The sequence below is a fragment of the Bidens hawaiensis genome, unplaced genomic scaffold (genome assembly GCF_021521415.1).
Source record: "Bidens hawaiensis isolate Kalapana, Puna unplaced genomic scaffold, B.hawaiensis_p1.1 tig00011151_1, whole genome shotgun sequence".
Lineage (NCBI taxonomy): Eukaryota > Viridiplantae > Streptophyta > Magnoliopsida > Asterales > Asteraceae > Bidens > Bidens hawaiensis.
In genome coordinates, this window is record NW_027491863.1 from 539,480 (window position 1) to 610,343 (window position 70,864).

At 35.2% G+C, this 70,864-nt stretch overlaps 6 protein-coding genes, 1 long non-coding RNA gene and 2 pseudogenes across 11 annotated transcripts; 8 read left to right on the forward strand and 1 right to left on the reverse strand.

Annotated features, from left to right (window-relative positions):
- Positions 1-240: 240 nt before the first annotated feature.
- On the forward strand, positions 241-4,166 carry LOC143537196 (E3 ubiquitin-protein ligase WAV3-like; annotated as a pseudogene).
- Positions 4,167-5,305: 1,139 nt separating this feature from the next.
- On the forward strand, positions 5,306-8,361 carry LOC143537236 (E3 ubiquitin-protein ligase WAV3-like; annotated as a pseudogene). Its single transcript, XR_013136010.1, has 2 exons — positions 5,306-5,614; positions 6,582-8,361. The product of XR_013136010.1 is annotated as an E3 ubiquitin-protein ligase WAV3-like (transcript).
- A 1,196-nt stretch (positions 8,362-9,557) lies between these two features.
- Positions 9,558-14,860, forward strand: LOC143537197 (uncharacterized). Of its 3 annotated transcripts, none has more exons than XM_077031019.1 (14): positions 9,558-9,653; positions 11,389-11,542; positions 11,674-11,785; positions 11,872-11,985; positions 12,089-12,193; positions 12,269-12,352; positions 12,439-12,554; positions 12,641-12,742; positions 12,808-12,921; positions 13,013-13,069; positions 13,155-13,221; positions 13,932-13,985; positions 14,071-14,145; positions 14,252-14,860. In XM_077031019.1, exons 2-14 carry the CDS (start codon positions 11,523-11,525, stop codon positions 14,372-14,374), a joined length of 1,143 nt encoding a protein of 380 aa, XP_076887134.1. In that variant the 5' UTR covers positions 9,558-9,653; positions 11,389-11,522; the 3' UTR covers positions 14,375-14,860. The 3 variants fall into 3 exon arrangements, with proteins under 3 accessions (XP_076887134.1, XP_076887133.1, XP_076887135.1); XM_077031018.1 differs by having other exon boundaries at positions 9,558-9,649; XM_077031020.1 differs by lacking the exon at positions 9,558-9,653 and having other exon boundaries at positions 11,137-11,542.
- A 629-nt stretch (positions 14,861-15,489) lies between these two features.
- LOC143537198 (UDP-xylose transporter 1-like) lies at positions 15,490-18,317 on the forward strand. The gene is made up of 7 exons (XM_077031021.1): positions 15,490-15,705; positions 16,524-16,708; positions 16,801-16,868; positions 16,959-17,091; positions 17,178-17,339; positions 17,426-17,698; positions 18,115-18,317. The coding sequence occupies exons 1-7, from the start codon at positions 15,585-15,587 to the stop codon at positions 18,208-18,210; spliced, it is 1,038 nt and encodes a 345-aa protein (XP_076887136.1). The 5' UTR covers positions 15,490-15,584; the 3' UTR covers positions 18,211-18,317.
- A 6,381-nt stretch (positions 18,318-24,698) lies between these two features.
- Positions 24,699-31,243, forward strand: LOC143537222 (protein ENHANCED DISEASE RESISTANCE 2-like). The gene is made up of 20 exons (XM_077031039.1): positions 24,699-25,003; positions 27,132-27,206; positions 27,345-27,398; positions 27,494-27,559; positions 27,637-27,674; positions 27,794-27,903; positions 27,974-28,020; positions 28,569-28,666; positions 28,804-28,899; positions 28,989-29,053; positions 29,157-29,228; positions 29,294-29,440; positions 29,525-29,745; positions 29,832-30,002; positions 30,063-30,164; positions 30,230-30,280; positions 30,418-30,561; positions 30,668-30,760; positions 30,833-30,934; positions 31,002-31,243. The coding sequence occupies exons 1-20, from the start codon at positions 24,851-24,853 to the stop codon at positions 31,092-31,094; spliced, it is 1,998 nt and encodes a 665-aa protein (XP_076887154.1). The 5' UTR covers positions 24,699-24,850; the 3' UTR covers positions 31,095-31,243.
- Positions 31,244-32,789: 1,546 nt separating this feature from the next.
- On the forward strand, positions 32,790-36,184 carry LOC143537199 (protein-tyrosine sulfotransferase-like). 2 transcript variants are annotated; one of them, XM_077031023.1, is made up of 11 exons: positions 32,790-32,890; positions 33,349-33,511; positions 33,594-33,665; positions 33,738-34,026; positions 34,109-34,249; positions 34,318-34,422; positions 34,496-34,624; positions 34,720-34,758; positions 34,837-34,956; positions 35,031-35,174; positions 35,911-36,184. In XM_077031023.1, the coding sequence occupies exons 1-11, from the start codon at positions 32,842-32,844 to the stop codon at positions 36,031-36,033; spliced, it is 1,374 nt and encodes a 457-aa protein (XP_076887138.1). In that variant the 5' UTR covers positions 32,790-32,841; the 3' UTR covers positions 36,034-36,184. The 2 variants fall into 2 exon arrangements, with proteins under 2 accessions (XP_076887138.1, XP_076887137.1); XM_077031022.1 differs by lacking the exon at positions 32,790-32,890 and having other exon boundaries at positions 33,278-33,511.
- Positions 36,185-44,885: 8,701 nt separating this feature from the next.
- On the forward strand, positions 44,886-47,188 carry LOC143537200 (GATA transcription factor 11-like). Its single transcript, XM_077031024.1, has 3 exons — positions 44,886-45,130; positions 46,169-46,414; positions 46,496-47,188. The coding sequence occupies exons 1-3, from the start codon at positions 45,101-45,103 to the stop codon at positions 46,952-46,954; spliced, it is 735 nt and encodes a 244-aa protein (XP_076887139.1). The 5' UTR covers positions 44,886-45,100; the 3' UTR covers positions 46,955-47,188.
- Positions 47,189-62,165: 14,977 nt separating this feature from the next.
- Positions 62,166-62,472, reverse strand: LOC143537201 (uncharacterized). Its single transcript, XR_013136005.1, has 2 exons — positions 62,398-62,472; positions 62,166-62,278 (listed from the first exon to the last, which is right to left on the reverse strand). It is a non-coding gene; the product is annotated as an uncharacterized LOC143537201 (long non-coding RNA).
- A 1,282-nt stretch (positions 62,473-63,754) lies between these two features.
- On the forward strand, positions 63,755-67,487 carry LOC143537237 (protein disulfide isomerase-like 1-4). Its single transcript, XM_077031051.1, has 11 exons — positions 63,755-64,341; positions 65,498-65,627; positions 65,787-65,952; positions 66,026-66,144; positions 66,207-66,287; positions 66,377-66,463; positions 66,552-66,695; positions 66,778-66,858; positions 66,930-67,064; positions 67,153-67,209; positions 67,281-67,487. Exons 1-11 carry the CDS (start codon positions 63,755-63,757, stop codon positions 67,422-67,424), a joined length of 1,731 nt encoding a protein of 576 aa, XP_076887166.1. The 3' UTR covers positions 67,425-67,487.
- The last annotated feature ends 3,377 nt before the right edge of the window (positions 67,488-70,864 follow it).

Consider the following 70,864-nt stretch of genomic DNA (forward strand, 5'->3'; position numbering starts at 1 on the left):
TTAAATTGATTTATCTCAGAAGATTTCTCATCTACTATATAAGTTCAAAGCAATTGGTTCCTAATCCTATGTACACATACCCTAAAACCAACACACAAATATTTAAGGAAACTATAATCATCAAATCTTCATCAAGAATGTTTGTTTACACCGATTAGTTATTCCGTTTGAGATCTGTCTCATCATAATATTATTATATAAATACAACATTTTGTTTTTTAATTTGTATCATTCAAAATCATGGGAGGTGAAAGTACATGGAGGAAGATGAAGCTCGTTCTAGGGCTTAACACATGCATTGATGTGTTGAAAACATCCGACGACGATGAACCGCTGGCGAGAAGCTCAGGTGTTTTTCGTCGAAAGGCGACCACTCCGACTCCTTCGTCTTCCGGTCTCTTGGTGTCCAAATCCGACGTTACGTCGTCGTCGACTGAGGTACTTTCTCCTTTTAAATATAATTTCACTTTTCTAGTTTTATATATTTTGTCGTCTGTGTAAAAGTAGAGTATAAGTAACATTACAGTAAAAAAAATATATTGTGTCAATTGGTTAGGTTATTGTGACATTTTTTTATTAATGTGATTAAGAGATTCTTATTGTGTTGATGATAGATCTTTATTCTTTTCATGTACAACATTATATGGGTGGGGATGGAGTCATATGTAAGATGGTGATGGCTTTTTTTGTTGTGATGTAGTGTTCAAATCTTAATGAGTTAATGGTTTGATGGACCCTTTAAGGTTTATCTTCTTTCACATCAATCTTTATTGATTTTTGACAACATTTTTTATTAAGTCACACACTAGTTTGGTCAACACTTTTAATATTGATAAAATTAATATATGTTTATAGATGGACAGTTTTACTTCCCATACTTGAAGGTAAACTGGTAAAAGTGTATTTTTTTGGTCCATACTTTTAATTTCACTTACAAACCTCTCTTTTTCTTTTTCATAGTTGAATTAATGCCTTTTGACTTTAATTACTTGTGAAGCATGAACTTGATGAAAGTAAGTTTATCTTAGAAAAGAGTATAAATTCTTTAGCTTTCTCTTATTGATTCCTAATTCTTTTCATACTGTTGATGGAACATCATGTGCTTATTGATCTTTACTTTAAAATGTTCCTAGTTTTTAATCAGGTAGAATAACCTTTAACACTAGTTAGCCACCCGAAAGACGCCTAGTCATTAGGCCAAAGTGATTCGCAACTTGAGTGATCTTGATTTTACCTGATAATTATTTGACACTATCTAACAAAGTTGTGGTTAAATATATTTGAACCGGGATGTATAGATCGGGTTCTATCTAACTTTCGAAAGGTCAATAGTTATTTGTTCAATATCATAAAATCATATAATTAACAAATGTTTTCTTGTATTTTGTTAACAAAATGTTTGATTTGAAGTAAAAACAGTGTTACTGCTTCACTTGGCTTCAAACTGATGTTCATTCATGAGATATACAATCTTTTCTAGGTAAGACAGAACTGGAATAAAGTGAACCAACAAGCTTCAATGTGAAACCTTAACTATGATAACACTTTATGAAATTTAATATTAGTCATGTTGTAAACGAAAACACAAACTGATGTTCATTCATGAGATATACAATCTTTTCTAGGTAAGACAGAACTGGAATAAAGTGAACCAACAAGCTTCAATGTGAAACCTTAACTATGATAACACTTTATGAAATTTAATATTAGTCATGTTGTAAACGAAAACACAAACTGATGTTCATTCATGAGATATACAATCTTTTCTAGGTAAGACAGAACTGGAATAAAGTGAACCAACAAGCTTCAATGTGAAACCTTAACTATGATAACACTTTATGAAATTTAATATTAGTCATGTTGTAAACGAAAACACAAACTGATGTTCATTCATGAGATATACAATCTTTTCTAGGTAAGACAGAACTGGAATAAAGTGAACCAACAAGCTTCAATGTGAAACCTTAACTATGATAACACTTTATGAAATTTAATATTAGTCATGTTGTAAACGAAAACACAATCGTGTTGAAAGTTTTTTTAAGGGAATCTGTTAACGATAGCATGTTGATAATAAGGATCACCAAAAAATGGTCCATACTATGATACGCGTCAAGTTAGATGAATACGCATTATTATTTTGAAATTTCTAACTTTTAATAATGAATTTTTGTTTGGATTGCAGCAATTTTGTGCAATATGTTTGATGCCAATGAAGACAAGCAACAGTCAAGCAATCTTCACCGCGGAATGCTCACATTCCTTCCATTTCCATTGCATTACATCAAATGTAAAACATGGAAACCGAGCATGTCCCATCTGTCGCGCAAAATGGAAAGAAATCCCCTTAAAGAATCCCGGTTCTTGTGTGAATTCAAGTTCAAATTCCAACCCATGGTCCCAACAAGATTATACAATGGTTTCCCAGTTGGTACGCCAGTTCCGCCACATTTAGCACGCCCTAACGCTAACTTATTATACCAAATTCAAGAACCTCCCATCTTCGATGATGATGATGAACTAGTCGTCCCGGAAGAAGAAGATATATTATCTAGTGATTCTGATATTAATGAAGGAATTGAAGTGAAAACTATCCTGAAGTCTCTGCAGTAGCAAGATCAACTTTCTTTGATAGTTTTGGCATCTTAATTAATATCAAAGCTCCTGTCATTAAACGAAATCTCAACAACCGTGCATCGATTGATCTAGTGACTGTGCTTGATATTAGTAGCAGCATGACGGGTACAAAGATTGCGTTACTAAAACAAGCAATGGGATTTTTAGTACAACATCTTGGCCCGTGTGACAGACTTTCGGTTATAGCGTTTTCTTCCATAGCTCGTCGCCTTTTCCCACTTCGTTGTATGACCGAAACTGGGAAACAAGAAGCTTTACAACTGATTAACTCGTTGGTTGTTGACCGTGGGACGTTTATAACCGAGGCCATAAGAAAGGGAGCCAAAGTGATGAGCGATCGCAAGTTCAAGAATCCCGTTAGTGGTATGATATTGTTGTCAGACGGGCAAGACCCGTATTACACTAGTGCCCGCCTGCAAAAGCCTGGGTTTAAAACTGATTACCAAGCTCTTTTACCTTCTATTCAAGTTAAACAAGGTGAATCTCAAGTACCGATTCACACGTTTGGGTTTGGTGTGAATCATGATGCGCGTACATTACATTATATAGCTGAGCATTCCGGAGGGATGTTCTCGTTTATAGAAGTGGAGAATGTGATACAAGATGCTTTTGCGCAGTGTATCGGCGGCCTTTTGAGTGTTGTGGTTCAAGATTTGCGTGTTGAAGTCGAATGTGTTCATCCCGTGTTACATCTTGGGTCTATTAAAGCCGGGAGTTACAAAGCGAGTATGGATGATGATAGAAGATCGGGTTATATTGAAGTTGGCAATTTATACGCTGAAGAACAGAGAGATTTTCTCGTGGAAATGGATATTCCGGTTGAAGAATCGGGTAACGAAATGTCGTTGGTGAAATTTGAAGTTACTTATACGGACCCGATAAAGAAAACAATGGTCATGAGTGGTGGTAACGAAGACGTGATGATATCAAGGCCCGAGAAAATTTTGGGAGAGCAAAAAGTATCGATAGAAGTTGACCGTCAAAGGAACAGGTTTAGGGCCGCCAAGGCGATGGCCGAGGAACACTGGCTGAAAGTGGTAATTTAACGTCGGCAGGGTCGTTACTTGAAGAATGCCGTAAAAAGCTGGCGGATTCTGTGTCGGGTCGTGGAGGTGATCGGTTGGTTGTCGGTTTGATGGCGGAACTGAGGGAAATGAAAGAGAGAATGGTGAACCGTAGAATGTATGAGCATACGGGTCGGGCTTATATGTTGTCCGGGTTAAGCTCACACTCGTGGCAGCGGGCCACGGCTAGGGGGGACTCGACCGAGGTGACAAGTGAGATAACAACTTACCAAACACAGACAATGATGGATATGATTAGTGTATCTAATTCAATGAGTATTAACATGAGTCCTTCAACATCAACAGTTAATCCTAGTAACAAAAAAGTGCTTAAATGATATGGAAAAGTATCCTTGTTAATTTAAGTTTATGTTTTCATTTGTTTTAAAAAGTTTAAGTATATTTGTTCCAATTGGATTTGATTGGTAATGTAAGGGCTAAGGATATTAACAAGTTTGAATCTTATGAACATTTGTTTAATATCAGATAAGTGATACATTGTTTTTTTTTTTTATTTTTATTTTTTATTTTTTATTTTCATGATTGACATGTTTGATCATATATAACTTCCTAGCAACTTGGTGACTAGCTAGGTATATTATAACAAATTAATTGTTTACATTTACAAATTTGTTACAAGATTAGTATTAGAAGCACAAAAAGTTAGCTAGGTTTGTTACTTATTCTCATAAAAGTTACTAAACTATGTTAAAAACATGGTTGTAAAAATCGCGCCTAGGTGCCGAGTACTCAACGAGTAATCCCCGAGTAATCCCCGCCTAGGCCGAGTTCTCGGTGAGCCATCGCCGAGTACTCTCCGACTAAGGCCGAGTACTCACAGACTAAGGCCGAATACTCCCAACTCCCCAGTCGGCCGCCTAAGGTCCGCCTAGCGAATTTTGCAACCTTGGTTAAAAAATAAAGTTAGGAGTGTGCAAGAAACCGAAAAAACCGATCCGAAACCGAAAAAACCGATCCGAAACCGAAAAAACCAAAAAATTCAAACCGAAAAAACCGAACTAAAACAAATACCGACGGTTTGGTTTTATGTTTTTAAAAAAACTGTACTAACGGTTCGGTTATGGTTTTGCATGTAAAAAAACCGAAAAAACCGACCGAACCGAATTCCTAAATTTTTGTTTTTTAATATTTTATATTAAGTAATTTATAAGAATTTAATAAATATGTAACTCCAATATTGTTAATCAAATGTACAATAGCCTATTATTTAACAATTAACATAATTATTTATACCTAAATTCATTAACTTTTGCAAACTTTTTTTTCGGCCTAAAATTTCAAACTCAAATGACAAAAACCGTAAAAACCGAAGCCGAACGATTTCAAAAACACCAAAAACCGCATCAAAGCGCACCACACAACCTAAATAAAGTTGTCAATATATTGTTTTGACTTTTGAATAGTTATTAATTAGTCAAATTCAATACTTATAAGTACAAAAGTTAATATAATTAAATGCATAAGCATAATTAAATTGATTTACTTGGTAGACAGAAGATTGCCCATAAAAGTGGTTTTCCTCTCACACGCTTTACTATATATAAGCTCAAAGCAATCACCTTATATTCATAATTCATTCATCAAATCTTCTTCAAAAATAAGAATGTTTCTTAACATTTAAGATCTGTCCATTCTTCTCATCATAATATTATTCTATAAATATAAGATTTATTTTTATAACTTGTCTCATTGAAATCATGGGAGGTGAAAGTTATTGGAGGAAGATGAAGCTCGCTCTAGGGCTAAACACATGCATTGACATGTTTAAAACAACCGACAACGACGAGTCGTTGCCGAGAAGCTCACACGTTCGTCGTCAAAAGGTGACCACTCCGACTCCTTCGTCTTCCGGTCTCCATGTGTCCAAATCTGGCGTTATATCGTCGTCAGAGGTACTTTTGAATCTAGTTTGTTTCACTTTGCCTTGTTATTTTTGTACGATTTTGTCATATAGAATTATCGGTATAAAAGTATAGTACGAGTAACATTTTAATTAGAAAAAAAAAAATTCTTTTAGTTGTTTGATTAATTATTATAATATTTTATTGTGATCAAGAGATTCTTTACTAGTGGCTGGTTATTGTGGTTATGACTTATGATAAATCTTTACATGTACAACATATGGTGGGGATAGAGTCACATGTAGATAGTGATGTTTTATATATATATATATATATATATATATATATATATATATATATATATATATTTTGATCATGTAGTTTTCAACTCTTAATGGTTTGATGGACCCTCTAAGGTTATCTTCTTTCACATCAATCTTTACATGTACAACAATTTTTTATATAAGTTACATACTGGTTTAAATTTGCTACTAGTATTGATAAAATTAATATCTAGTTATTGATGGATATAGAACAAAGGATGTGATATTCATGAAGAGTTTTAGTGTTTGGTCAACACCTTCACTTTCACACACAAAACCTATCTCTTTCTTTTTCATAGTTGAATTAAGACTTTTTGGCTTTAGTACTTGTGAAGCATAAAGATGAATAGATGATGAAAGTAAGTTTATCTTTGAAGAGAGTATAAATTCTTTAGCTTTTGACTATATGATGCATATGCTTTTCTTTAGTTCCTTGATGGAACATCATTTGCTTAATGTTCTTCACTTTAAAAAGCTTCTAGTTTTCTAAATTCTAATCACTAAGAATAATAATAACTTTTAACACTAGTTGGCCCGAAAGACATCTAGTCATAAGACGAAAGTGATAATAACTTTCGTGATCTCGATCGATCTTATGTGATATTCTTTCACACTAACAAATGCATTATTATTTTCTAATGTTTACAAATTAGTATACCTATATTTTTATTAAACAAATGTTGTTTGGATTGCAGCAAATCTGTGCAATATGCTTGATGCCAATGAAAACAACCAACAGTCACGCAATCTTCAAAGCGGAATGCTCACATTCCTTCCATTTCCATTGCATTACATCAAATGTAAAACATGGAAACCGAGCATGTCCCGTTTGTCGTGCAAAATGGAAAGAAGTCCCCTTAAAGAATCCCGGTTCAAGTTCAAATTCCAATCCATGGTCCCAAGGTGGTACACCGCCACAACAATTGCACGCTGATAGTAACGAATACTTTTTATCCCAAGTTTTAGAGCCTCCCATCTTTAATGATGACGATGAGCTAGTCGTCCCGAAAGAAGAAGACATATTATCTAGTGATTCTGATTTTAATGAAGAAATAGAAATGAAAACATATCCTGAAGTCTCTGAAATAGCAAGATCAACTTCCTTTGATAATTTTGGTATCTTAATTAATATCAAAGCTCCAGTCATTAAACGAAATCTCAACAATCGTGCGTCGATAGATTTAGTGACTGTTGTTGATATTAGTTGGAGCATGAATGGTACAAAGATTGCTTTATTAAAACAAGCTATGAGTTTTTTAGTACAACATCTTGGCCCGTGTGACAGACTTTCGGTTATAGCCTTTTCTTCTATGGCTCGTCGCCTTTTCCCACTTTGTCGTATGACTGAAAGTGGGAAACAAGAATCTTTAAGAATGATTAACTCGTTGGTTGCTGACGGTGGGACCAATATAGCCGAGGCCCTAATCAAGGGAGCCAAAGTGATGACCGATCCCAAATTCAAGAATCCCGTTAGTAGTATGATATTGTTGTCGGACGGGCAAGACAGAAACTTCACTGATTACCGGGCTCTTTTATCTTCTATTGAAGTTAAAAAAGGCGAAACTTGCATACCCATTCACACATTTGGGTTTGGTGTGGATCATGATGCTCGCTCGTTACACTCTATAGCTGAGCATTCGGGAGGGATGTTTTCGTTTATAGAAGACGAGAATGTGATACAAGATGCCTTTGCTCAGTGTATCGGCGGGCTTTTGAGCGTTGTGGTTCAAGACTTGCGAGTTGAAGTCGAGTGTGTTCATCCCGTGTTGCATCTTGGGTCTATTAAAGCCGGGAGTTACAAAGCGGGTATGGATGATAATAAAAGATTAGGTTACATTGAAGTCGGGGATTTATGCGCTGAAGAGGAGCGAGATTTTCTCGTGGAAATGGATATTCCGGTTGAAGAATCGGGTAACGAAATGTCATTGGTGAAATTTAGGGTTATTTATGTGGACCCGATAAAGAAAACAATGGTCATGAGTGGTGGTAACGAAGGCGTGATGATCTCAAGGCCCGAGAAAATTTTGGGAGAGCAAAAAGTATCAATAGAAGTTGACCTACAAAAGAATAGGCTTAGGGCCGCTGAGGCGATAGCCGAGGCTCGAACGATGGCTGAAAGAGGTAATTTAACGTCAGCGGTGTCGTTACTGGAAGATTGTGTAAAAAAGCTGGCGGATTCTGTGTCGGGTCGTGGAGGTGATATGTTAATTGTTGGGTTGATGGCTGAGTTGAGGGAAATGAAAGTGAGAATGGGGAACCGTGCTATGTATGAGTATTCGGGTCGGGCTTATGTGTTGTCGGGCTTGAGCTCACACTCGTGGCAGCGGCCCACGACTAGGGGTGACTCGACCGAGGTGACAAGTGAGATACATAGTTACCAAACACAGACAATGGTGGACATGATTAACATATCTCATAATATGTCCTTCGACATCAATGGTTAATCCCATTGTTATACCACTCAATAATAAATAGTGCTTAAATGATGGGAGTAAGTAACTTTTTTTAATATAAGTTTATGTTTTCATTTTAGCTTTAAAAAGATTGGGTATATTTATTCCAATTGGTTTTGATTAGTTTTAAGTGAACAAGTTATGTAAGAATAGTAACAAGTTCGAATCTTATGAATATTTATTTAATATCTGATTATCGATAGTTTTTTCTTTTTCTTTTTAATTTTCATGATTAGCTTGTTCGATTATTTTAGTTGTTACACTTTTCAAGATTTCAAGGGATTCAAACTCATCTCTCCAAACGGCCCAATCGTAGAACTTATATAAATGGCCTATAAACTATGTTTTAATGTACTTACTGAAAAACATAAAACAACAAATATAACAAGCAGCCCGCTAATGAGTTGACGGGTTATAAATATTGTATGGTGTTAATCAACAACTTTTCTCACTTGTTTGGGTTTATCCTCTAAAATCTAAATACGAGGCATTCACCAATGCTTAGTTGGTTGTGGTGTGGATAAAATCTCTACAGTTAAGCGTGATAAGGTAAAAGTAGTAACAAAACACGAAACCTCATTGGAAGTCTCTACTGGGGTAACAAAAAACAAACAAGTTATGAGTTCCTAGATAGACAGTAATAATATTAATAGTACGAGCGATATGATGTTAAAGTGAATGTATAGAAACTACTAATGACACCTTGATAATTCATAAACAAGGTAACACAAGCTGATTATCTTTATTAACTAAATAATCATTGCCATCAAATTCACTCACTGTCAGTAATAACATCTTCCACCTTGTCAATTGTCATTAGACCATGCGTAGTCAAAGCTAAGCACACCCCGACATTCTTCGTCATGTTGCGTCTAATCAGCATTTTAACATTTTGCAAAAAACAAGTGTAGTGGAAAATGCCCCCAAAACATAAAAAAATATATCATGTTTTAAGTCTTTTAACTTTAAATCAAAACTTAATAGTGATCTCACTTTTATGATTTTATCATTAGCAAAGAATAATAAAGTAACAGATAACGATGGACAGAAGACGGTAACGTGGACACCTCAGCCTTCTGATTATCAATCAGTTAAAATCTTTAATATTCAAATAGGAACATGCTAATTATTCACTTTTTTTCTTAATTTAAAACCAATAATAATAAAAAAAAAAAAAAAAACTTTTTTCTTAGCCGCAATAAAAAATAAAAAATAATCTCCGAGTATTAATATTCATATAATCATATTCATACCGATTTCTCAGGAACCGGAAAACGGCGTCGCTTTCACCTGAAACAAACAAACATACTGTAAGTATATCTGCAAACCCTAATCAATTTCATTTCTCATTTATTTTCAAAGTTGATAATTATTATGCTTCACTGTAAATCAATTTGTGCTTAATTGAGTTGCTGACGTGTCCTTCTTTCACATTTCGTATGAATTTGATCGATCTATTGATACAGTTAGGTTCAGTTGCGATTCTGTAAGTTCGGATCAGTGTGATTTGAGTTTGGATCCGTTTTAGATGTGGATCTATTTTGAGCTAATGGTAAAACTGAGTTTATTATGTCTTATTATTGCTTAGTGTTAATGTTAATTAATGCTGATAAGGAGAATGATAGAATGGATTAATTTATGCCTATGCCTATGGTTATTGCTACATTTTATTTTATGGATAATGATTTGGTTTTTATTTATATTTAATCATAGTTATTAATATTAATAGGAATAAACTGATTCAAAACTGAAAAAACCTAACTGAAAAAACCGAAGGTTTGGTTTTGTATAAACCGGTTTTGGTTTTGCATGTGATAAAAACCGAAATAACCCAACCGAATTTCTAGATTTTTTACTTTTTTAGTTTTTTATTTTTTTTAAGTAATTTATAAGAATTTAATAAAGGTGCAACTCAAAACTTTTGGTCAAATGTATAATAGTCTATTAGTTAACAATTAACAAAATTATTTCTACCTAAATTCATTATATTTGGCCTAAAAATTTCAAGCTTAAATGGCAAAACCGAAAAAACCGAAACAGAAACCAAAACCAAACGATTTTAAAAGTCCAAAAACCGAAGGTTTGGTTTTTGGTTTGAATTAGCCCAAAACCGCACCACGCACACCCATAGTTATTAAAAGCCCTCTCTTCTTGCACCTAGGCCCATTTTTTTAGGCGATGCTCAATAAAATGGGCTTCTAGTTCCTAGGTGAGTGCTTCGGCATTGTCTAGGACAGGAACATGAGAAGGTACTAGGACAGGAACATGAGAAGGTAGAAGCTGAGCAAAAGAAACGCAAGGAGTGCGATTGAAACTTAGATCTAGGAGAGGTCAAAGGAATTACATTCAACATTTTGTTATTCAAGTTTTGGAATTACATTTGAATCTTGACTATTTTAGAACTTTTGGTACTAATTAGATGATTTAAATGTTATATAGTAGCTTTTATTAATTTTATTTGAAGAATAATGTTATTTTTCATATACATAATAGATCTTTAATTTTTTTATTGAAGTGCGTTTTTTTTCTCAGGCCCTCGCTTTTATTGCGCCTATCGCATTTAATAACTATGTGCATAATGATTATTGAATGAAAAACTTCCAGGTTGTACCAAATATTACCAACTTTATAGAGCAAGTTAGGTACCAGAAAAAGAGCAATATGTTGGCCCAACCTACAAAAATGTAATGGACCCATGCATATAATATCAAAATAATCATCCTTTTGAAACCAGAGAAGAATTGAAATTGCTGTCAGTCTTTTATAAGATAAGAAAGAGAATTAAAAATAAAAATGACTGATACTTTCTTGGATCAAATGAAGGATAAAATACCTAGAGCTCATTTTATTGTTTAGCTGCTTTGAACCAAATTATATGAAAATGCTGTGACGATTACTCCATCAAGAATGCAATTTGTTTAGTTTACTTAGTTTTACTAAATCTAACAATTCATCCCTTGTTTTGTATAACTAATTGTTATATGGATTTCATTGATACTATCTGGAATTTAATATTGTGTTTTTTTTTTTCATGGTTTCAACTTTTCAGGTATTCTAGCCTTGTTCCAAATTTTTAGTTAGCACTTTAGCATTCTGGCGGATGTTGTAAGCTCATTAGGAACTGCTTTTATAATTACCTGGATTCCTGGAGATTGACATATAGCATTTGTCACTTGCAACACAATGAAAGGCGTGCATCGCAGGTCAGTTGATACACACACACGCACACTAAACATTGGATCACACTCGTTGATTTTTCTAAAAAGATGTGAGTTTTGTTTGGTTGAGTCACTTGAGCCATATTGAGTAATCAGTTTTGTTATTTTTGATCTAGTGGCGTTTTCAAGAAGTCAAATGGTGGCGGGAAACTAATTATAACCACAATTATGGGAATTGTAGTTGGATATTTTATTGGTGTTTCTTTCCCATCTGTATCTCTCACCAAGGTAACTAACTTCTGAATCTTAGGTATACTTTCACCACATAAAACAATCTATTTGAATTTCAATTTACTGTAATAACATCATTGCAGGTTATTTTACCTTCTAGTATTTATTCACCATTTGATGTAACAATGCGTGAGGACCGTTCTAAAGCCCTTGAACGTAGTTTCCCTGAAAATCTTGGTTCTAGTAATACACCTAAGGTATGTTTTCTAAGGAGTTTAGTCAGCATTTGAATTATTAGTCAGAAAAGTTGGTTTTTGATTGAGATTTGAGCACTTTAATTAAATTATGCTCATGTACCAGATTTATGTTCCAACAAATCCTCGTGGTGCTGAGACATTGCCTCCGGGAATTGTGGTTGCAGAAACCGACTTATATTTGAGAAGATTATGGGGCGAACCCAGTGAAGTATGCTTTCTTATGTTTACATCAATTTATATATTTTTATAACTTGAACTGTTCTTTAAAATGTGGGATTTTCAGGACTTGAAGAAAAAGCCAAAGTACTTGGTAACTTTCACTGTCGGTTGGGGTCAAAGGGACAATATTGATGCATCAATAAAAAAGGTTCCACGATATTAAATATATCCATTTTTATTAAAATCTTATACTTATTTGAGGATACTAAAGTTTGATCATATGACTATTTGTAGTTTTCTGGGGATTTCCAAATCTTGCTTTTTCACTATGATGGCGTAGTCACCGAGTGGGACCAATATGAGTGGTCAAAGCAGGCGATCCACATCAGCGTTCGGAAACAAACCAAATGGTATGGTTGAGTTTCTGTTATAACAAACTTGTTATTTACATGTTTTACTTTTTGAGGTTTTATTGTATCTAACTTTTTTTTAATAGGTGGTATGCGAAGAGGTTTTTGCATCCTGATGTTGTAGCAGCGTATGAATATATTTTCATATGGGATGAAGACCTCGGTGTTGAACACTTTAATGCAGACAGGTATTTTTGCCGCTTATTTCTTGATTGTAAATTGGGAATTCAATTTATTATGTGTGGTGTTTTAGGTATATTCAGTTGATAAAGAAGCATGGTTTGGAGATTTCTCAACCGGGTCTTGAACCTAATAATGGATTAACTTGGCAAATGACAAAGCGGAGAGGTGATAAGGAAGTTCACAAGTAGGTTATGATTGTTTAGTTATTTATGTTTGTATAATGTTTCTTGAAATAGGGGTTTTAATGTGGGCCATATGTCTTTATTGGTTTATAGGGATACAGAAGAGAAACCGGGATGGTGCAGTGATCCTCGTTTGCCTCCATGTGCAGCGTACTCTCTCTTTACACACACACAAAAAAAATAAAATATTGCATGATACTTAGGTTTCATTACAAGTTTTACTTTTTTTATTCAGATTTGTAGAGATTATGGCTCCTGTATTCTCTCGGACCGCGTGGCGGTGTGTGTGGCATATGGTTCAGGTAAAGATACATATCAAAGTATAGGGGTGTAAACAAGCCGAGCCCAAGCTCGACTATGCTTGAGCTTGGCTCGTTTTGACTTATGAGAGCTCAAGCTTGAGCTCAGCTCATTTTGATATACGAGAGCTTGAGCTCAGTTTGTGATTCGTTCTTTCAAGAAAAATAAGACCGTACAATACGTCAGGCCCGTTATTTGTTTTTTTGAGCTCTGCTCGTTATTCTTTTTTTCAAGCTCGTGATTCGGTTTTTCAGCTTAATGTTTATTTATTATTAATTAATTTATACAAATATAATTATTATTTTTATATATTTTTTAATTATATTTTTCATATATAACATAAAATATATTAAATAGTTACTAGTTATTTTATCATAATTTTATGTATAATAAATAGTTTTGTATAAATATAAATTTAATACATAAATTGAAAATCATATAATACTTAGGCTTGCAAGAGCTCGATAATTGAAACTCGGCTTGGGCTCGTTTATTAAACAAGCTTATTTTGAGGATCGAGCTAGTTTAAATTCGTCTTGATTTGAGCTTCTAACAAGCCTATCTCGAGTAGCTCATGAGCAGGGCTTGGCTCGTTTATACCCATATTCAAGCCACAAGGTGATATGGTCAAATAGGACGTGTGCAAAACATTCTATCCTTCGAATTATATTAATTACCATAATTCTAACATTAACTTTATTTGTTTTTGCAGAACGATCTGGTGCATGGATGGGGTTTGGATTTTGCACTTAGAAGATGCGTTAACGTCGGTCAATCAGTCAATCATCCATTTTTATATTCTTGTCATGTAACTTATTATTTATACTAATATCAACTTTATGACCTTACAGCCCGCACACGAGAAAATCGGCGTTGTTGACTCACAGTGGATCATTCATCAAGTCGTTCCTTCTCTCGGCAGCCAGGTGAGTCGTCATTTTGTCTGAAATACTAAACAGTTATCTTCTGGCTTTTGTTCTTTACTTCTGACACGATTAATATTATTATTGTTATTATTTTTAACAAATTCAGGGTAAGTCTGAGAACGGTGAAGCTCCATGGAAAGGGGTAAGAGATAGATGCAAAAGCGAGTGGGCGTTGTTTCAAGATCGGCTTGCAAATGCAGATAAAGCTTACTTTAAGCAGATGGGATAGAGCGGAAGGAAGCCGTGTACATTGTTTTGTTTGTTTGTTGACCCGTTTTGACCCGGTTCAGCCCGTACTGTAGCATATAATCCCACTATATGATGAGAATGTGTCAGTTTTTGTGCATAGTTCCTTTGTGGTTGATGTTTTGTAAGGATGGTAATACTTTTGTATAATCTTATATACTTTTAGTTGGACTAGATATGACATGAGTTGAGTTTGATCTTCTCATTCTGGCCCGGCCCGGCCCAATCGGAAGTATTGTATGGTCTTATTTTTCTAGATTTTGTTTAGTGCAAATGTGTGTTAAGAGGGTTACATCAATGTCAAAATTAACTTGAATTATTGGTAAGCAAAGGTTGTTGTGTCATGACCCAAGCTGTTTGGAGTATCATTCAAGATGCACTCATTCCACCTAACTAATAAATTAATTAATGTAACTATTTTTATACAACTCATGTTTTGTTTAATCTCTTTATATTTTTATAATTATTGTCGTTGAGTAAAGTTTTGTTATGTATTAGAGATACAAATTTCTAACACGATACAGACATAGCGAAAACGTTCATAGGTTTGGATTTATATTAAGCAGGCTCGGGTCATCCTGATTGATTTGCGGGCTGATCCGTGTACTTTATACTTTCTTTTAGAAATTGAGGATTAGTTTGGGATAATTATCTTATACACATTTTTATTTTTGTAAACTTCCAGTTTTGATTATTAATATACAAAATAATATAAACTTTATTGTAGGTAAACGGCGTGTTCGTACCAACCCATGAACATGCGTATTGTGTTAAGGTTAGGTTATCAAACGCTATTTCCAAGATCAACTCGTTAACCAACAATTCCGACCTGCGTATAAAGTTAAAAACAAAACTTTGGTGGTATAAAATTTAAAAAAATTAATAATAATAATAATAATACAAACTTGGCCTTACCTTAATAACGGCTACTGTGGAAATACATATAGAAACATGTTTTGTTTTGCCTTCAAATCCAAGCAAATAAAAAAGAAATGCAATATTAGGTACCAACCGATGTGGATGGCAGACCATGAGTTATAAACTCATCCATTCCATTCCATTTGCCTTCAATCTCACATTCTCCTGCTTCTTTTCAACTACTCATCATTTTTGTAGGTGCTCGGAAATCGCTTGAGTAGCAGTCGAATTCGGGCATTTAACTAAAGTAAATTTGTAAGTTGTGAAGAGAAGATATGGGAGAGTTAACAGGGTACCAGTTGGGAGTTATTGGTGCATTGTTTCTATCAGTGGCGTCATCAGTGTCAATTGTTATTTGCAACAAAGCCTTGATGAGCAATCTAGGCTTTCCTTTTGGTAATGTTATCGTATATTATTTCTATATTTATTTGCTGGTCAAATAACCATTTTTGTTAAAATGCACGTATAGATTAGGTATATCCGTGCGTTAAGTTAAATAAATACAACATTCGTATAGTTTTCAGGTATATAAACGACTGAATCAGTTTTAAATTTGATATCTAAAAAAACTCCCATAGTAGAGTAAGCAAATATGGTAGAATTTTGTTTTGTAGGACTATTTTTTTATAATTTCGTTCCAATTGCATCTCTTTAAATAAGTTCAGTATCAATTTTTATTTCACCTATCTCGTAGATTCACAAAAAATAAAAAAGGATAACTCTTGGAAAAGATGGTTATAAAGTTACTGACACGATCTGAACATGGCATGAAAATATTTAGGTTTTGGGTTCATTTAAAAAAGGGTTGTGCTCGGGTTTACCTATTTAGTTTGTTTAGTTAAACAGGTCGATGGTTGGCATGCATTATGTTTAGTTAAAGAGGTCGACCCATTAACCCGTTTAACCTATTTATTTACAAGTCAATTAACATGCTTACAACTTGGTTATCACCCACCAACCAGTTTGACTAGTTTGGATAATTAATGGTTAAAAGAGTTGTGTTTTTGACACGAATAAAAATATCGGTCGTGTTCGGGTTGCACTATTCAACCTGCCAAACCATCAACCTGACGCGATTGACGCCCCTAGGTATCGCTAAATCTTCATAACTGAAAACAAACAATTATTTGATGAAATTAAATACATAAATAAACGTGCAAGTTAAGGCAATATATAATGTACTAAAGTAACAAAATTTAAATTTCTTTGTGTAGCTACAACATTGACTAGTTGGCATTTGGTGGTAACATACTGCACACTTCATGTCGCGCACCGTTTGAATTTCTTCGAGAACAAGAAAATTGATATGAAGACTGTGATCCTGTTCGGCATCCTAAACGGTGTTTCCATCGGTTTTCTCAACTTGAGCCTCGGCTTTAACTCCATCGGCTTTTATCAGGTTTGTGCTTCTCATCACTCAATAGTTAAGTTCAAGTGTTTGTGCACATTATATTGTAACTCATTATATTGGTTTGGTTTCATGTTTTCCAGATGACCAAACTCGCCATCATACCTTTTACCGTCCTCCTAGAAACTCTTTTCTTGAAAAAACAATTCAGGTAAAAAAAACATGTTACAGGATTAGAGTTCAGGGTTTAGGGTTTAACGCGTATTTTTAATATATGTTTCGGGTTCATGACGAATTGCAGCCAGAAAATAAAGTTATCGCTTTTCGTCCTACTTCTTGGAGTCGGCATAGCATCCGTGACGGATCTTCAACTCAATTTTCTTGGCACAATTCTCTCCCTTCTAGCTATTGCCACCACATGTGTTGGTCAAATTGTATGATCTTCAATTTATATATATATATATTTTTTATTTTTTTACAATCATCTCAAGTAATTCTTAACAAAAAGTTGTAATTTCAGCTGACAAACACAATCCAAAAGAGACTAAATGTGTCATCAACTCAACTGTTGTATCAATCAGCACCATTTCAAGCAGCTATACTATTTGTCACAGGCCCTTTAGTAGATCAATATCTCACTAAGCAAAATGTTTTTGCTTTCAAATATACACCTCTTGTTTTGGTACTTATTATAACCTTTTTCAGTTAACTATGCATGGGTTGTTTTTGAGGTGATGTGATTAAAGTTATATAATTATAATGTTGCAGGGATTTATAATACTATCGTGTTTGATTGCGGTTTCTGTGAACTTTAGTACATTTTTGGTGATCGGGAAGACGTCACCGGTTACATACCAGGTGTTGGGGCATCTAAAAACATGTCTTGTTCTTGGATTTGGGTATACTTTGCTACATGATCCTTTTACACAAAGAAACATCATAGGAATACTTGTTGCCATTCTTGGAATGGGCTTGTATTCTTACTTTTGTACCCATGAAAACAAAAAGAAACAAATGATTGATCTCTCTCAAGGTTCTCAGGTACCCTTCTCTATCTTCCTAAACCAAAAATTTTGAACCATATATCAGGGTCAGCTAAACCTTTTTGGGGAACCTAAAGCGGATTCTAAATTTAGGCCCCTTTTAAATAAATAAAATATTTTTTTTTCTTAGAGGCGTAACACATGGGAATATTATAACACACATTTTTTGTATACGATTTCTAAAAGACACACAATCCTACATGTTAGAATTGTAGTAAGTATTAGTGAGAAAAAAAACTCTTCCAACTATATTGATTATTTGTTTTACTTGTCAAAGTTGAAAATTAAACGAAGTTAAATCCTAAAGATTAAGCCCCCCCCCCCTCCCTTTTTACTTTTTTTGTTACAGTCGAGCCGCCCTTGTACCATATAACTAATTGTTTTAATTGATATATATAATTTTTTTTTTGTCAGATCAAAGATAAAGATAGTAACACCCCTCTTTTGGGACATCAAGATAAAGAAAATCATTTTGAAGTGAAGAAAGCAACCAAAGACTCCCTTGTTTAAACTATAGTGATTGTTAGGGGTTATTAAATGTGTTTATTTCCTTTTTAATTCAACCAAGTATATTCAAATTTTGATTCTTTTAAATAAAATTCAAAGCTGTCTCACTTCACTTGATTTAGCTTTTTATTTTTGTTGTGGTTATATATATAGATGGTAATTTCCCAACTTATTTCTCTCAAAGATGATTAGATATTTTGTGTTTTGAAACAACTTTTAGATGTGACAAAACAGACAAGTCTAATTAGTATTCAGGACAAAACAGACATGATTTTCTAATAACTACTTTAATCTTACATTATCTTATCTTATCTTATCTTACAACTCTAATAAAGGAGTAACTTGGATGCCACGTGTTGCGTTTCTAGAGTTCCTAGCCCGTCTAAAACCATCAACTCGTTTTTCTAGAACACACGGATCCTCAACCCGATTCATTTTTGTGAACCTCAAAAACACAGGACTACTCCGTGGTGTCACAAACCTACGGCATAAATATGTTGTAGATTTAGAGAGATTAAATTTAAATTTAAATATAAAAAGTTTGATATAATAAGGTTTTTAGAAAAAAAAAAGAACAGTTTGCAAGTATCTTGGCTAAGAACTTATAAAATGACTTACAGATTTGAATTTTTTTTAAAAGAAATAAGAAATCTTTCTAATAGAAGACATAAAGAGTCTATGAAAAGATAAAAGATAATATAATTACAAAATCATTTTAAAATTTTCACCTGCAAATCTCTTATCTAAAAATAATAATAATAATAATAATCTTATGAGAAATTAATAAAACAAATACTTATAATATAAATCTAGTCAAACAAAACCAAAATCAAAATTATTTATGAATTGATATGAAGAAATTGCGACTTCTCTTCTATTCGTGCTTTAATTTGACAATTACTAAAATGGCATTTAATTCGTAACAGAATTTTTGGAAATATCTTTTACTAAAAAAATCACTAAATAATTCAAATGAACAATAAATTTCTCGTTCATGTTGCTTTTATTTTGTAAGTTCATGTTCATTAAAACCGGATACGTGGATGTGAAAAAGTTCGAATGGCATAGGTTCGGATTTCTTGGTGAAAACTATAAGATGGGAAGTCGACGGACAATACGGATCATCAGGTGCAAGACTTCACCTTTTGGCATATGTGGGCCCTATTAAAATCAATTGTTTTATTTGGAGATTGATGGATCAAATAGCTACTAAGTGTGCCCTTTTAACACGAGGCATTACATTTGATGATCTACATTGTTTGTTTTGTGATGGCGAGATGGAAACTTCACAACGCTATTTGTGAATTGCAGGGATATTAAAGAGATATGGTGGGAAATACATGTTTGGGTTAAACTTTCTAGACGTCCTAATTTTGACTTTGTGAAGGAGTTATTAGATTACCCAAGTTAGTCATAAAGAACAAGGAGTTGTGTCTTATAGTTCATTCTATTTCGATGGTTACGTTATGGATGATTTGGTTTTCCAATAATGATTTCATTTTCAGCAGTGCTCTCTTGATATTGTCTAGAGTGGTGAATGACATCAAATCGGGTTCCTTTTTTATGAATTAAGCAAATGATGAAAAAAAATGTCTAGAATTGGAGATGTGGTCATGCGGTGTCGGTTCAATTTCATTAATTTCCCTATTTAAGTAGTTGTGTTACATGTTGGTTTGTCTAATTTTGTTTGTATTTTCTTCTCTTATGTTTTGGTCTACTTATGCTTTATAAGTGGTCTTTCTCTTGGTTTTAATAATATTAGTCTTTAAAAAAACTATTAGAAGTTGTCTTTTTTTTTAAAGTTGGCTTTAAATCTCTTATCTAATAATAATATATTATTTGTTCTTAAGTAGTTTCGATGATGGAAAGTGCAAATTTTCTTGATAACATAAATTCGTCGTTAAAAATAAAAAATTATGGAAGTGAGTAATTTTTGTGTAAACGATAAATTGAAAGAGCCGAAACCCTTTTAACGAGCCGAAATATCCGAAACGTTTTTTTAAATATTATTATAGTTACTTTAACATGTAACAACTCATCAAGTGTGAATATTTACATGATTGCTCATTCATTCAAGTAGTTGAACTACTTATCACATGGTCGTAATAAATACTTAAAATACATCACGTTGTATATCGTTTACTGTCGATAATGTATCCAACCACTTGCAGGCTCATCTCTTATCGTATAGCAGATCACATCAATGCTACCTGTCAAACTTACGGAATGTATATCAAACAAACAAGTCTCAAATCAACATAAATGAAAGCGGTTACTAGTGGTTTTCATCGAGTTGTCTTATAAGAAGACATATATAGAAGTGTACTATCATTAGCACATTCACAATGGAATTGATCTCGTGTCATCCATATAAATTAAGTAAAATAAACTCTTTATCTTGAAAATTTATTGCACTTTTAAACAGTGGCAGATCTAGAAAATAAATTCAGGGGTAACCTAATTTTTTTTTTACCGTACATTCATACAGGATTGTCAATGAGAATTCGAAAACCCTCGAGGTCTTGTACGAGTGTAACAGTGAGCCTCTATTTTTTTTATTTTCTAAATTTTAAATTGGGTTTAACGTCTAACGATCTAGTTGTTTATAACATCATGTTTGACCCAACTCGTTTTGAATAAAATTTACGTCGAACATAGACTGGATTGTTGTGAATAAAATTTATATCGATACGTAGATAAAAATAAGCAAGTCGTAACAGAAGATGATTGATTCGGGCTACCCAATGTTGTCTGCCATCGCGGGTGTATGAGATCGTCTTTTGCTATTGTATTATCTTGGGTAACCGGTCGTTATTCATTAACTCGGGTAACCGATCTTTATTCATTGGTCGTTTTAAAAACAAAGCAAATAAGATCAATTAAATGAAATATACCAAGTTAAAATGTATAAATAGATAAGTAGAAATCCTTTTTTTCTTTTTCTTTCTTTTTTTATTTTTTGAATAGAAAAAATTCAAATTCAAGGTGGAACTTTCCATTTACGTTATCATTTTGAAAAATATATTATATTTTTAAGGAAAATTGGATTTAAATAATCTTACCTTTAATAGATTGGCCAATAATACTCCTACATCCGGTATTTCCCGCTGACAGTCCCACCTTTTCAATGTTTTTTGTTTTATAAACCAGCGTTAAAAAAACTAAACGGTGTTAAGTTTTTGCTTATGTGGCGAGTGACATGGCTTTTTTAATATCCTACCTGGCTTTTTCCCTTTATATTTTGTTTCCATCCTTATAGTTTAGGTATCTAATTGCAATTTCTGTTATATTATTATATTATTAACCCATTTACCCAGAACCCATATGCCCGTACCCATGATCCAAAATTAACTATTGAGCCCTAATTAGCTTTTCCCTTTGAATCCGATTGAATCCTCAGACAAAAAATTGTCGATTGGATCCCAAAATGAGTTTGTCATCTTCTTATCGCGCACAAAACCCTAAGCTTTTTAGGAGATGAGGGCGATATAATATAACCAATATAACCAGACGTTAACATAAATAGTTTGAACCAAGAACCCTAAAAAGATCAATCGATTAATCCAGTCATTGTTCAATCAATTAAGTATAGGGTTATTGATGAAGAAGAAACGACGATCATAACCATATAAAATAATACATGTAACAAATTTATTTGAAGGGTTTAACTGTTAATAACAGAGCCGACCAAAGAACAAATCAAGAACACCAACTAACGATTGTCATAACACAATTAGGTAAAGGGGTTTGTTTGGCGATGGCACCAAGATGATGCATAATTGAATTATTATTGACGAAATAGGTATAAACCAGTTTTACGTTAAGGTCGGTTCGTTTAAATGAGCAATACGTATCATCCATGATTGTTATTACCAAATTAGAGACGTCGGTGAGGCCGATTTGGCATAAAGAATAATTCCCCTAGATCAATTCCATAATTTGGACGAGAATTGTGCTTCAAGAATACTAAACGGGTCACGGGTTGGTACTTGGATCATGGGTACGGGCATATGGGTTCTGGGTAAATGGGTTAATAATATAACAGAAATTGCAATTAGATCCCTGAATTATAAGGATGGAAACAAAATATAAAGGGAAAAGCCACGTAGAATATTGAGAAAGACATGTCACTCGCCAAATAAGCAAAAACTTAACCCCGTTAAGTTTTTTTAACGCTGGTTTATAAAACAAAAAACATTGAAAATGTGGGACTGCCAGCAGGAAATACCGGAGATGAGATTATTATTTTGTCAGGTGAGATTATTTAAAACATTGAAAATGTGGGACTGCCGTTGTTGACTTCAGTTCCGGTATGAATTGAATTATAAATTGATTTCGATTCAAGCGTGTTAGAGATACGAGGGAAGAAGCTACATTAATGGACCGTGATCGGACGTTAAATCAATTGAAGGAATTCATCGTTATAATCAATTGAATGATTTGATCATCAAATAATGTTCAAGAAATTGAGCGCATTTTAATTTAGAGTAATTTTAAATTATAGTAGTTTTAATAAGAGTAATTTTGGTCTAATTGAGCGTATTGTAATTGAGAGATTTTAATTGGGAGTAATTTTGGTCTAACTAAGCGTATTCAACAATCGAGCTTATTTTAATTAGAGTACTTTTAATGGAAAGTAATTTTGGTCTAATTCAGCGTATTCAACCAACTGAGCGCAATCTTGGTCTAATTAAGTGACTGAGCGTAAGATTAATTGAGTTACGCTTTTAATTGAGCATTTGAGTGTAACTCATTGATTGATTAGATAATTGAGGCGTCAAATTGCTCTCCCCGTCCCCATTTTCCATCTTCAAATTGTTGATTCAACTAATACGTAGTACTCCGAATTTCAGTTAGCAATCGTATTAACAATCAAAAATACGGGTGACTTTGGTGATATATATACAATATGTGTTCGAAGTTGGAACTAGTTGATGAAGATTTGGAGGTTGAAGGAGATCGAAATCAGGGAGAATTGAGGAAAAAAACAAGTTTAATAAGTCAGTGATTGAATTAAACATAACTGAAAAGCTCGATTATTGTTTAGGTTATTTACGTTTATGCCACTACGTAGTTTTTAATTGGAATTAAAATCGTTGATGCAAGGAGTCGTGTGCGTATTGTACGATGACCTACTATTGTACAGTAACATACATACATACATACATTTATGAGCCTCGCCAAACCCGGATAATCCTTAAACAAGTTATAACATCTCATTTATTTTTGAAATAACTCATTAATCATCAAAGAATAATTTTCACGGGTTATGTGTCTTACCAAACCCTAATAGCTCTCAAATGGGTCATAAGATCTTATTTATTGGTAAATAATTTCATCTTCAAACTCTAATTTAATTTATCTTCTTTACATGTTCTCTATTGTTGTTCTATCATCTCCATCGCCGGTTAACTTCCGACGCTACCCGTCATCGTCAACTACATCAACGTCCCCTTTTTTCATTAGACAAATATTTGTGTTCATATTTGTTCATTTAAAAAAAATCAACATGTTCGTGTTCGTGTATTTCTGTTTGTTAAAAATCTAAATAAGCTACACATCTCAATTGAAAAATACCCAAACGCAAAAAAAAAAAAATAATAACAAACTAATATATATGTATTAATTAAAACAAACTACGTTAAAAAATAAAATAAATCATCATAAAATAGCAAACGATTAAAAACAAAAACTTAAATAAACTCACGTAACACGGAAGGATCAAACTAGTGAATTCATGTACTCACAAAACACTCTACAAATAATAATAAAGTTATTTTAAGGTAAAATTTATATATAGTTGGCTTGTTTTTTTTTTATAAAATATCGGATATATAAAATAATATTTACAATAGTAAGCTTTATACTCAAGATATTCCAGTAATATTGCAAACAAACTTTTGTTTTGTTACAACTTAATCTTTTTGTGATGTTTTCATATAAGTCAGACCTGAAACATCAAAATCAATATAAACGGTTAACATTCTGTCCCAGGATAACTTAAAAAAAGTACATTCAACCAACCAAATAATTATAAGTGAGATTTAAGTTTTGAATTTAAACAAGATATAGTTAACCTTTTACACTTATTTTAATAATACTTTCAGTGAATCAAATTTAAATACTCCATCCGTCCAATTTTAAATGTCAGAGGACCCAAAACACACATATTAAGAAATGTTTTATCATTTTATTTTATGAGCTATAAAATGACAATAATGTCCTTTAAGTTATGTCATATGCTCACTTGTTTTGTAAAATGAAACATCTAGTATATGTAATAGTAAGAGCACAATTGAAAATTGAATTTATATGTATAGAAATGACATTTAAATTGGGACAACCAAAAATGGAAAATTTGACATTTTAAACGGTATAGAGGGAGTAATAAAAAACAATTTCTGATATATCCAGCTGCAAGTATCAACTAAAACTGACTTTTATATGCAATCATAAATACTTTTGATGGACAGTAACGTGTAAGCGTCATACACGGGTCCATGATATATCCACCTGCAAGTATCAACTATCAACTTTAATACATGTGACCCGGGTTTGATTTGATCATGCAACCGATTGTATAAATTGTTCATTTGAGTCCACTAGTTTTCAGCAGCTGGCAGTGTTAGATAGGTGTTCATCAATGGATGATCATGAAGGAGTGATAATAATGGAAGGTTGGTTGTATCTCATTCGTTCTAATACTATCGGGTTCAAATACTCGCGTAAGCTTTACTACGTTCTTCAAAATCGTCGTTTCAAGAGCTTTAGATCTATCTCACATTCATACAACAAGGTATGTTATGTTTGTTCTATATGTTACAAATCGGATTTTGGCTTAATCGCTCAAACGTTTGTTAATCAAGAAACTCAACTCAAAACTTGATTATATATAGCAAACCTAAACACGTTTTACTATAGCTAGGACACAATTAATTAATACAACAATTACCTAACACATATCCTATCATAACTCGATTAGGAATCTAAGATAATTATCCATAAATTGATTAATATTAACTAATATATTCTTTGCACCCCAAGGAATCTTCCTTAGTCGTCTCATGCACCGAGCCATAGACGAACCAGGAATTCCCAGTTTATTAACTGGTATGTAAATACATGAGGATGAATTTTCAATTAGAAAGAATTCCACAGTGAGCGAATTTTATTATTGATCGGTTTGTTTTTCAATGTTATGTTATGTAAAATGTTCCTTTGTTATCTTAAGTTTTCTTATGATGCATATACTGCGGATTTTATGCTTTGAATTTATTTTGATTTAAAGAAGTTCACCCTCCATTGTGTGTTGATTGCCATCACAACTCGTCGTTGTGGCGGATTGTATGCTTTGAATTTATTTTGATATAAAGAAGTTCACCCTCCGTTGTGCGTTGATTTCTATCACAACTCTTCGTTGTGGCGGGACATTGGCCCGATATTTATCCTGTAGGCAGAACAAACAAAAATGATGTGAGATTTGCTTAAGGCCGGTGTCGCAATTGATTTGTGATTGCAAAGAACTTTGTTCGATTTCCTATTAGTTTAATATTCAATTCTACAACAAAGTTTTCTTGATTTATAACTATTACGTACCCTCAAACGTTTTTTCTAAGACAAATTTGTTTTGCTTACTATAATTTGAACCTATGACATTTAGATGTTTAAGAGACTTTATTTCTATCACTGAGCCATCAACCCCGAGGCTAGGAGACGTACCCTCAAACCTACAATATTGTTTGGCTATAGGAAATAGCATTTAAGACGCAAGTTTGGTGGGGAATAATATTAAGATGGAAAATTTTGCTAGAATTGGTCTTTGACACATACATAACAAAGTTTGGTCCAAATCATATTCAAATTTTAATTAGCATTAATTTCATTTAGTGGGTCCTACTCAACTGCATTGTGCAGGAAGATAAGGTTTTAGATTTGGACCGTTCATGTTTATGTCTCTTTTCATTAAGGTTGGAGATGTGTGTCAAACAGTGTTGTTAGTCTGTGAACCGACATATATGTCTTTTACAAGGGTTTGGTTCATTGGATCTGCTTTCGTTTAGGTATCATCTCCATCATCAATATATCGTGAACTCTGACACAACAATACCTTTTGGCCTTAGAAAGACTCAAACATAAACAAATAACAGAGGTCAAGGTCGGTCAGTGTGGCGATGGGAGATAAGCTTTATCGTCTAGAGAGAACTTGCTAAGACCCCTAAATAAAAGTGATTTTAACAAAGTAAATTTGATAACCTTTTTTTTTCAATGTTTTATTTAATATTAATTAATAACTATTTATATACATGCTTTTCGATATAAATTTAATTGAAAAGCGAGTTGTATTTAAAATAAAGCATTTTGTTTTTAATTTTGAAATACACGAATCCGCTTGAATTCCAATATTCCAATCTTATGAGTACGACTTACCTAGTTTTACATTCTGTTATCGAAATTACCTAGAGGTCCTTGTGGTTTTTCTACTCCACCTTTTAATACAAAAATATATAATATCGTCAACTTCATGGTTAAGTGTACACTGATGAGGGTACGTAATTGAAGGATGAGTGACATTCTGAGAACTGGAAAGCCTCCATCTAATCAAAAAATAACAAAGACACGTGTTACTAGCTGTCAAAGCGAACAATATTTTAGTTGATATATGGCCATACCATAAGGAGATATTTTGGGATGTAACAAAAAATGATTTTGGTTTTATAAGTTTGTTTTCTATGAATTAACTGTAACCTTATTGATCAATTGTGGCTATCTACTGTTTCCATGTATTTTTTGTGTCATCCTTACGCTAATCTTTTATGTATCATTCCAATTTTATTGCAAAAAAGAAAACGAATTTCATTCTCAATTCTTCAACTCTAAGCAACATATTTTCTAAAAATTAACATGCATTCGGTTCTTCGTTCCAGGATCCTATTAGAAGCGCAATTGTGGACTCCAACGTTCATGTAATGGACAATGGGAGGAAATGCATTCGAGGAAAGGTATCGAAAAATTTATCTATATTTATGTCTGGTATATATATCATCTTTAGATAAAGCTATACGTGTTCGAATGCTTGATGCGCTATATATTATGCTAATTGTTACTCCTTAAAGACTACATTATCATGTCTAATTCAGGTCTTCTTTGTTTTCACGCTCAGTGACACCGCTAACTATGATGCTCATGTGAAGGTAAGTATGTTGATCGATCCTTTTTAGCTAATCAGAGTAAACTTAATAGTTAATACTAAAAATGTACATATGTTAATACATCCCAAATCACATAGTTAGGGGCAAGAACTCCAGAAGAAGCTGCGAAATGGATCAAATCGTTTCGGGAATTAACTCAGAAGGTGAAAATCGATTGACAATAAAAACCGGTGACCGTTTGCTACTGCTATTAATGACTAAACTGTTTTAATACATTTAGGTGAACCTGAATCCGGGGTACCTTTTGGATTGTCCTAGGTATGACCAAAAAACTAATATTGTTCACTTTGATAATAAAGATAAATCTTATCAAAGTTGAGTTAGGGACTAGTTTTGGTTAAGCATTTATTCTTAGTAACACCAAGTATGATGTTCAGGTCAAACAATTCTAGTAGAGTGTGTGACATCTCTTTAGCATCAATCATGGATTCCACATCTGCAGGAATTTACGAACCATCATACTGGACAATCGTCGGTTGTCGCAATGGTAAACATGAAGCTGATGAAATGTTTTCTCATTGTGATTTATAAGTAAGTTCTTTTTTGTATTTGCTCAGGTGTCAGGCTATTTAAACAAGCAAATTATCAACAAGGTCATAATAAGGTTTGTATGATGGCCAGATCCTTTAATGCTCCCCCAACTAACGTAGAACGGAAGCGAATAAACTGTTGATAATCTCAAAAGAAGAAAACTGATATCTTACTGATAACTGAAGTTGCATTAGGCTCCCTTTTGTAGGGTGAGTCTAAAGATTCATGCATCGTATAAGGCTATGTGTAATGGGATCACGAGCATGTGGCAAGTTTTTTGTTGATTTATACATTACACACCTAAGTGAGTGTGACACTCCCATCTACATGGGACCACTTTCACACTTTTTAGTAAGACCATTACACATAGCCCCTTACGGAAAAATAAATAAATTAATTAAGATTGCTAAAACTGGGAGAATCTTTGACTTTAAAATTTTGGCACTAAATGACGACATGGACCTTTCCTTCCACTACTTACGAGCCCCGTAACTTAAAATGTAGGCCAAGTTATGCCCAATTATAAGTTAGGCTGTTTTCTACCTCTGATATAACTCTTGAATCAGCTCCGTTTCACACACACATACAAAAAAAGTTAAAATTGCTTCGTCTGTATTGCAGAGAGATCAACATCCTGCATTAGCGGCTGTTAGTGTGATAGAAGAAACCCCAGAGGTCATTTTCCAAACAATCATGTCTCTTGGTTCTTCAAGATCACAGTAAGAATATATATTATCTTTTAAAACATTAATCAATGCTAGAAGTTATCAACAATGTAGTATTTTCATATCCTTAGAATATTGGATATTTTCATATATAATCATAATAATGTACCACTATGCTATATATATTGTAGATGGGACTTCTGTTTCCTGAAGGGCGGTGTGATTGAACACTTAGATGGTCACAATGATATTATTCACAAGCAATTAGATGGAGATTGGTTGCCTTGGTATGAACGACTCATAACGATATCTATATATGCTTATCTCGCTATGAGCCCAAAAATAAAAACAGTAATTTTATTTCTTTAATTTTCAGGTCTATGAAACGAAGAGATTTATTATTGCAACGTTATTGGAGTAGGGAAGACAATGGGACATACGGTACAAAAATCCGTTGCATAAATAACTTGGTTTTCAGATTACATCTAGCTCAAGTTCTGATCACTAATAATATGACCGCGCTTGTTTATCCCATTGCGTGTAGTTATTCTTTATCATTCTGTATTTCATAAGAAGTGCCCACCTCAAGAAGGCTTTGTCCGCGCATTCCTTAAGTGTAAGTGCAACAAAATCAAGATTTATCGAAATACTTCTGTCCTAAAACCGATTGGTACTTTACAGGCGGCGGGTATGTGATATCGCCTGGGAATCAGTACAAACAATCAGTTGTAAGGCACATGCTTGCCATTAACTGGAAATCTTGGAGACATTACACGCGTAAATCTTCGGATCGATGCCTCACGATTCACATGCTTGAAAGACTTGCTGGTTTTCTTACTACTTTTTTATATTTTCATTTTAACTTTCATTGCATAGTTTATATGTTGAATCCTTTTTTACATATATTTGTAGCTTTGAGAGAACATTTCAAAACAAACTTAGCCGATAACTTATTACCTGAATCCCCGTTACAAGAACTGAAGAAAGACGGTTTGCTGCATAAGAAGGATAATGGATCAGAAGGTAAAATAGATGACGAGTCAGATGAGTTCTTTGATTTCCCGGAACCTTTGTTCGATGATGAATCAGAAGGTAACCGGGCTGGTGATAATGATTTTAGAATATACTCTCAGGTAATAGTATGGTACTTGATATCTTATTTAAAGGTTTCTGATCATACTTATTTAAAGGTTTTTAACATATAAATTTATAAAAGCAGAAAAAGAGTTGTTCGGATTCTGACACAATTGTATGGAATGAATGTGTATCACACAACTATACTATATCTCTTCCTGAAGAGCAAACTGGTGATCTGCCAAACAGTTGGTCGACACCAGAACCGTCTTTGTTTCAAGTTCGGGGCGAAACCTTTTTTGAAGACCATAAGAAGGTTAGTTAAATTCTGTTTAGTTCAAATTGTTATTTCGTAATGTTTATATTGGTCCTCCAGATTACAGCAGAAAATACATTACTACAAACTGTTGCGGTTGACTGGCTAAAATCGGACAAACGAGAAGATCATCTTGCTAGTAGACCCGAAAACATTGTTCAGGTTTGTCTCTTAATTTTTTGTTTCTCGGTTTGAAATTTACGAAACTCACTAGATTTATTTTTCAGAAATATGCAGCTGATAGTCGTCCAGAGTTTTTCGTTATTATTAACTTCCAGGTAGTAAAAGTAAAAATTATGTTTAATTTGTACGAACACGGATTCAACTAACCTTATAAAGTGTTCAACAAAACAAGAGTAGTTCAAAGTTCAAACTCGACTTGATTAATATTTGTGTGAATGTTATGATGAATCAGATCCCGAGTTCAACAACATATAATCTTGCTTTTTATTACGCAACGCGTACGCCTATCAAAGATATACCCTTGCTAGAGAGATTTATAGAAGGAGATGATGCATTTAGGAATTCAAGATTTAAGATCATCCCTCTTGTAACTAAGGTGAGTAGACATTATTGTATCATTGTATAATAAAATAGACTAAAAGTTTTAGTCTAAAACATATATTAAACTTATGGTTTGTTACACACACAAAATTCTTTTTTAGGGACCATGGATTCTCAGGCATGCTATTCATAGGCCGACTCTAGTCGGTCATGTCCTAAATATCAACTACGTCCGTGGGGAAAACTACTTAGAGGTAAATTATTAAATCGACTCTAGAGTTATGCTTTTTTATTCGTAAACTTAAACCATTTGTAAGTTGTTGTAGATGGACATTGATGTTGGTTCATCGGCACTTGCAAGGGGGTTAGCCGTCAAGACTTTCAGTTGTTTCAGTAGTATAATAATTGATTTCGCGTTTGTTATACAGGTATTTAAACTCAACACTAACATGCATTTGGTTTTTAAGTAATTAAGAATTTATGCAACTTGTGCAGGCAAACACACGAGACGAGCTTCCAGAGAATCTACTAGGAGCATGTCGTTTAAGCCATCTCGATCTCTCTAAGGCTGTTTGGGCAAACCGATGATTTAAACCATACGAGTTATTTAATCCTCAACCCGAAGGGTGTTATAGGTATTTAGGTCCAAACTGAAAGGTGATCATAAAAAACTACACTTAATTATACAAAAAATGAAAAAATAATTGAAATATGTAGAATATGGCTGTTAGAATTTTTTCACTGGCCTATCAAAAGTTCATATGGTTTGAGCCTAATAATTAAGGCATGAAACTATAGATGGTTGGGCTTATGTTGTTTTTCCATTCATACAAATTGTACAAGTTATAAAGTGTGACATATACTATGCAAGTTAATATGATCAAAAAAACAAATACTGACAGTTGACCTAGCTAGCTTTTTAAACGTACAAGTTACAAAGTATGATGATATTTAACCAGGAGTCGTCAAGAGTTGACTAAAATTGGTTTTATGATACACTGCGACATGTCATGGTATAAGTAGAGGGTCTAGTAGGTAATTGTGTTACTTCTATGGGATGATTGTAAACGATTAACTAACTATATATATTAGCTTAGTTAATTAATAGTGTACTTAAACCTAAAGAGTGCATCAATATGGATCATCGACAATTTGAGCTAGTCGCCTTCCTTCTTTGTATATTCTTTGTTACCTAAATATACCCCTAATTACACAAGGAGATTATGGCTTAATACTTAATTAGTTATAATTGACAAACCTAATAAAGTTGGGTTTTTAATTAACAATGATTGTGAAATATAGTCACATATGTAATTTATTCATCCTCCATTATTTGCAATAAGACGTAGTTTAAAGTCCCACATCCGTAAAAGTTCAAAATTAGAGATCAAATTCATAATTTGCATCATTCCACACACGCAAACCGCATCCGTGTAATTTACTCTAAATCTATAAACAAAAAACTAAAAAAGTCATATAATTTAATTTGATCAACCCAAATATTCAAATTATCGATTTAACCATTAAATTTTTAATACGTATTGACGCCGATGAGATTTAGCTTAGCAAGTATTGAAGGAGAAGTGAAGACTTACGGCTAGAAACTGCATGGTTCAAGTTCGAATCCGATCTAAACCAGGTTTTTTCGCAGAGGATCTTTGGGCGGCGGTTTTTCCTACAACAAGAGATGATGGCTTGAGCTACCCGGCATTAGAGGTGGGTAAAAGAACCAGTTGACCGAATCGACCTGAAAATCGAACAGAAACCAAAGCGGTTTGAAACTGATTATGTAGAAACTGGTTTGGAACCGACGGAACTCGTAGGTTCGGAACCGGTCTGTAATTTTCTCCAACGAAACCGGTCAAAACCTGAACTGAAACCGATCAAAACCCAAACTAAAACCGTTTCTAACATGGTCAAAAACTAATTTCAACCCAAACCGTCTCCAATCATAAACTGAGATCGACATTTGTTAACCAAACCGAACCGGTTTCAACCCAAATCAATTTTGGGTTTTAAACCGGTTTGGGTTTCAGATCCGTTACAGTTTATTTATCTTATTAACCTAACCTCTAAATCACTCTCGCCGCCGGGAACTAGTAATACATCCGACAGAATCGACAATCCGAGAGCTTAATTTGAATTTAATTCTCCGGCCACCTGAGCTTCCTCCGGTGGAGTACGAGATCATTCACTTTATATACAGGTAATGAATTCACCAAAAACCACCCTAGTTTTAGTTTTACAGATGAAACCTAAATGTTTATTATTATTATTATTATTACAGTAATTATTTGGATTGGAGTTGACTGACTGACTATTAGGAGTCCATTGAATGGATCATGCTTTCAGATTAGCTCTGCTGCTTCTGCTTCTTGTCAATGGTATGTATATTAGTTTGTGGTAAGTAATAAGTAATAATCGAACCAAAAACCGACGAAATGTACCGAAATTAACTGAAAAACAGTTATCAGTTTTTTAATACCCTAGGTTAACCGGAATTAACTGATCCGAACCGAACTATTCATATGTTTTTAATTTTTATATCTCCATTTTGTGTAATTATAAATGCATTTCATGTATTTAAAACGTCAGTTCATGCATTTATACTTTCATTTCATGTATTTATGCATCCATTTTGTGTACTTTTAAGTAAAAAATTTAGCTCAAGTTGGATTTTGGTTATTAACCAAACCGAACCGAACCAGAAATCATCAAACTAACCAAACCGAACCGTGCATACCCCTAATATTAGTTGTTATTTTAAAAGTTTATTAAAATATGTGTAATTGTCCTGATAATTGTTATTATCTTTTATTACTGTTGTTTCACTGGCTTTCAGTTTATCCATCGTCAAATGCTCTTGATTTCGAGCATTGCACGGCTACTGTCAAGCAATGGGCATCGTCTTCTCTTCACTCTGAGACCAAAGATAGCCATATTTTAAAAGATTTGTTGTTTTTCCTTCATGTTCCAAGAACTGGAGGCCGAAGTTATTTGTATTGGTAATTTTTTTTACCTTTTATAGAGCAGTCTTTGTGTAGTTAGTCATATTGCAATGTAATATTGCTATGTATTGGTATACAGCTTTTTGAAGAAACTCTACACTAGCTCTCTGGAATGCCCGGGTTCTTATGATAAACTACATTTTGATCCTCGGTATGTTTATATACATTTTAAAGTTTAAACCTTTTTGGTTTTTAAATCTTATAGCTACATGTTTTTGTGCAGCAAACGGAATTGCAGGTTATTGGCGACTCATGATGATTATAGCATAATGACCAAACTGCCCCGGGAGAAAACATCAGTGGTAACGTTACTTAGAAGCCCGATTGAGCGTGTATTTAGTGCGTACGAGTTTTCAATAGAAGTTGCAGCTCGGTTCTTAGTGCATCCAAACATGACATCAGCATCAAGAACATCTGCACGTCTGCGTTTAAGAAAACGTATTATAAGCACACTCGAGATTTGGCCATGGAAGTATTTAGTTCCTTGGATGATGGAGGACTTATTTTCTCGGGTATGTTTGTATAAAATTATAAATCTTTTTGTTACTATTAATGATTTACTAATGAGTAACCTTTTTTTATTATAATGAACAGAGGGATGCTAGAAAAATAAAAGGTTTGCCTTATACTTACGGGAATGACTCGTATAACATGAAGGAAATTGTTATGCCGTTACATGAATACATTAATCACACGGTAGCTCTAGACATCATTCACAATGGTGCCACTTTCCAGGTATAAGTTTTGGCGACCACTCAAACTCGGTTGACTTTACTGTGTTGCCTAAATGCTGTTGCAAATAGGTTGCAGGTTTGACAAACAATTCTAATAACCAGGAGGCGCATGAAGTTCGCCATTGTGTCATGACGCATCAGACTCTTGGAAAATATGTACTTAAAGTTGCAAAGGTAATTAAATTTTATAAAAGGCTAACGGACGGGCCCGTAGTTTAAGAGTTGACCGTTTGACTTTTTGATGCAGAAAAGGTTGGATGACATGTTATATGTTGGACTTACCGAGGACCACAAAGAATCTGCTACAATGTTTGCAAACTTAGTTGGTTCACAAGTGATTTCACAGTTAGCTGCATCCAACCCGGTCACTGAAGCAGTAAGTAAAAACGGGTAAATTTCATAAAACCACAACAGTCAAATGTAAATCTTTAAAATTAGTTTTAACATTAGTTTAATTTTCTTGCTTAACAGGGAAACAAAACGTTAAACGATGAAGCACAAACTGAAAATGTAACATTACTTCATTCTCTTTGCATTCTTAACTACTCTAAACATAAAACAAGCTGACTAAGAGACGTTTATGATTAGATGACAGTTGGAAAACTTATGGAAACTTATGGAACTTGTGTTTCAAAGTTAAGATCGTCTCAGTCAGAAAGGCGTGTTGATTCTTTTAAAAGAATATCCCCAGCAAACTTTACGAAAGAGGTATGCTTCTACATTTCTTTCTTGTATGTCTTTTAAACTTACATGAAATTTATGTTATATTTTGTACAATTCAGGCGCGATTTCATGTTTCTGAAGCGGTTCTTAACAAAATCACCTTGCTAAACAGTCTGGATGTTGAACTATATAAACATGCTCAGAAAATATATGTAAAACAACGTCAAGTTATGGAGCAAAAGTTGGTTGTTTCTGACAAGCCTGTAAGTTCCTTTTTAAGAAAATTGGATTTTAATAATTCAAACTATCACCTGTTGGCCGATAATAATCCAAACTAGCATTTTGACTAATGATAATCCTAACTTCCACTTTTGTTGCCAAGAGCATTCCCGATAGCATAATCTTCACAGATTTTACACTCCATTTGCATTTGATTATACTCGATTTCGCTAATACATTTCTCCATGTCGTTCATAATCATTATTGTGAGAGAAACGATTGAAAATCAAGTATAAATCTGTATTTGGCAACAAAAGTGAAAGTCAAAGAAACGTCTCTACTCAGCCACAAAATTTATTTTGTACACGGCGGGGGATTATATTTTTCTCTTAATAGGAGTTTTTGGTATCGGTTTATATGGTTCTAATGAACCAACATTAAATTTTGAAACATCAGTTAATCAGTCGTATCCTGTGGCTTTGGAAATAATATTCTATATTGGATTTTTTATTGCTTTTGCTGTCAAATTGCTAATTCTACCCCAACATACATGGTTACCGGTACTTGTATGCTTCTAGCCGGAAAAAGCGAAAGTTAGGACAGTCATTAGTTAAAGTCTTAGTATGGATTATTATCGGTCAATAAGTCAAAGTTACTATTAAAGTCCAATTTTCCTTTTCTATAATACCGGTTTGGGTCAACCGAAGTCAAACGGGTTTTTTTGGAACTAGTCAGGATTTGATGATTTATGTTGACTTGTGAAATTTGCATTATTTGCAGGAGAGTAAAAGCTACATTGGTTTTACATGGGAAAAAGTTTACTTGATCATGTTTATATTGTTACTCTTCTTCATTTACCTATATGTAAATGCGAAAAGAAGAATATCAAAACTTAAAATATAATTATGATCAAATCATAAGTTATTGTGATACAGAAGTAGTTGTAGAACATGGTGCTGATTAGACTTATGAAAAAAATATGTTATTGCTTAGCATACAGTTTATTAACTAACTAACACATGTTCTTTGATGATATGTATCATCTTGTTGGTGGTGATAATGATATTACTAGTACGGACACATGCACAACCTATAATATAAGATTATGACATTAGTGTACCACGTTCATTTAATATAAGATTCAGTTTTGACAATAGAACTTTGATTTGACACATCAAATGGTTTTAGTCATTTTTTATATTACAGGTTTGGTCCTCCTTGTTTGTTTCTTTCTTCTACTTTAACAGATATTCTCATTATTCTTAAATTTTTGACTGACCATTTTACGTTCTTAAAATTTTGAAATTATAAGCTGGCTAATAACTAGAATTAAGGCAGTAAATAAACATGTAAATTAGGTAATTAAAGATTTACACGGTTTAGGCTAAAAAGGATGAAATTTGAAACAGATAAAATCTAGAGAAATCTTTGATGAAAAAGTCGGAGCTCGAATTGGGGAAATCCGGTTTGCCACATGATCTGGCCTGTCAATATATATTTGTTTGTTGTTGCGAGAAGGGAGGGCGAAATCTGGGCGACATGGGCTACAACACCGCCCCCCCCCCCCCCGGCAAAATGTGGGGCAATAAGGGGGGGGGGGGACATATTGTCGGGGCGTAATGTGGATTGAATATTATTATGTATGTTTGTGTGTGGTGTGTATATATATTAGCCTATAACACCATTACACCCCAAAAACAAATTCCTACCATTTGCTTACTGGGCGCCACGTGTCGCAATTCACTCAATTTATAGCCCCTTCACTACGCATAGCCTTATAGGCCTAATACTTCACTCATAGTCCATTTATACTTACTTTATGTTCTGCCATTTGTACCCTTTTCACCCCATCTAGTTGGTCCGACTAGGGGTAAGTTGGCTAAGAGCATTTCCAATGGGTTCTCTATCTCCATCTTTAAATTTTAACTAAAAAACATAATTTTTTAAATTTATACATCATTTTCTAATAACCTCCTCCAACTCATTTCCATTACCATCTCTATATTCTTTTGTTTTATTATCATTTTCAATATAAATTGATTTTTAATATATATTTATATAATGGTAGTTGGAAATGGATTATTGTGGCAACACTTTAAATTTGGAGGCTTCCTATATCATTTTCACTAAAATTTAGATATGAAGTTTGGAGATAGAGAATGAATTGGAGTGATTATTTAGATGTTTTTTCTAAATTTTAGAAATGAAGATGGATATGAAGAACCCATTGGGAATGCTCTAACTCTTGCTTTAGCACCTCATATGATTCTAAAATCGACGCCTTTTTGTTAAAAAAAAAATATAATGATAACACGTGAAAATATAATAGCGCACATCCTTTATATAAGATTTATGTTAAAGAGATTAAACTTAAAATGTAAGAAGCCTAATCACGCATTATAGTTAGAGTGGGTTTTTGTAAAAGAAACAAACTTTTCAAACACGGATTGATAACTACTAACTTATTTCAAACTGTTGTAGAAACGGTTGTGAAGAGGTAGGTCCCAGCAGAGCCCAGTTGGACCCACAGACTCACCTTGAAAAGGGACGTCTGCGCAGTTCAACCCGCAAGACTCCTTAACGGACGTCTGCGCGGTTGAACCCGCAAGACTAAACTAAAGGAACGTCTGCGCAGAAACCAACTGGATCAGCAGGACCCACCACGCTCAGAGACGTGACGTCCTCACGTGCGGTACGCAAGCTGTCCCCGCAGGAAACGCCTACCAATGGTTCTCAGGTACTCCGCATGTTCCCGCAGTTACGGATACCGGCCATCAGGGAAGGCCACCCGCGCAGCATGGCTACACGCACAAGGCTTAACTCTCATAATAATTCAGCAGTCACCTGAAGAAGGAATGAGCAAGCCGGGAACATTCCCGCACAAAGGCGGGAGGGGGAATACTCCCGCCCAAATGAGCCAGTCCGTACGATACTGAGGATCTTTTACTGTACCTGACGAGGTATGGGCAAAAGATCTGTCCAAAGATACGACAGCTCATTGACAACAGTATGGCGAGCAGCATGCTCTTGTACTGTATGTCACTATTAGCCGCTACCTACTCACCAACTCCTGACAAACCACGTGCCTAGCCTGTAGTTGGTGAAAAAGGAATAGTACACAGCAGGTCTGGTCACTATCAGCCGCTGCCTACTCACCAACTACCAGCATGGCACGTGCGTAGGCCACTGTTGGTTGAATAGGAATACTATTCAGCATGCCACACCTCCTTGGAAACCTACCTTCGGCTATAAATACCACAAATGGTATGATCATCTTATCTTAACATATCTTATCATATTATACCTGATATCTGCTCTAGCAATCTCTTAATATACATTTATATTTAAAGAGCAATCTAGTCTGATTCTCACGCCGGAGGGTGGTCACAAGGAGGAACCCCCCCCTTCTCAGTGACAAGCTCACGATGTCTGTTTTGCAGGTTATCAGAAGAACCATCTTCTCTGGGTCTAACCCCTCGTGGGAAACAGCTATCTAACCCCCAGGTTACCCGTAATCTGCCCGGGGTCAGGTTAGTGTTTCTTCATTGGCGCCATCCGTGGGACAAAAGCTAGAACTTCATTTTTCTCCAGTTTTTTCAAACTTCAGGAAAGATGGTTAAAGAAACTCCGGTAACCACAACCCCAGCTACTGGGAGGAATACCGGCCACACAGTTTTTACAAACACTACCCCGGTTACCCAAGCCGGGGCAAGTGAAGTAAATTTTACGAACACTACCCCAGTTACCCAAGCTGGGGCAAGTGCAGTAAATAATCGCTCACTGGGAATCACCGATACCCAGTTAGAAAAACGAACAAGACTCCCCCGCCAAACACTCGATGAAGTCAAGGCAGGGGCGGAGGCACGTCAGAAGGAATTCCAAGCTGAGTTGGACGAACGCTTGCGTTCCGTCCAACAGGCTGACGAATTCGAAGAATACTTGGACAATGACTCGGAGGAGTCCGACTCCGACGCGAACCCTCGCCATAGGGCAAAAGGGAAGCGTAAGGAAACGGACTCCCAACCGAGAAGGCATTTTGGAGAAGCCTTCAAACCAAAAAACACAGGTGGAAGTCCACGTGACTTCTCCAAAACATTCAGACCAAATGTTGCAAATTCAGGAACGTCCAAATTTGCAAGGGACATTGCAGAAGCAATTGCCCCAAAAAGTGCCAAACAAATGTCGAGCATAGGCACATATGATGGTATATCCGACCCAGATGATCATTTGAACAGATTCATAGCGGGGGCAACCGTCAGTAGTTGGACGGAACCCACGTGGTGTTACATGTTCCAAATGACGCTTGTCGGGGCTGCTAGAGCGTGGTTCGATCGTCTACCGGTCAACCACATCTACGACTGGGCTGACTTCCAACAGAAGTTTAGCCAACACTTCAGCTAACAACGAAAGTATACCGAGGAGCAATGGACAATCCTCAAGTGCATTCGAGAAAACGATGAATCTATGCTAGACTTCATCACTCGCTTCAATTCGAAGAAGCTAAGTCTGGGTAACATTAGCGAAGATCTTGTTCGCGCTGCCTTTATTCAGGGCGCGAACGACCCAGAGCTCATCCACACCTTAACGGGTAAAGATGGCATGCCATCCACATGGGATGCCATCATGACAGCAGCTAAACGCTTTGCGGAAACGGAGAAGCAACTGGGTAGAGATCTCCCACAGAGCACAAACCTCTACACCCAGAAAACAAGAGAAGACAACGTCCTTACCGCCCGATTAAACAAAAAGCGGAAGCTAGGCATTTGGCAGTCAAGGGTAAACTTTGACACCTCATCCGGCTTGCAGCATCGGTTAGGCGGAAGGGATAACGTACAGTCTAACAAGAACTCCAGATGGACGCCGCTCACCAAAAGCGTCACCGAGATATTCGCTACTGAGGAGCTCCCATGGCCAAAGCCTCAAATAATCCGACATCGTCACATTGCTGATCGGAGCAAATACTGTGACTTTCACAGGACAAAAGGCCACAACACCGAAGAATGCATAGACGTAAAGGACATGGTCGAAGCATTTGTCAAAGATGGGACGCTCGCGCACCTCGTGGCGCAATGAACGCTGAGCAGGCTGATGCGTGTAGAACCCCAGCTGGGGAAAACACGAATAAAATTCCAGCTTCAATGTGGAGACTACATGCTGCGTAAAGAACGAGATCCCGAACCAGGTGCGTATCGGCTCGATGGCACTCCCATCCCAACAACATGGAAGGGAGCTCAATTACACAGTTTGCATGTAAATCAATTCCAAATTTGTAAAGAAAAGGCCCAGAGCCACTTCTAATGGAAATGATTCCCCTTAGAACATCGACGCTGATGATTTTACATTTATACTTTTAACACTGATGCCGGTTTTCACCGCATACATAAGTGTGAGTCGTTGCGTGGGGAAGGCGGCAAAACCCGCATAAACCCAAAAAACGGCAAACCTTCACGCAGGTCAGTTGAAGGGGAAAAGTTCAGTCATCCTACTAAATGAAAGTGCCGGTCTATCCGCATGAATCATGAGAGGAAACTGAACACTAACCTATTAACAACCGCGCGTCGAACGGTTAATTTATTCAACACGGATATGCCGGTTTTCACCGCATAATTACGTGGAAAGTCGTTGCGTGGGGAAGGCGGCAAAACCCGCATAAACCCAAAAAACGGCAAACCTTCACGCAGGTCAGTTGAAGGGGAAAAGTTCAGTCATCCTACTAAATGAAAGTGCCGGTCTATCCGCATGAATCATGAGAGGAAACTGAACACTAACCTATTAACAACCGCGCGTCGAACGGTTAATTTATTCAACACGGATATGCCGACTTTCACCGCATAATTACGTGGAAAGTCGTTGCGTGGGGAAGGCGGCAAAACCCGCATAAACCCAAAAAACGGCAAACCTTCACGCAGGTCAGTTGAAGGGGAAAAGTTCAGTCATCCTACTAAATGAAAGTGCCGGTCTATCCGCATGAATCATGAGAGGAAACTGAACACTAACCTATTGACAACCGCGCGTCGAACGGTTATTCAAAACAGAATTTCAAACCAAAGGATGAGGAAAACCTACACGCAGGTCAGATATAGGTAAAGTTTAGCCATCCTACTAAGTGCAAGTGACGGTCCTACCCGCACAATCACGAAAGAGGAAGCAAAACTTCACACCTATTATCTACCACGTTCAAAGGTTAACTTATCCTCAGAAAGGATGAGGAAAACCTACACGCAGGTCAGATATAGGTAAAGTTTAGCCATCCTACTAAGTGCAAGTGACGGTCCTACCCGCACAATCACGAAAGAGGAAGCAAAACTTCACACATATTATCTACCACGTTCAAAGGTTAACTTATTCTACACTTGGAAAATTGCTAATTTAAACTAAAGTATGCAAGTCATATAACGTTTATAAAGCAAGGAATCCAGAGAAAGTAGCGGTCTTACCCGCACAAAGATTTATATTTCACAATGATTCATTACAAGAATGGCCGGGTAACTACCCGCCTACAAGAAAATAAATCTATACAAGCTAAATCTATCCTAGCAGTGAGAAGGGATCTTCAGGATCAGGCTTCAGGGCCACTTCCACTTGGACCAGCACCGTCAGTAGAGCGTGGCAGTTCAAGGAAAGCTTTAAGGATAGCTAGCCCATCATCAGCAGCAGCAACTTGGTTCACCTTCTCCACCACCGGATGCGGGAAGGCGGCATACTGATTCACTGCTTGGTCGTAAACAGCTTCAGTATCAACATTGTACAAAGGGAATTTGGAAGGCGGGATGCCTTTCTCAACGAACCCTAGACCAAGCAGGAAGCCGGCAACAGCTGTTGAAAGGACGCGTACCATTAATTTCGCGGCCACGCACCCGAGAAATCGCGCCTGAAAAAGCGTCTGGAATGACCATGTACTGTCACGTCACCATAACTTCCTGCACGTCCTGACAGTCAGAAGAAACCGTCGCACGACGTTTCAGAGGTTTGGACTGTTCTTATCCTTTCACCAACTCTTCAAATTTCAAAAAAATTCAAAAAGATTCAAAAGTAAGCGGGAATATACCCCTTACCTTGACAACCAAGTAACTATAAGACGGGTGCGGGTACAGTGTCAAGGCAAAACCCTTCACATACTTAGCACCCGCAGGGAATTGAAGCCAAAAATACCTCGGCAACCAAGTAACTATAAGACGGGTGCGGGTATAGTGTTAAGGCAAAACCCTTCACATACCTAGCACCTGCAGGGAATTGACGCCAGGAATACCTCGACAACCAAGTAACTATAAGACGGGTGCGGGTACAGTGTTAAGGCAAAACCCTTCACATACCTAGCACCTGCAGGGAATTGACGCCAGGAATACCTTGGGAGTAAAGTAACTATAAGACGGTTGCGGGTACAGTGTCAAGGCGAAACCCTTCACATACCTAGCACTCCGCAGGAAAATGAAACCAAGAAGGATCTTCTGGGCCATGCTTGCGCAGACGGGAATAACATCCCCGCATAGCGGGAACGTCGAGAACTAGATTGTTTGAAACTTCAAGATGGAATTGGTGGTTTTAACATAATTGATCACTATGTTCAAAACTACCAAAACCTCATGGAGAATCTACACAAGAGGTACTCAACGCTCCTGACTTGCGAGGAGGTTACAGACCTACCCGCATCATACCCAAAGATCAAGCAGAACAGTGGGAAATTCTGCGTGACATTAGGACTTCCGTGGGAAGAATCCCCATGGAAAACCTTAAAACTAAACCCTTTTCAAAAACCCTTTGCTTAAGTCCAAAAGTTCACCTCACTTTATTAAACATTCATGAGAAGAACATTGGACCGGGGGGACTTGAAGAGGTAGGTCCCAGCAGAGCCCAGTTGGACCCACAGACTCACCTTGAAAAGGGACGTCTGCGCAGTTCAACCCGCAAGACTCCTTAACGGACGTCTGCGCGGTTGAACCCGCAAGGCTAAACTAAAGGAACGTCTGCGCAGAAACCAACTGGATCAGCAGGACCCACCACGCTCAGAGACGTGACGTCCTCACGTGCGGTACGCAAGCTGTCCCCGCAGGAAACGCCTACCAATGGTTCTCAGGTACTCTGCCTGTTCCCGCAGTTACGGATACCGGCCATCAGGGAAGGCCACCCGCGCAGCATGGCTACACGCACAAGGCTTAACTCTCATAATAATTCAGCAGTCACCTGAAGAAGGAATGAGCAAGCCGGGAACATTCCCGCACAAAGGCGGGAGGGGGAATACTCCCGCCCAAATGAGCCAGTCCGTACGATACTGAGGATCTTTTACTGTACCTGACGAGGTATGGGCAAAAGATCTGTCCAAAGATACGACAGCTCATTGACAACAGTATGGCGAGCAGCATGCTCTTGTACTGTATGTCACTATTAGCCGCTACCTACTCACCAACTCCTGACATACCACGTGCCTAGCCTGTAGTTGGTGAAAAAGGAATAGTACACAGCAGGTCTGGTCACTATCAGCCGCTGCCTACTCACCAACTACCAGCATGGCACGTGCGTAGGCCACTGTTGGTTGAACAGGAATACTATTCAGCAGGCCACACCTCCTTGGAAACCTACCTTCGGCTATAAATACCACAAATGGTATGATCATCTTATCTTAACATATCTTATCATATTATACCTGATATCTGCTCTAGCAATCTCTTAATATACATTTATATTTAAAGAGCAATCTAGTCTGATTCTCACGCCGGAGGGTGGTCACAAGGAGGAACCCCCCCCCCCCTTCTCAGTGACAAGCTCACGGTGTCTGTTTTGCAGGTTATCAGAAGAACCATCTTCTCTGGGTCTAACCCCTCGTGGGAAACAGCTATCTAACCCCCAGGTTACCCGTAATCTGCCCGGGGTCAGGTTAGTGTTTCTTCAGGTTGTCAATAGTGTTCTCGTGTTTGTACGAGTGAAGTAGCTTATCCACCTAAACAATCCAATGACTTCAAAAATTAGCCTTTCATATGACTATTCCAAAAAAATAAATACTTAAGACTGAAAGCTCTTATGATCAAGATGAAGAATCAAACATACGTCTAATACCAAAGTGGAATGTTGGGTCGTCCCGGCTCTTGAAAAGATAGAATCCTTAAGTATAGGAGTCCCAAACATCAATTTATTATATAATAGTTCACCACTCACTTATTGAGATTAGGGGTGTAACTTAGCTTAGTTGAACTTGAGCTCGGCTCCTTTTGACTTAAAAGAGCTCGAGCTTTTTATTATTTATTAACTCATTTACATTCGTTTTTAATTACTTTTTATATATTTTGTGAAAACCCTTAAATGGGCATAAGCTTGACTCGAACTTGTGTGGCACCTTAAACAAGCCAAAGCTCGGTTATGTAACGTAAAATTAGTACATAGATTCTAGCAAGGTAAAACTTAAAAATATTCGAGGCTCGTTAAAATCCACAAACCTACACGAGCTTAAAGCTTTCCATACCAGGCTCAAACTCAGGCCTTATAACCAAACAAATTTTATTTGAGACTCAGACTCAATTCAAAAACTTGTAGAATAAAAACATAACTACTATAGGGACCATTAGCATAACTTTACAAAAACCTTATTCGAAAAGCTTTATGTTTTATTGTTTAACCAAAATTCGTGTGAAACGTGAGATGTCGGTGAATGACAAACAACGCGGGACCCAATCCATGAACCGGGCGTTACATGTGACCGTGGACCCCACTTTCTCATTTATGTTGCAAGCTAATAAATATTTATAATAATATTATTAAATTAATAATAATAATAATAATAACTCGCTTCACATTTACTCCATCCCTGTTCCCTCCTATATATGTTTCTTTTTCCTTTTATCACCTACACCGCACCCCACCACACCCTCCCATACACCTTCACCCTAAATAATATCACCACCATTTCCTCTTAAACCTTCACCTCCAAAAAAAAAAAATTAATAATAATAAAAACACCTACACACAAAAAAAGCTTTTGATGGTACGGTTATTGTCGATGGAGTTACAGGTTAGTGTTCTTTTTATTATGTCTGTTACTTTGGTTTGAAAAGATTAAGGTTTTTTGTTGTGTCGGTTTCTAGGTAAGGTGTGTGTTTAAGGTTTGGTCTTTGTTTTGTTTTCCGGTGGCCGGTTTTTTTTTAGGGTAAGTTTTGTTGGCGGCGGGATTTGACGCTACGACGTCGTTTTCGTTTTTTTTAAAAAAAAGAGAGTTCGAAATATTCGGTTACCAAAACACGCGTTTTATTTTTATTTTTATTTTATTAATTATTAAAAATTAAAATGTTGTGAAGTGTTAACAAACTTATTTTACCTGTTACCTTTTATTATTAAATTTATTATAAAAATTTTATTGTATAAATTAACTGTTTTGCATCCGTTTGTTTTCTGTCTTGATAATGTGATTTGATTTCTATAAAAAAATATTATAATAACTAGAATATGTTAATGTGATTAAGATTATTTTAATTATTATTATTACAATTGTTATTATTTTTCTTGATTGCATTTGCACATGTTCACATTAAAAAAAAGAGGTGGAAAAGAAATGAACCATTTATTTTAAAATTTAAATTTTATATAAGGAAAAGAAATGAATTAAATTACATTTGTTCTTTTTTAAAAAGAAAGTTGGAAATATTCGGTTACCAAAACACGCATGGTTGTTAATTGTATTTCCTTTTTTCATGTATATATCACGATTGAAATAATGGGCTGTCAACTTAAAATTATTTAAAAAAAATGGGTGAATATGTAACAGTAAAATTATTTATAAAAAAAATGATAAGGTTGACTTTGTAAAATAAAAAGGCAAAATCTTTGTTGGAACAGTAGTCTCATGTCTGTCCCATGACACATACATGATACAACTTATGATAAAGATTTACACAAGTCCAAATCTTTGTTATTAATTATTTCATATGGGTATTTATTTGACTATTTGCCTATTTTAGTTTTCTAGCAATTTTACAAATTTATTACTTTTGTTAAAAACTTGTTATATAACAAATGCTATATTAAAAATAACTTAAAAGAGTTTTTCTTCCAGGATAAGAGAATGTGCAAGGCTGAATTTGGGTTTTCTGGCGTGACGGTCGATTGTAATAATAACAGTAATAATAACGATAATATTAATGATAATAGTAATCGTAGCGCGTACGATGAGGATTGGGACATTTTGAATATGTTAGATTTACCGATGGAGGGTTTGGAAGGAGATGGATTTGCGGAAGATTGGGCTCAACTCGGGCCTATACCTTCTGAGGTTTTATCGGAGCTCGAGTATCCTATGCTTGTAAGTATTTTCACACGTGTCAATATATTATTGGTTCTGAAATGATCTGGCCCGTGTATAAACGTTAGCCCGTTTTTGCAGAGTAACAAAATTCAGTCCTTTCAGGCACCTAGCCCAAATTCAGTCCTCGAAAGCCGCAGTTCCAGCTCGAATAACAAAGGCGTCTCGTTTGGAGTCGAACTCTCGATTCCCGTGAGAACCCGAACCAAACGTTTGAGACCGACGTTTAATCCATGGTTAATGTCTGGTTTCATAGTACTTTCAAAGAACGACGAAAAGCGGAAGAAATCATTTTCGAGTGTCGAAAATGAGAATGTTGTGGGGAGTAAGAAATGTGCACATTGTGGAGTTACCAAAACCCCACAATGGAGGGGAGGCCCAATGGGCCCTAAAACGCTTTGCAATGCGTGTGGGGTCCGGTACCGGTCTGGAAGGCTTTTCCCCGAGTACCGTCCAGCTGCAAGTCCAACGTTTGTTCCGGCTCTGCACTCGAATTCTCATAGGAAGGTGATAGAGATGAGGCAAAAGACGGTCATGTAAGCGGGATCGATATTTTGAGTAATGGTGATGATATTGTACAAAGATGAAAGGAAACAAGGATTCATTTGGGGGTGATTAGTATTATGGTTTAGATCTAGCATATGTTACAGTTTTGGTTGTTAGGAGTAGTTAAATGTGACATTGTTACAGTTTTAGTATTGGTTTTAGTTTTAAACCATTTTATGTTACTTTGTCCTAGTAGGTTTTTTGAATGATCACAGTTTCATATTTAAAATCTTGATTTGTGATATGTGCTAGTAACAGAAAATGATCAGTTCTTTCATTTTGTTAAAAAAAGTTGAGTGTTGACGAATGAACGAGCATGAACATGCTTTGTCTGTGGTTGTTTGATTCATCTACATGGCTCGCACAAATGACGTTCACAAAGGAGATACAAAGGTTTACCTTAGTGTGCTCGATGAAAAGTGTAAATTCGGGTTACGGGGCGCTTTGAATTGACCCCAAATATTTGTATATCCTGGTTAGGATTAGAATCTTTGTCAATAATAAAAATATGGGTCATGTCGCGTTCCACAATTCAATCCGTCAATCCAATATGATTGACACCCCTAGTCGGGTTATTATAACATCTTGGAAGAGAATGACGGGAAGTGATAACCACATCTAGAGGTGTACAAAACCGGTTTTTAATCCAAACAGAATCGGTTTTGGTCAACGGATAGTCAAAACCGGTTTGACTCATACCGGTTCAGTTTATAAACCGGTTTAGAAGCAAGATAGGCAGGCCTGGTCACGTCGTTTCGGTCGTGTTTATATACCAGTTTTCTCAAACCGGTTCGGTTTTAAAACCGGTATGGTAGATCTTAAGGGGAACCGATCCTTAAACTGATGGTTTGGGTTGGTTTGAAACCGTTTTGGGTAAAACCGGTTTTTCTGTACACCTCTACAGTCTAACCACATCTTCACAGCTTGCATCTTAACAGTAGATACTCAGTATTGGACCCAGCCCAATGTGATCCCAAGTTGGCCCAATTTCAGTAACCCCAAATCAAGGCTAGCTATTAAGGTTAAGGTCCAACAGCCTCATAAAACATTTATTTAAGTTTTAATTAATTTACAAATTATCCAACACATGGTAACAACCTATAAAACATGTTAGAAGAAAGGCAGTATGGTTTTTAAAGCATAAAATTCCAAGTAAACATACAATTCATAAAAAAATATTTACAATTTCACCATCAATTTTAATAACTTTTATTAAACTAAAGAAAAATTACAAGTTTGTCCCTTCATCTTTAACTATATATTAATTTTCAAAAAACTTTATACTAGCTTTCTCCTACAATTTTTAAACGGGCTATAAATGCTATAACTTTTTCATAACTTTATATTTTTTAAAAGGGTCGTACCATAATTTGAGTATGGTACTGTTGTAGTTTTTTTTAGAGAAATCTGCAATTTGCCTCCCTGGTTTATATCGTCGCGCGATGGGTTAAACATTGAAAAATATTTTGCGAACTTTGGACCATTGGATTTCTCGGGCGGGTTTTTTTGACTCCTATCATCAGTTGACCGTCCTTTGACTGTTAATGGTGAAGGGTAAAGTTGTCATTGTCATAATAATAATAATAATAATAATAATAATAATAATAACAACAACAATGATAATAATAGAGCAGCTCATCTTCTCAACCATCATCATCATCATCTTCCCAGTCATCTTCTCAGTCCATCATCATCATCTTCTCAACCAACATCATCATCTTCACAGTTCATCATCATCTTCTATATTAACCCCATATCTTATCAGATCTACGATTTCTTCTACCTTCAAAATCCCCAATTCAATCCAATTCCAAACCCTAGATTAATAACATCCTCACAGTCTTCTACGACAACACCGCCACCATAACAATAACCACAACCCCAACACTCAGTCCCATAACCTTCATCGTCGCCGGCAACGCCATGATTCCAGCGCCGATTATGGTCGGGGACAGGTTCATCACCGCACCCGACATCGATGCTCCGTTAAACTAATTACGGGTGGTGCTATGTTTCTTGGCGATTAATGGGGTTTTGTCGTTGACTGTGATTATGTTGCTGCCTTTGTCTTTCTTTTTGCTGGTTTTGAGAGATGGGTGTTTGGGTTTTTTGGTTGAAGATTGGATTTTTATGATTTGTTGTGTAATTGGGCTTTTGGGTTGGTGGTAAAATGAGTGGAAATGGAAGATGAATTATTGCAGGTAAGGTGTTCGATGAAAAATATATATTATTAGTGAGATTTTTGACATGATTCATTTCACACTCACAATTTAACAAATAATTACACATCACCAGATCTATTCCAATTCCAATTCAATCCTTACTTACTTACAGAAAGATGATTAATACTTACTGTTGTTGATAATTGATAGATACATATAGATATAGTGAGGGTGAGAAATCAGTTGGAATACGACGATGATGGTGAGTGGTGGTGTTTCAATTTTAATGGTGAATATATATTACATATTGTATAGATTTATTAAATGTTAGCTCATCTCAAATGGTTGGTGTTGTGTGTTATTAAACTGGGGGTCGTGGGTTCGAACCCCACCCTTTACACGAAATTTGGATATTTAGTTTTATGATTAATTATAGGCTTAGGGGCAAAATGGTCATTTCAACATTTTTTGGTCAGTCAACTCACGGTCAACTGACGGCAAGGAGACATACTGACCCGCCAAAATTTCACAGTGGTCCAAAGTTCACAAAATCTTTTTCAGTGGTTAACACATCGCGCGACGATATAAACCAGGGAGACAAAATGCAGATTTCTCTTTTTTTTTAAATTAAAAAAATAACATGTTACATGTGGGTATTCACAACTCGGTTTTTGACGGTTTTAGGTGAGCCAAGTCGTTAGTAACGATTTTTTATCATCGAAAATTGAAACTGAAACCGAAATTTAAGGAACAAAACCAGCCCTGAAACCTAAACAATGATCAACTCAAACGGTTTTAAGGTTTAAAACTAAATCATGAACACTCAGAGCATTCACAGCCCATTCCGTATATTTTTTCCCTATAATTTAGCTAAAAAACAGAATTTCATAAATTTATCTATCATGTTTCAAAATTCTTTCACATTCTATTCCTATTCATATCCATAAATTAATTCTTTATTATTTTTTTCTTTTATGTTTTGTTATATAGTAAATGGTGATTAGAGGATATGTGATATATTATATGGTATGGATCAAAATTGAGTCCCTATATTTATGGTTTTACTTTAGTTGCCATATAACTCATCCATATAATAGGGAATGGATTGGAGATGTGATTTTGATGATTTTCTTAATATTTACCCTAAATTATATAGGTTTAACAATTTTAAAGAATGAGTTAAGAATGCTCTCATATATGTTACATGATTACCAGGGTCTGTGTACCGCATCACACGGTACCCATCTAGTAAATAGTAAATAAAACGGTCGCCTGGCTACAATAACCTAGTTCATGTTTGTGGTTCGGGATCATTTCATTTGTTTTCAGGTGTGGGGTTTTGTTTTTGTTTGTAGTATTCGAACTAGTTTTTTTGCTAGTCAGGATTTTGTTCTCATAAAAGTTTATTTGATACAACAAAAGTAATCCTCTTTCTCGATTTCTCTCCTATATTGTAAGCATACACACAATATACATCCTGTTTCATTTTTATTATACTATATTTATCCTTTAATTAATCATAGATTTTGGCACTGGTCTTCTTTCCCGGTAGTGTGAGTGTGACCCACAAATCCACAATCAATGTTAGTCCAACTGGGCCTGGGTCAAGATGGGCCCACTTGTAGTGTAATCTACATTTGTTTTCACAAATTATTGAGTGGCATGTCCACGTCTAAAGTATTATATCTCTATTTTTATTATGTATTTTTTTTGTTCAAATAAAAAGTTAACAAGAAAACATAAAGGCCTTGATGGAAGACTTCCATTGTCTATGAGCTACAATCCAATTCTCTAATGAAGTTTTTGAGTTCCTATATATAATGTCGCTACACCTTAAGGGAACGTTGGGTTTGCGGTGTGCATCGGGCCAGATAACCACCACCTCAAGTTGTATATGAAGGAATTAATCCTGATTGTTTTCACATGTGCAACATACATTTGGATATATTGTATAGAGCCAGCTTGTTAATCGAATTTAGAGTTTCGAGTTGATATAGTTAAAAATAGAGGTTGAAGATTATTATGGTTATTATATATGGTAGTAAGTATAAATAGACGTTTAGTGTATGGTTACTTGTTTTATTATTATCTCACACACAAACAGATTATGTGTTATTATTATTTTTACTCATCTTTGCTAGGTAGTATCACACTTTAATTCTAAAGTTTAGTACACAAATGTTTTCTTTGAATGATGTCAAAGATTGCCACTATCATGTTACTGGTTGTTGGGGCCTTGGAGATGTGTTGTTGAAGCATGATCTTGAGTGGAACCTTTTCTCCCACCAAATTGATCAAAAGGGTGGACAACATAGTACTTGACTACTTTTTCATGTTCTTGATCTTGTTTCATTCATACCATGCATGAAAGAAGTTTAAATGAATCTATGATGAGCCTATTCAATAATGATAACTCAAGGGTCCCAAGCATGTGTGTTGTACCTTAATATTCAAGTTACCAAACTGATTATATACACAAACATCCAACTTTTTTACTCTTTTTTTCTTCCATGAGAGCACATTCACACGAGTGACAAATTATACGGGCATGTTATATGACATATATGGTATGCGAATAAGGCTTATACAAGTTTTGTTGTTAAAATTAAATAAGTTTATAGGAGTTGTTATACAAATCATTTGTGAAAATTATGCCGCCATGCAATTATACTAAAAGTGACTAATATAACAGTAGTGTGTAGTGTCAAAAGTTATACTACTGTATAACCTTATACAATCCGTATAACAAAAAAAGGGTACGTGTGCTTCTATTTCAACACCTTTAAAATTCATGTTTAGCTAGCTAAAACACAGTTAGAAAAACAACTAACACGTACATAACGTTATATTTGATACCATTAGAAAAATGTTACTAACCTTCAAACCCCGTTATTTCCCACACTGCGTTTCTAACTCTCCTCAAATCTCTTCCTTTCAAAGTCCTTCCGATCCCTTCATAAACCGAAAACGACCCGATTCGCCTCCTCGCCAGCAACTCATGCGGCGGAATTCGATCATAAACCGACTTATTATTATTATTATTACTATTATTATTAATATTATCTTCATGATCCTCACTCCCTTTCAGTATCTTAGACCATTCCGGACCACTCTCCGTAGCGGTTCCTCTAACCGCACCTTGCTTTACCGAAGTCCTTTTCGTTATCCGTGAAGACGACACAGTTTTAGGCAACTCCATGGACACGTTCCACACGTCCGATTCGTCTAGCTCAAACATCGAATCGGTCCCGATAATACCAACATTGTTCATTTCGCCTAGGTAGTTTGGTTTAACAAAGTAACTCTTTGATGCTGCCATTAAAACAAATTAGTTTGTTTATACAATTGTTGAATAAGAATAATATTGAAGTGATCGTGTTAGTGTGGTTTTATACATAGTTTTATATATATATATATATATGCTTCAATGTTTCAATGTGTTTGGATATTACGTGGCTTGATGTGATTGGGTGGGTCAAGTGGTTCCTACATATTTGTTTTCCAGTCTTATCCGAATTTGATTGATTTAAACACGGCAAGTGTTGTGTTTGGTTAAATAAGTTGGATTCGTGGATAGGGGTAAAAATGTAAAATTGAGATTATGGTTATCAAGTTTGTCGTGACTTGGGGTTGTGTGGACTGTGGATTGCTTCTCTGGCACACGGATAAGAATCAGCACACGTGTTCCTTTAGTCATTGTGCCACGTGGGATGTACGTTAGTTGAACATGTTCAAGTATCAAGTGACGAGTGAGGACAGGGCCATTGGGTTTCGCTTGTGAGTTGTTATGTTGTATTAGATTGTGGTAAAGATGTAGGGATGTTATATGCATACATAATTCTTATGGTGTGTTTATATATGTTTATACAACTTGTATAGATATTGTGTACATCAATGAATCAGAGACGCAACTTTTTGTAGTCTATACGAGTTGTATCATATACGCCTTGATGTCTCGTATGATATTTTGTGGCCCTCTATGCCTTGTAAAGGTCCTATACGCTTCGTATAGTACTTCGTGTGTGAGCTATATGTCTCGTTTGGGCTAATATGAGTCATATTGTTATTGGGGATGAACTGTATGCCTTGTATAAGCCTGTAGAAAGCATAATATTTTTTTCTTGTTCATTTTTTTTTCAAAATGTTCAACTTGTGTATATTTTTGTCACCATCGACTAACACCATCTGATGGTGATGCATGTATAATCTGTATAGCCCTATATGAGTTATATATGACTCATACGATGTCCAGATGTAAGCCGTTATTTCAAGCCAAAAATCAAAAATTATCATTATAGATCACGTACCACTAGTCCACCCACTTTTAGTTTGACCAACAAAATTTTGTTTACTCTAAAACTAAATGGTAGTAAATCGCAATGTCAATAATAAGTTCCTCTTCGTAATAAACAAATAAATTAAGAGTATGTATAAGACGGCCCGTTTTGGAGCATTATCCAGGGTGTCCGTCACTCATGAACACCATAACACAATCGGGGGAGGGGGGGGGGGGTAAGGAGGTTTGGATATTGTCTCTAAAAACTTTACCATACATATCGGGTTCGTGCCAGGGTATAGAACTGTGTATTTCAACAACCGGGTATTTGAATACCCTATTTTTGGGTATTGAAATTTTTCCGAGTTTTTATCGAATATAGATTGGATTTTTTAAGGGGTTACACCTTCTATGGGTATTTTCGGGTGTAGATCAGGTATTTGAAATGCCCGGTTTTGGGTATTGGAAAAACCTGGTTCCGGGTACAAATCAAGTCTGGTTCGGGCACGAGTTTTGAACTGAAATACATACCATAACCATACCCTACGGGTAGAGTCGGGTATTAAAAACCACGTATAAAAATCAGTTCCAAAAATTTCTTTTCATGTCCGGTTCTAGGTTCGAGTTTTTTTGTGTAGTACATGAATAAGAAGTAAAAAATTAGAAAACATGGTACTTGATTATAAAACCTAGTCTCTCTCTATAGACCCACCCCACCTACTTGCAAAAAGCCCATATATCCCTTCAAAATCAAAACACTAAAACACATCAAATCCCTAATCCACCTTCTTCCTCTCATTCACCTCACCTGAAATCCTAACAAACCTGCAACAACAATGCCGCCAAAGTTCGACCCATCCCAAGTCGTGGAAGTCTACGTCCGCCAAAGTCTCTGTCGTACCATCAGCTGCTGCACTGGTGATCAAAGCGTTAAAGGAGCCTGAGAGAGATAGGAAGAAGGTGAAGAATATTAAACATAGTGGGAATATATCGTTGGATGATGTGGTTGAGATTGCTAAGGTGATGAGGTCTAGGTCGATGGCTAAGGGGTTGGAGGGTACGGTTAAGGAGATATTGGGTACGTGTGTTTCGGTCGGGTGTACAGTTGATGGGAAGGATCCGAAAGACTTGCAGCAGGAGATTGCTGATGGTGATGTGGAGGTTCCACAGGATTGAGGTGTGTGTGTGATTGTTTTGTTATAGTTTTGGGATGTTTCTGGATAATGAGTGTAAGACTTTTCGTTTCGGTTTTATGATACGTTTTAACAGTTTTATATGCTTTGTGGTTTTGAACTACAATCATGTGTGACATTGTTCTATTGAGTTATGAAATTGTGAATTGTAGTTTTAAGTTAGTTTATAAAGTTAGGTTCTTGATGATAGTTGGGGGTGTAAATGACCTCAACTAGACTAGACTCGAGCTCGGCTTGTTTAGACTTAGGTGAGTCTGAGCTTGGTGTGTTTTGAACTTTTTTTAAAAGCACTCGCTTCTTGCGCCTAGGCCTATTTTTCAGACGATGCTCAAAAAATGCGCTTCTAGTTCTTAGGTGAGCGCTTTGGCGTTGTTTAGGATAGGAACATGAGAAGATAAAAGTCGGGCAAAAGAGTTCAAAACATATCATGCTCTCTTGCAGCCGGAGATTGCTGATGGTGATGTTGAGATTCCACAGGATTGAGCATTGGCGAAGCTTCATTGTGGCCCGGGGTGGCCCCGCCCCCTTGTTTTTGTGCGTAGTAGTGTATAATAGGAAAAATTAAGTTATATCATAAAACACACCAAGCTATTTGTGAATTTGCGCTATATGTTGATCAATTAAGTTAAATCATAAAATTGATTTTACATTCTTGACGATTGAGGTGAGTGAGTGATGGTTTTGTTATAGTTTTGGGATGCTTGGTTGGTTCTGGATAATGGTTTTTAAGACTTTTCGTTTCGGTTTATCATATTATATGTTTTGTTTTGAACTGTGTGTGAATTTGCACTATTGAGTTATAAAACTAGGAACTGTAGTTTTAAGTGTTCTTCTATGTTAAGTTAGATTCTAAACTTGATTTAGGTTATAGATGAGTTATAGGTGTGTTTTGATTTAGGAGAGCCTTAGCTTGGCTTATTTTGAGTTCTTTTTCTAAAGCTCTAAATCGGCTTGTGAGTTGTTTTCTAAGGCATGGGCTTGGCTTGTTTATTACTCCGTATTTTATATTTACTTTACATACGTTTTTAATTTGTTTAATATATTTTGTGAAAAGACTTGAGCGAAACTAAGTTCGGTGTGAGATCGTATAGTACCTTAAAGTCTTGAACAACCCAAACTTTGGTTTTTAGCTTAGTGAGGTTGAACAAGATTTCCATGTAAGCTTTGTTTGAAGCTTGCATGGAAAAGCTGTTTAAGCTCGTTGATCTCGAATCGAGGTTTGGCTTGTTTAAGGTACCATCGAACTCAAGCCCGGCTTAGTCTTGTTTAAGGTTTTTCAAAAAGTATATTAAAATTAAGCTAATTAAAAGCATACATAAAAATAAACGAGCTCGAGTTCAAAAAAGCTTGGCGCACTTTTAGTCTTTTTTTTTAAGTCGTGTACTTGACATTATTGAAGTTGTTTTTTAGCGAGCTTTGAGCTTTTTAAACAACCCTATCTCAATATGGTTATTACTTGGATTCTTGGTTCCACCAATTGTTCTTTGGTTCTACACTTCCACTAATTCTAAAAGAGAACTAAAACTTTTAACAACATATATATTTTACGTATTAAGTTTAAGTTTGATGAACATTTTAAGACTAAACGTATCACACCATAGAATGTATAAACATAATTATATTTTTTAACACACATATATAGTGTGCCAAGGTTCAACAATATTCTTTTATTGAACAACTAAGGTTCAACAAATTACCTGAGAAGTTGAATACTGTGTCACTAAATCAAAGAAACGGTGAAAAAAGAAACATGGTCACTTGTCATCAAATGAGTTATCAGTTGCCATTTGCGAACCATAAATTGTGGGATAGAAAAGAGCATAATTAAGATTGCAATTTGCACTCAACTTAAACGAGCCAAACCAAACCAAAATCGTGCAGGATCTCAAGCGTTATCCATCACCTCTATGGCTCTATGCTATTGGATCATTTGTCCGAAGTCCAAATTCTTACGTTCAACATTTTTAACCACACTCTTGATTGGCACGTGGCTTTCATTGAGGCCGTCAATAAAACTAGATGTTGATGTAAGGTTCGAAATCGAAAATATTCATAGAAAAACAAGAACCAAACAATCTAAACCTAGTTTTTCTCAAAATCATCCATTGAAGTGGTGGTTAATAACCAACCTCCCATGAATACATCAATATCACATACCACCTATAAATACTCAATCCCATGCTTTCATTATTCTTCAAACCTGTTATCTATTACTTCCTTTTAACGTCAAAAAGTTTGGTTTAAAACTTTTCTCTTTGATACCGAGTATCAATAAAGAGATTGTACAATGCCAACCGAAATGATGACGTTGAATGATATGAGGGCGGTGCAGGTAAGGTCAACAGAGACCGTACCTTTGCAAATCGTCCCTCAAATGAAACCGTCTTCTCCACCTAGGCTGGCCACTATTAGGGAAGAAAGAGGTGAAGGTTTTGAAGAACCAAGGTAAAACATAAATCATATCACATGCTGCTATATATGTTTATGTAGATTCTCAGTGATTGATTCTCTAAAGTCAATCCTGATGTTTATTGTGATTTCATATTATTTTGGTTTTTCTATTGTCAATCATTGTAAATACTTATGTATTATCAAACTGTGATATAATAATATATAAATAAATAAAATCTATTATATTTAAAATATATGACTGCTTCTCCCTTTTTGGCATTGCGGATGTGTATGATCATTGATGATGTGTGAAAAATCTATATTGTATTGAATTGATAAATTTGTACAATACAAGGCATATAGCAAAAGGAACAATAGTTACAATCTATGACTATAGATACAAATTAACAAATGTGTAGCAAACTCTTAACAAACAATACCTACGTAATGACTAATGATGCGTTAACTATCATCCTTGTAATACACATTAATGTTAGGCGACAATGCGGAAGCGACAACACAAAAAACAGAAACAATTATTCATGCAGAATCAGAAAATACGAACGACACAAGAACCTTAATGTGATTTGGTCCCAGCGGAAAACATTCACGTGCTAAAACTAGGTTTATTTCATTATGCTTAGAACCAAATTACAATTACAAAGCTTGGTTTGAAAAGAGATTAATTAGGGTTACTGATTTGGGACTAATAAACACAAATATGGGCCCTAATTAAAACAATTAAAACTGGCCCCCTTTGTGCTTATACTTGTCAACACCTACAAGCCCAAAGCTTTCATTAATCCTAACGATTTGTGCCTCTCCCCAACCTGTAATTTGATATATACATAAAGAACAGAATTTGTAATAAATATTACTTAATTGTCTCCGACTTGAAAGTTACTCACATATATTTGAAATTTTTAATGGATTAAAGAAATCATTGAAGTTATTTAGAGAAGGACTGAATTATTTTTATTTATTTATTTAATTATTTTGAACGACTCTCCAACTTTACTCCTAAATTACACTTGTTTTGGCAATCATGAAAGTCACACTCTTAAAAAGACAAATCTTTATAAAACTTATTAATATCTCTATGCCAAAGAGGTTAAGAGCATTCACATCCCCTTCATTATTTTTACCCTATCATTTGTTTAACTAAAAATCATTTTTTTAGCATTATCTGTTATTTTAAAAAACCTTTCGTAACCCATCCATCATTTTTATATATATTTTGCTCGCAAATAATTATTATATTATATTTCTCATTTTTATACACTCACAATATTTATAAAGAATGAATAGTAGTTTTTCTGCGATAGATATACTTTTTGAGAGAAATTAAAGACAGAGGGATAATGGGTGAGATGGAAATTCTATAAGGTAATTGTGCTTATTTATTGATTACTACTAAGAAGTGGACAAATAAATGACTATTTATTATTGTCTTTAAATGATTATTTGATATACTTGAACAATACTCTTTAATCTACATAATGAAATTTTAAGAAATACTAATTTCGTGTAGTATGTTAGGACTTATGATTATATGAAAAAGGTATGAAGAATGAAATGAACATACCAATGATGACTTGTTAACTCATTGTTAAAACCATTATGAAGATTTATAAATATTTATTCATGAAGAAACTTTTATTTTTCATTTTTTAAATATAAAGCTAATTTTGTATATTTAAAAACACAAAAAGGAGTAAATAAAATAAACAAAAATACATAAATTTCTTTAATTCAAAAAAAAAAAAAATTACATGAGATTAAGTAAAATAAAATTAATTCTAAAATATAGAAATCACGTCATATCTATTTCGATCGGTTAGCTTTCCCGCCTCTTGATCTAGAGACTTTCTTGCTTGAACCGGTTCTCTTATTGTATTCCATTTTGAGTATTTGTAGTAGGAAACATCTTACGAAATCAAATGTTTTGCAGTGGATTGTCTGGGTCAAACCATCACTAGGCGCAGCGGCAACTGCGTTCTACTACCTTTCTACTTAAAGCAGTGACCAATAACGACTTTGGTTCTTTCAGAAGCAATGCATAATTGAAAGATAATGAATTTATAGACGGCAAGATTGACATCATAATGAATGTGATACATGATGGTTAGAGTAGTAGATCAATTTATTTTATTTTATTGTTTTTCAAATTTTCCTTGTGCATATTTGGTTTTCATTTGGCATTTTTTACACAAACCTAATACGAAATTCAGGAGTTTAGGTTCAATCTAAGTGAAGCTTAACGAGTTGTGATCGGTTTGTCCCAAAGACTCAAGAAGTGGGTCGGGCATCCTAGACACAGGGCGACCCAAATAAACATGTCCCAGAAGTGAATCCGGTGTCCCTTAATGGTACCCACAATGAGCATGGTAATAAGTCCCATGCCCCTCACCCCATGAAGAAAGAAAAACATGCCTCAAACAAAATAAGTAAACACGACGCACTTAGTTTGATGAAAAATATGAATAGGTGACCGGAAGAAAAATGTTTCTAAGAGGAAAGTGTATAATATTTGAAAGAACAAGTTTAAAATGTTTCATAATCAGCTAGCTCTGGATAAAGCGGTGAGAATAGGCCACGCATTGAATTCTCTTCTACTTACACAACTTAACATTAATTACTTGTTTCTACTTAAAATTAACATTAAATTTTCTTGTTCTCTCGTTGGAGGTTGGCCACAGTGAAAACCCTTAGGCGTTCACTAATCACTATGACAAGATTAACGGTGTTTCCATGTTACATGATCAATGGAAGCGGACCACTCGGTTTGGTGTTACTGGAATTCCAGTCAAACCACTTGGATTTTGGTAACAATAATATGTGATGTATATTACTCCTTACATAGTACATCTAACTCTACATGTTTATAGATCACTAGATGAGTGCCCGCGCGATGCGGCGGGAAATAAAAATCATAGTAATCATGTAATAACTATTGTTGTTCAATGTTTGTTTGAAACCTTGAAAACGTTAAACCAATCACCGCTTTTGGTAAGCTGGTTTTCGAATGTTCAAACCATAGTAAACGGTTTGGTTTTAGATTTATGTCGAACACGGCCATAAAAACGGGCCGGGCAATAAACTTATTCTTGAAGCTCAATGCCTGAAACCAAACCGTTAGTTAAAATTCAATTTAAATTTTCAACGGTTCAGTTCCGGTTTTCAATGACAAAAAATAGAACTGACGGCTCACAGTTTAACTTAGAAAATGTTAAAATCGAATTGTGGACACTCATACGTAACATGATAATTTTTTTAATTGAAAAAAAAAACTATAGCAATATCATAACCAAATTAAAGACAATAAAATACTCATTTTTATGGTGCAATTTTTAAAAATATATATTAACGTATGAAAAAGTTACTACCGTTGAAAAATCGTTGGTGGGGAGTTAGTTTACAATTAAAATTAAAAGGAATAAATGGGTATAGATGAAGGTTTAAAGTTGTAATTATTTTTAAAATTTACAAAAGTTGAGTAAAGTTGAGGGGCAATGTTGTAATTTTTGTTTTTTTTAATAAAATATAATCATTCTATTTGATGCCAAATTACCAAACGGATTTTGTTACAATAGAGAGACAGGTAAGCGAACAACAAGCTGCGCCGCCACCCCCTTTTGAATGGCAAAACTGATCCTACTGAAAACATAGTTATCGTTCTAATTATTTCTATGCATATTTTCTAATAGACAAGTTTGTCCATATCTTACATGCTATATAAGGTGTACATTGCACATTAAAAGTTGTAAATTACTTAAAATGTAGGTGTCTTAATTTGCCAATGTCTTATATGTTATATATATAGTATAGATATGGGTAACATGAAACCAATGTAACCATGCACAAGTATTTGGTCCAAATTGTTGAACGCAATCATTTGGGACGAGCCGGAGGCATAAGTTTTGACTCCCATAAGTCAAAATGTTTGATCTTTAAAGATTAAAGATAAAACTTTCAAATTGAAATCTTAATGAAAGATGGTAAAATACATGTCAACAAAACATGAGAATCTGATAAAAGTAACTATGGCAATGCAGACAAGATCAAGAAACTGTAAACACGCATATTAGCAAATATTAGGTTCAAAGTTAGGTAGTAATACCGCACCATGAATCGGTTGTTTAACACTTTACCAGCGGCGCGCGCTCAAAGCCTCAATAGCGGGTCCAAAAACCCGATCCACTGATTTGTTCCAATAATGTGCAAGCTCAATTTTCTTTCTTGAAACAGGCTCTTTAATCAGTGTTCAATGTAAAAACTTAGCCAAAGTACAAGATATATGTATACATATACATAACCAGGTGTTCATTACAATACCAATTTTCTATTATAGAATTTTGGCATCAGTATTTACACTTGTAACTACAATTAGCTATATAGATCTTAGGGCATGAAGATGCGAGTAGACTTGCAAGCGAACCGAGCAAACACGAACAAGGCCTTGTTCATGTTCATTCATTTAAAGAAATCAACCTGTTCATGAACTGTTCGCAAACACTTACCGAATGAGATTTCTTGTTCGTGTTTGTTCATTAAGGAAATGAAGTATGAACATGTTTGTGAACTGTTCATGAAAGCTTAGCGAACACAAACAAACATTCTTGAACATAAACGTAAACAAACGGACATTCATGAACACAAGTGATCATATATTCACTATAGCACAAAATCTGCATTTTTCATCAAACATTACCCGGAATCCACCAAATACAAATAAATACTTAACATAATTATCCGAGCATACTTGGCATAATTATCATAACCAGGACTTCATATCTTTTAGAAAACTAAAACCAATAAAGAAAAAAATAACTTTAAATGAACACATTGCCTAATATTCACGAACATAAATCAACAAGCACGACCTCTGTTCATGGTTTAACTAACCGAGCAAAATTTCTCGTTCAAGTCCGGTCATTAACTAAACAAACGGAACGGTTCACGAACTCGTTCAGCTCGTTTGCAGCCCTAGACGTGAGGCATTTTAAAAAATCTCAAATTATAATAATCAATATCGTAAACATCGAATAAACCAACCGGAAACTATGATACCTAATTATATAAAATAATAATCGCAGATGGCAACACGGATTTGATAATTTGGTACGCACAATTAGGGTTTGCAAAAGTAAACTCAACAAAATGAAATAAATAATAAAAAAGAGACCTGAGATTTGGGCGGTTGGATAGTTGCAATGGTTTTGTAGATGTCCCGGCGTTGCTCGAAAACAATAACGCCGGAGAATACAGTTCCTAGGGCAGCCCCTAGAATACGCTCCTGCAATAATAATAATAATAATAATAATAATAATAATTTCCACAACAAAATGAAATTATATTAACTAATGTATGAGAATTTGTGTGATTGTATGACAAAGGTTGAGAATTGAAGGTTACCTGAGCAAGGATGCTGATCATGGCCCCTGCTGTGGAATTGATACAGATGACACCGGAAAGGGGCTAACTTTGGTTTGGTTCACTTACCACCTCATTTATGGCTTTAAACGAATCGGAATATCCGTTCGGCGAGAAGTTCGTTTATGTTTGTTCATTAGTGTGTGCCATTGTTCGTTTGTCCACTAATGCTCATTAATGTCTTCGTATTTATTTGTCCATTAGTGTTCGTTTACTCATTAGCGTTCATTTACAATATTAACGAACGGATATGAACAAACTGAATCCCTTAATGGACCCACACAGACACAAATATTCGTTCGATAGAGTGTTCGTGAACTGTTCGTTTATTCGAAAAATTCTAACGAACGAGCACATAAAAGGTCTTGTTCAATTCAATTTAGACCGTTTGCAACCCTACTCTCATAGAACTAAGAGACTCTTTTTGTAATTAACTTAAATAATAAAAACAAAATAAGTAAAACTGAAAATTAAAACCCGACCAACCCATCTTCTTGACCTATTGTTGGTGGCGTACAAAGTCCTCTTGGACCGCCACCATGAACCGACCTACACCGACCATTGCCAATATTCAAGGAAACCCCCTTCGTATCCCTAACCTAATTTTGTTTTTTCCAATTATTTATGATTTTTGCACATTGTTGTTGTTTGTCGTTAATGTATCGTGTAACATCTAGTCTTAAATGTTATATGATCATGTGTAGTGGCCGTTAACCCACTACTACATCACTAGTAACCTGTGTGAGGAGAGAGATGGACACTAAAGAGAGAAGACATCAGTGGAATTTGCGAACATTAGGGGGAGAATAGTATAGTGAGTGATGCTACAACTTTTTTCAACCAATCACGGTCACTTCACATCTTTATTAAAAGATAATAATAATAATAATAATAATTAACTTGGTTAAACAATTACACATGTTTGCTAGTTTAGTTAGTGAATGTAAGTCTGTCAGACGATCACATGACTCAAATGTATGCAGGGTTTTAAGGTGGAGCTGATTGTTTACATCTGAATTGAACCATTCAGACGGTAACATTTACCATCTGATTCATTCAGACTTCAAACTGATCGATTTCATACTGAAAAACATCTAAATAATTAAAATTGAGTCTGAATCATAATGAATCAAACCCGTAACCGACATGACCTACCTTGTCACAACGTCTTTTATTCCCCGTCAACGACTAACCTTCAACAGTTGAACCCCTTGGGATCTAACTAACTAACTTCAGTTTCAGAGCGTGTGGTGTGGATCTATTACTACTACTACTACTTCTTCTTCTTCTTCCACTCTGACCTAACATAACATAACATACAAAGTCAACAACAACTTCAATGGCTCATCATCATCATCATCATCATCGGTTATCCACCGTCCTCTATCTTTCAACACTCATCATCTTCTCTCACTTCATTACACAAACCATCTCCGACGATGACGACGAAGACCTCAGCTTCCTCGAAGAACCCGAGCACACACACACCTCACACCACCACTCCTCCGATCCAGATCTTCCCGATGTAGACGAATTCGCCGGTGACGAAGACGACGACTTCGATAACTACAACTACGACGACGACGACTTCGAACTACCGTCCGATTACAAATACGAAGAAGAACAAGACGAATTAATTGATGATAAGGACGTTGTTGTGTTGACTGAAGGAACCTTTACTGACGTCATCGAGAGTAACCGTTACGTGATGGTGGAGTTTTATGCGCCGTGGTGTGGACATTGTAAGGCTTTGGCTCCCGAGTACGCGGCTGCTGCTACCGAGTTGAAAGACGAGCCCGTGGTGCTGGCGAAGGTGGATGCGCAAGAGGAGATTGAGCTCGCGGAGACGTATGAGGTGCAAGGCTTCCCCACGGTTTTGTTTTTTGTTGACGGTGTGCATAAGCCGTACTTAGGGCCGCGGACTAAGTGAGTGTCGATTGTCTTGTCTCGGTGTTGAATTGGTTTAGTTTGAAGTGTGATTTATTAATAGCAATAGCAATATCCCACCAATAGCAAAGCTATGGTAGGGTCTGAGGAGGGTAAGATGTAGACAGCCTTACCTCTACCCCATGGGGATAGAGAGGCTGCTTCCGGTGAGACCCCCCGGCTCGATAGTAGTTTGGCATCAAGCCTTGGACATATTACATAAGGCACATAGCACTCAATCATCGGGACGCCGGCTGATTGGTGCATGTACCCTTGTCTTTCGGCTATCAACGCCACCACATGATGCCTGATTAACCTTCCATCACTTTTAACGTTATTTTCACAAAATTAGTAAAATAACGTCAAAATTAGTGCAATTTTACTTTTGCCCACCCGAGGGTTCACACATATATACATTATATGCGCGCACCGCAAGCAGGGCACCTCGGCTCCAACTGTGTAGTGTAAAAATAATACATAGGCAAAACTTAAAACTAAGCAAGGCTCAACGAGCCTAAACGAGATACCCATACGAGGCTCGGGTTCGATAACTAAACAAGCCTTGTTGGGGCTCAGACTCGATAACTGAACTAGCCTTTTTTGGGGCTCGGGCTCGATAACTGAACGAGCCTTTTTGGGGCTCGGGCTCGATAACTGAACGAGCCTTTTAGGGGCTCGGGCTCAATAACTAAATGAGCCATATTTGGGGCTTAGGTTCAAGCTTGAAAAAGCTACGCTCGGGCTCGATAACTGAACGGGCCTTTTTGGGGCTCGGCTGAATAACTAAATGCGCCATATTTGGGGCTTAGGTACAAGCTTGAAAAAGCTAGGCTCGGGCTCAAATAACTAAACGAGCTTTGTTTGAGGCTCGGGCTTGAGCATTTTATCAATCCGAGTTCAAGTAGCTTGTGAACGGCTTGGCTCATTTGCACCCCTAGATATCACATTGAATTTGTATGTTTGAGTAATAATATTGTTTCTGAATTCATCTATTGCCTTAGCATAACACTTAAATATGTTGTTTTCAAAGAATTTGGAGAATGCTTAATTGTAATATCAAAAGATTATGAATCCAACCTTAATTCAATGGTCTGAATCATGGGTGGTGTTTAGAATCAATGAAGTTGATTTGCTCTTTTGGTGTTTTACAATGTAGAGATGCTATAGTAACTTGGATTAAGAAGAAAACTGGGCCTGGTGTGTACAATATAACGACTGAAGAAGATGCAGAGAAAGTTCTTACATCTGAGGACAGAGTTGTTTTAGCCCTCCTCGACTCTTCAGTGGTATTATTTATAACTGATAACCGTCTTATTATCTTGCACCATTTATACTTCACCTAGAAATACTACACACATGATATGGAACTGTTACACTTCTAGCTTTGAGGCTTTAACCCTCAAAATCAAGATATTATTCTTTATATCGAGTTGTTCTGTTATCAGGGTGCAGAAAGTGAGGAGCTTGTTGCAGCTTCAAGGCTTGATGATGATGTCAGCTTTTATCAAACTGTGAACCCTAATGTGGCCAAGCTTTTTCATATAAATCCTGAAGTCAAACGTCCCGCTTTGGTCTTGCTAAAGAAGGATGCTGAGAAAGTGACACATTATGGTCAGTTTTTCGCTCATTTCTGCTCTTATGGCATCTGTTTTTTCTACAGTTCTAAACTTCTAATTTCATACAGATGGTAAATTTGAAAAGTCGTCAATTAAGGAGTTTGTTTTTGCAAACAAACTTCCCTTGGTGACAACTTTTTCAAGAGAAACTGGAACTTTGATCTTTGAAAGCCCAATAAAGAAACAGGTATAAAATACAGTTACAGATATATATTGATCAGCATAATAAACTGTACTTTTTGTTGTCAGATTTTGTTGTTTGCAACTTCAAAGGGTTTAAGTAAGGTTGCACAAACATTTGAGGATGCTGCAAAGTTATTTAAGGGAAAGGTATTTGAAGTTTAAAATTAGCAATTGTTTAAATATCAATATAATTACTCCTGAGTGATTTAGTAATATGCCATTATTTTATTGGGCAGCTTATTTTTGTATATGTTGAAGTGGATAACGAAGATGTTGGAAAGCCCGTTGCAGATTATTTTGGCGTTACAGGAGATGCTCCACAAGTAACACCTATTTTAACTTTTTATTACTTTTCACAAGTTGAAGTACCATTAATAGAAGTATTTACCGATTGTTTTAACTTTTAACTAGGTTATTGGATATACCGGAAATGATGATGGTAGGAAGTTTGTATTTGACCAAGATTTAACCGTTGAAAACCTTAAGGTTTTCGGTGAGGACTTTTTGGAAGACAAGCTTAAACCTTTGTACAAGTCGGATCCCGTTCCCGAGCATGTAATAATTTGGGCCCTTTTTATTTTTTATTTATGATTTATCTTTGAGTTAACTTTTAATCTGTCGATTGTTAACGATGCAGAATGATGGTGATGTTAAAATAGTAGTTGGGAATAACTTTGATGATATTGTCTTGGATGAATCAAAAGATGTTCTACTAGAGGTACTTTAAAAATGAAATATGAATTTATTTTGCGTCGATTATGAATTGTTTTTATAAATATTTCTGTGCAGATCTATGCACCATGGTGTGGCCATTGTCAAGCTCTAGAACCAACATATAACAAGCTTGCGATGCATTTACGTGATGTTGATTCATTGGTAATTGCAAAGATGGATGGTAGTACAAATGAACATCCTCGGGCAAAGGTTAGAATTGTCATTTTAGCTCAAATTTGAATCTTTTGATATTAATACGGCAAACATGATTAGTTATTTTGGATATTTCGTTTTACAGGCTGATGGGTACCCCACAATTCTTTTCTACCCGGCAGGAAACAAAAGTTCGGATCCTGTAAGTGATATATACACATATATATGTATAAATAATAAATGTATAAATTTGATGATTGTTTGGTATGGCAGATACCTGTAGATGTCGATCGAACTGTAGTCGCGTTCTACAAGTTTTTGAAGAAACATGCTTCGATTCCCTTTAAGCTCCAGAAGCCTACTTATACTGATGCTAAAGAAAGCAGTGGTAAAATCAACCAGAAAGATGAATTATGACGATAGTTTGTGCCTGTAGCTCATATATACACGTTGCAATATGATATTTAATATATCGAACGGAAGTTAGACAGTATACAAAATATTTATTAGAGTGAGAGTTAGCCTTAAGTTATATTGCTATTTATGTAGAACTCGTTTCTTAAAATAGGAATCGGCTTAGAGCTATATTATTGTTGATGTTATTGGTTTGGTTCATATGCACGATGAGTAGAACTTGTTATGATTGATGCGTCTAATCTTTCGTTAAAAGAAGTTAGAAGAATTTCATTGTCATCTTCAAGAACTTCAGAATGACGGACATGACAGATTGTGTGACGGGTCAAAATTGGTTCGAGTCAAAACAAGTAACGTGGTTGCCAATGCTGCATATGGTTTTTATACGTTACATATGTTTTGTACTTGCTACATTTACTTAAACTTCTTTTTGATTTGTTTGCTTTTGACGACGTAAACTTAGTGATTTCTTTGTGATATGTATGTTGTTTAATTTCATTACATTTAAACACGGGCACCGGACGAATATAAAAATAGTTCCATATACTTCTTTTAAATGAAAGCTACAAACTTACACAATTCAAATATGGTCATATGATATTGGAATGGGGGTTGATAATCCTTAAAAGGTATATGATTATACGTAGAGGTGTACAAACCGGTTTTTTATTTAAATTTGGTCACATGATATTGGAATGGGGATTAATAATCCTTAAACCGGTTTTTTAAATCTAAACCGGTTTCAAGTCAATGTAGTCAAAAACCGGTTTTGAAACTAGTTAGAAACCCAACCGGGTTGAAGCTCCAGATACTCGTAATTGATGAAACCGGTTGGTGACAGTTCAAAACCTGTTTGGAGCTATGAATTAAAATAAAATGCGGAGTACAAATGTATGTTTAATGGTATTTGTGTATTTAATGACATTATGGCAGTAACCGATTACCATTTGTGTCATAAATGTCCAAAACTAAATTTTGAATATTTGAGACCAATTTAACCCTAAAGATATAGTATAAATATATCATGCATGTTATAATCGACTACACCAACTTGAATTCTTCAAGATAAAACTTTCAGTTCTCAAGTGTTTTAACCTTCAAGCTACAGATTCACGATAGCCAACAAAACCAAATGAGCCCCGACAATTTGGAAGCACTACGACCTGTGTTTGATGTCAAACAACACGGAATACCCGAGTTGTAGGTATTATAACGCGTTCCTCAAAGCCTACTCCAATTCAACTTTGAAAAAACATACCGAGGGGATTTGCCCGGTGGATTAAAGGCAACAATTTATGCATGTGTTTATAACATATCCAAGAACCTTTTTGGTTTCTACACGTGAAGTGGTATTCTCATACGTATTTACTTCAATGACATTTATTTTCTAGCCCTAAAATTACAATTAACCAGCAATGATTACTTTATTTATTTTATATTACAAAATATAAATGTCATTGAAGTAAATTCGTCTGAGAGAACTATTCCACACGTAGAAACACAAGCGGATCTACTACAAACACATGCATATATTGTTGTATTTCATCCACCTGGCAAAGCCCTCGATATGTTTTTTTCAAAGTTGAATTGGTGTAGGTTTTGTGCATATAGTACAACACTTTATGCATTCACTATAAGTAATAAAAACTTTTTTCAAATGGTAAAATTGTCTTTTGAAAACTATGATAACTAATCTACGTTGTTTATAAATGCATATTTAATTAACTACATTAAGTATATATAATAATGCACATTTAATATTGATAATAATAATAATTATTTTTTAAATAATGATACCCAAAAATAATATATGTTTAAGACAGATCGTGTTAGATTTAACACTTACAAACTCATCATAAAGTGTGGGCAATTCACTATTGCAAACAAAAAAGATCTTGATGCACCACAATTTTTTTAATTTCTTTTTAATTTGTTTTATATTTTTTTAAAACTTTTTTCTTTTAAATTATTTGTTGAAGCTCATTAATTATTTGTTGAAGCCCAATCTGTGGAAGAAAAAAACAGCAAATAAAGGGAACATATTTATTGCTTTTACTTTGGTTAGATCTAATATATGTTTCCTTTGTTTGTTTTGTCCAACTCTTCAACAAGAACGAACTTCAACAAATACTATTAAAAAACGAATAAAAAAATTGAAAATAAATTTAAAAAATAAATAAATATTTTAATAAAAAAGTTAAGGTACATAATCTTATTTGTATTATATGAAGTAATTATAATTGCTAGTAATTTAAATTTTAGCGTTAGAACATAAATGTCAGTAGTGTAAATATGCCTAAGAAAATAACTATACATGTCGAGATAAAAAAGACGTGGTCTTCTTTATCTGTTACAAACACATGCATAATAGTGTATAATATAATAACAATGTTTTTAAAGTAAAAGCATTACACATTTTTTTCTTATTTCATCCAATTTTACATTAAAATTAAAAATAATGTGATGACGCATATGGTGGTCACAAAATCACGACAAATCAAATTATTAATTTTAGTAAAGTTAAACTTTATCCATAAAATTCATCTTTAACCATTAAATAAGCACTAAAAAACTTACCAATACAAGATAACTTATTAATTTAACTCTAAGGGTTAAAAAACATGATATCAGAGATAGAAAACACGTTTTAAAGTAAAGAAGTCACACGTAGTTATGGAAAAAAAGAGTAAGTTTCCTATATTGATACAATCGCATCCATAATTGTTGCGTTTCATCAAGATTTACAGCTAAATTTTCTCATATTCAATCTAGAGTTTTTACTTTTCTCTCATGTTAATTATTATTACTTAACGAAACTTGCTTTTTAACTTACTTCCCCCCTAAAATATCTGTTCAAATTACACAAACATTGTTGAACCACGTTTCCGCTTACAATATCCGTTTGATGCTAGTTTACTTATTGTGGATTATTGATATATTGAGCTAAATTGGAATTTTTGGTTAAAAAGAGTGATAATTTATAGAACTGGTTTTGATTATATTAATTATTACTTATTCACCCACACTATTATCACAGTAAACTTCATTCCATTTGATTCTCCTTTAGCTTTATCTTCATTAACACACAGGACCTTATCATAAACCATTGTAAAAAGACACCGTCCAGCTGCCATGTTAGATTTCTAATAATCTTTTATAAACACTCATTTCTCTCCTTACATTACCCATTTTTTTACTTTTGATCAAACTATTTTTATTATACCAAATAATAATAATAATAATTTCCAAGAGAGAAAAAAAAACCCTAGATTAAATATGAGAAAATTTAGGTGTAAATTTTAATGAAACGCAACAATTTATGGATGTAATTGTATCAATATAGAAAATTTACTCTTTTTTTTTATAACTACGCGTGACTTCTTTTCTTTACAACATCTTTATTTGATATCATGTTTTCTAACTCTTAGAGTTAAATTAATAAG

Bases quoted from the DNA above. Each gene is read 5' to 3' on its own strand.
- LOC143537197 (XM_077031019.1), top strand. From the start codon at position 11,523: ATGAAAGGCGTGCATCGCAG. The intron at 11,543-11,673 runs GTCAGTTGATAC...TTTTTGATCTAG, and splicing joins ATGAAAGGCGTGCATCGCAG to TGGCGTTTTCAAGAAGTCAA. The intron at 13,070-13,154 runs GTACTCTCTCTT...TTTTTTATTCAG, and splicing joins CGTTTGCCTCCATGTGCAGC to ATTTGTAGAGATTATGGCTC.
- LOC143537198 (XM_077031021.1), top strand. From the start codon at position 15,585: ATGGGAGAGTTAACAGGGTACCAGTTGGGAGTTATTGGTGCATTGTTT. The intron at 16,709-16,800 runs GTTTGTGCTTCT...CATGTTTTCCAG, and splicing joins ACTCCATCGGCTTTTATCAG to ATGACCAAACTCGCCATCAT. The intron at 17,340-17,425 runs GTACTTATTATA...ATAATGTTGCAG, and splicing joins AATATACACCTCTTGTTTTG to GGATTTATAATACTATCGTG.
- LOC143537222 (XM_077031039.1), top strand. From the start codon at position 24,851: ATGGATGATCATGAAGGAGTGATAATAATGGAAGGTTGGTTGTATCTC. The intron at 30,165-30,229 runs GTTTGTCTCTTA...TTTATTTTTCAG, and splicing joins GACCCGAAAACATTGTTCAG to AAATATGCAGCTGATAGTCG. The intron at 30,562-30,667 runs GTGAGTAGACAT...ATTCTTTTTTAG, and splicing joins TCATCCCTCTTGTAACTAAG to GGACCATGGATTCTCAGGCA.
- LOC143537199 (XM_077031022.1), top strand. From the start codon at position 33,288: ATGTGTAATTGTCCTGATAATTGTTATTATCTTTTATTACTGTTGTTT. The intron at 34,250-34,317 runs GTATAAGTTTTG...TGTTGCAAATAG, and splicing joins ACAATGGTGCCACTTTCCAG to GTTGCAGGTTTGACAAACAA. The intron at 34,759-34,836 runs GTAACATTACTT...GTTTATGATTAG, and splicing joins ATGAAGCACAAACTGAAAAT to ATGACAGTTGGAAAACTTAT.
- LOC143537200 (XM_077031024.1), top strand. From the start codon at position 45,101: ATGGTACGGTTATTGTCGATGGAGTTACAG. The intron at 45,131-46,168 runs GTTAGTGTTCTT...TTTTTCTTCCAG, and splicing joins TATTGTCGATGGAGTTACAG to GATAAGAGAATGTGCAAGGC. The intron at 46,415-46,495 runs GTAAGTATTTTC...CCGTTTTTGCAG, and splicing joins AGCTCGAGTATCCTATGCTT to AGTAACAAAATTCAGTCCTT.
- LOC143537237 (XM_077031051.1), top strand. From the start codon at position 63,755: ATGGCTCATCATCATCATCATCATCATCGGTTATCCACCGTCCTCTAT. The intron at 65,953-66,025 runs GTCAGTTTTTCG...AATTTCATACAG, and splicing joins TGAGAAAGTGACACATTATG to ATGGTAAATTTGAAAAGTCG. The intron at 67,065-67,152 runs GTTAGAATTGTC...TTCGTTTTACAG, and splicing joins ATGAACATCCTCGGGCAAAG to GCTGATGGGTACCCCACAAT.